General features: G+C 37.8%; 3 protein-coding genes across 4 annotated transcripts; 1 reads left to right on the top strand and 2 right to left on the bottom strand.

Moving 5' to 3' along the window:
- Positions 1 to 8798: 8798 nt before the first annotated feature.
- LOC107792767 (uncharacterized) lies at positions 8799 to 12567 on the bottom strand. Of its 2 annotated transcripts, none has more exons than XM_016614997.2 (2): positions 12215 to 12567; positions 8799 to 10213 (listed from the first exon to the last, which is right to left on the bottom strand). In XM_016614997.2, exon 2 carries the CDS (start codon positions 10194 to 10196, stop codon positions 8982 to 8984), a length of 1215 nt encoding a protein of 404 aa, XP_016470483.1. In that variant the 5' UTR covers positions 10197 to 10213; positions 12215 to 12567; the 3' UTR covers positions 8799 to 8981. The 2 variants fall into 2 exon arrangements, with proteins under 2 accessions (XP_016470483.1, XP_016470484.1); XM_016614998.2 differs by having other exon boundaries at positions 8799 to 10306.
- A 27948-nt stretch (positions 12568 to 40515) lies between these two features.
- Positions 40516 to 43262, top strand: LOC107800576 (small ribosomal subunit protein uS19). Its single transcript, XM_016623768.2, has 4 exons — positions 40516 to 40653; positions 40724 to 40872; positions 41601 to 41658; positions 42782 to 43262. Exons 1-4 carry the CDS (start codon positions 40651 to 40653, stop codon positions 43028 to 43030), a joined length of 459 nt encoding a protein of 152 aa, XP_016479254.1. The 5' UTR covers positions 40516 to 40650; the 3' UTR covers positions 43031 to 43262.
- Positions 43263 to 44009: 747 nt separating this feature from the next.
- Positions 44010 to 46134, bottom strand: LOC107800575 (putative pectinesterase/pectinesterase inhibitor 46). Its single transcript, XM_016623767.2, has 2 exons — positions 44962 to 46134; positions 44010 to 44853 (listed from the first exon to the last, which is right to left on the bottom strand). Exons 1-2 carry the CDS (start codon positions 46004 to 46006, stop codon positions 44174 to 44176), a joined length of 1725 nt encoding a protein of 574 aa, XP_016479253.1. The 5' UTR covers positions 46007 to 46134; the 3' UTR covers positions 44010 to 44173.
- Positions 46135 to 72089: the final 25955 nt, after the last annotated feature.

The raw sequence follows: 72089 nt of genomic DNA on the forward strand, positions 1-72089 counted from the left end.
AGGCGCCCACCTAGAGAGCACGGGAATACAATTCAGGTTCAGTAGTCAGGCGCCCACCTGGAGAGCACAGGAATATAATGCAAGTTCAGCAGTCAGTCGCCCACCTGGAGAGCACGGGAATACAATTCAAGTTCAGCAATCAGGCGCCCACCTGGTGAGCACGGGAATACAATTCAAGTTCAGCAGTCAGGCACCCACCTGGAGAGCACGGGAATACAGTTCAAGTCCAGCAGTCAGGCGTCCACCTGGAGAAAGGGAAAGCATCTCAGAGTACAATTCGAGTTTAGCAATTAGGTGTCCACCTGGAGAAAAGGGAAAACAGCTCAGATTACAATTCAATTCGGCAACAAAGGGATTTCACCGGGAGAATACAAGTTAACAAGGCAACAAGAACCACAAGATCAAGTTTGAAGATATAGATAGGGCTTTTGTAATTCATAGATCATAGTTTAGTCTAGCTTCTTTTATTTTGATATGGTGTAATAAGGGGTTTTAGTAAGCAGTAGTAGCAGTAGCAGCAACAGTGAAATCACAGCTTCTTAGTAGTCCCAGCTACCAAAACCTCCCGAACTACACTAACCTGATTCCTTTTTAGCCAAGGATATGTAGACAACCTCGGAAGCAGGGTGCGGTCAAATCTTTCAAAAATGCTTCCCACGGAGTATTCAAACGGGCAAAAATCGCTCGTATTCGCTCACTTTATCTTTGCACGAAAACTCTTCGTGTTTCCGAGCAAAGAGGGGCAGCTGTGAGCACGTGATTTTTTCCCTATATGAATTACTCCCACAAATCCAAGACAAAATAATTTTTCCCGTTGTTTGCAATATTGTGGATTTTTGTGGCATTTTTTGTTAATTGTTTGCATTTGTCTGTGCGTGTTTATTTTATTTAATTAATGAAAAATACAAAAACAAATATGTTGCATTTGCATTTAGGATTTAACTTGGTGTTTTTGAATTAAGTAGTAAATTATTTATTTCATAAAAATTGGGAAAATCACAAAAATGGTATTTTTGCACTTTTATTTTTTTGATCTTTGAACTTTGGTGGTTTCTCCGCTTAATTTGGTTTTAATTAGAGTTAATTAACTTAATGTGTTAGGATTGATTTAATTTAGGAGTTAGTTTGGGTTTTATTTGAGTTTTATTTTGTAAAGATTAATTAAAAAAAAAAGAAGAGTTTGAAATAAATGAATTAATTTGGAAAAAAGAAAAAGGATTTGAAGAGATAAAGTTTTGGGCTTGTTTTAATTAAAATCCCCAAGCCCAAATAAATTTCCCCTTCCAAAACCCGACCATACCCGGCCCCAAACACACCTGACCCGGTCTGTCCCCCACTAAATTAACGACCCTGTTTAGATTAGTCATTTGATCTAAGCCGTCTATGTTTTCTAATCCAACGGCTGTGAAGTGGGTTGGGGTTGGTATTTATATGTCCAAACGCGTACCCACCCCCTCATTCACTCGTCTCTCTCTCTCACACACACACCCTCCTTAGAGATTCTCCCAACCAAACCCTAAGCGCCGCCCTTATCTCCCACCGGTGGCGGCGCCACCACAAACTGATCCCAAACTAACACCAGAGAACCCCCTTACTCCCCTCTTCCCAAATCCTCACTCCGTTCCATTCGAATATGCTTAGAACTCCTCAAATATTAAATCTAGGGTTCGAACCCTAGAGCTGTGGAACTTGAAGGAATAGAATGCCCCGTTAGAATGGGCAGGGACAGTCGATCATTGGCTGTCAAGAACAGGCGATTGATATTATATTGGGGCTTTAATCGGAGAGGCAGTCATGAGTGCGAGCCGAGTCAGTGAGTTTCTTTCTTTTCGTTGGTTCGTTCTTTTATTTTTCTTCTTTTCTTCTTCTTTTCTCCGGATAATTCAATTGAAAGTCGACCAAAATTTCTGGCCAAGCTAAAACCTTGTTCCGTCTGTTCTTTTTCCGTTTGTTCTTTTCCAGGTTTACCCCTTAATTTTGTTTGGTCTTGCTTGATAAATTATGTGTTCATCTTCTTTATTTATCCTTTTAGTTTAACCTAATTAGGTTGATGTGATAATTTAGTTGAATTTTGCATTAACTAGTATTTTAGTTCAGGTTTTAAATTTTGTGAAAACTATTCAATTGTTTCTTTACCATTTGCCATAATTTGTTAAATCTGGGTTTGAGTCATTATGCCGTTTGGGCTTTGAATTCATTTCAGAATTCATTCCCAGAAACTCGAATTGATTTTCTGAGCCCAGGCCTGTGTAACCATTGGGTCGTTTAACCCCTGACCCATTTGCCAAGTGTCTTTGGCATTTATAGAGAGATTGAAGCATTTTCAGAGAAGGGAGCCCTGCGAAGGAGATGTGTGAATGCAAAGATCATGCCTCAAGGGCCACAAGTTATAATCCCGCCAATGCAAACAAAAACTGGGAACCTAAACAGCCTGTTTGCCACAAAAGAGTGTTAGTTAGTGAAAGAACGGGTCAGTGAAATTCAACATTGGTAATTATATAAATCCTTCAACTTCAGCATCATCTAGAGGTGACAAAATGGGTAAGCAAGTGATAAAGTAGACTCGAACACCAAGGGTGATGAAATGGCAGGCTAAAACCCATTTAACCTTAAATCATCACGCTTAGGTTATGTCCCCTGTTCCTGTTCCCCCACCATGGCCCAGGGATGGGTATGTCCTACTTTCATGTCCAGTAATGAACAAGAGAAAGGATATACTAGTCACTATATCCGCAGATCAATTTACAAAGGCCAAACTTACTCCATACATACCTAGGAAAAGCCAATATTCCACAAAAATTTGTCATACTGCCAGATAAACTCCTTAATGTGATACTGCCAATTGTCAATTCCCACAACTCGAACAAAATCTGAACAGTATGACAAGACAGATCAGTAAATTAAAGTTGAAGCCAAACAATGAGTTTCCTCCCGTTGGTTTTGATCAAATTGCTGCAGTTACTCAGACATACTTTATAATATTGTTGGTCTACCAAGAAAAAAATTGGATTCCTCTATCACCAGCGAGCTAAGGAAACAGTGGAGGATAATGCTAGAGGGTTTGGAGTCGTAACACTTTCCTAATTGTAGGGTTGCTCGAAAAGTGCTCTTGATTAAGACTTCTTTTCCCCCTTTTGACAAGTAAGAGAAAATACTTGATTTTCTCACCATTATAAAACATATCTATCCGAGTGTGAAAAGGACTACACCGGCCTCGCTTTGAGATACTAGTTAAGATCCAGCACGAGCATCAAATCTTGGCATCCAAATCATAGTCAAGTCCATATTTTAACACTAGTCGAGCATCAATTTAAGATATTTCTTGCTAATATTCATGCCTTTTTCAGATGAAGCATTCCTTGTTTGTGTTTTTAGGGTGAGAAATTCACCTTACAAAATTTTTCTTTTGGGCACATGCCTTTTGCCGCTTCTTTTACTCTTTTGTGCCTCTTAATGTTTTTTATTGATGAAGATTAAGTGCTCTAAATCCCCTTTCTTTTAGTAAATATCTTAAGCGCATTTGACTTGTCTAGCTTAATTATATTAGATATACGAACAAATTCATTGATGAAGCCCAAGATTTAAGGCGTCTATTTCTCCTCTCTCTTCTTCGTTCTTTTCTGAGAGTAGATTCTCCACTGATAATGCCCGTGGTGCTCGTATATGGTATTTCTTTTTCTTTCTTTTTTTTGGATTAGTGGTGCCAGTATATGATATTTCCAGTAAACCACGACATCTATTCATTCTTTCTTTCTTTTTCTCCTTTTTCCTCTATCTAAGCTTTCTTTCCCCTTCTATTTCCAATTAATTTTGTACACAGAGATCATATTTATCCAATTTAATACACTAAGAAGAACAATCCCCAAAGTGAATTCACCTCATGCCTTAAGGCATATACCTGGCCTTGTGCTTTGTTTTTCCTTCAAATAATGTTGCACCTACCGCCCCCAATCGAGATCGATTTTACACAGTCTGAATCAAAAGAAGAAAACATTGAAGGGGGAGTGTTAGTCTACTGCATGCTTCCTCGGAATAATAAACACTGTTTCTATTGTGAATCTTCTTTCCAATATAATCGCACTCTTCCCCATTTCGATAAGAATTCTCTACCTTAGAAGTGCTGTAACTCTTCTCCGAGTTGAACTCGCTGAACGTAGGATTTTACTCAAGTCAAGAACACACTTGAAGGATGGTGGTGACCAGTCATAATATCAAATATTGGAAGGAATTTGAGGGGTTGATATATTAGCTCACTAGCTGAGCTAAGTCCTCCTATAGGAAAGTGGTTGGGATCGATAGAACTTATAGCATGCGGCCTCACTGGAATAAGGCCTTATTTTCTCTACCCTTCCCACCTAAAATGCTAGTTAGATTCTTAAAACACCTAAGTTCCACATCTATCACCCAAAGAAGTGATAAGCTTATCTTGTCTCCCACAAGCAGTGGTAACTATATCTAAACTAGCTATAGTATCTTTGTTGAGCTTATTATCCAACTGTGTCATGCATTCTTGCACGCAGCTCCAACAACAGGAATCTTTCTAAAGTACTATGGTACTGACCCCTTCCGAAGACATAACAATCATCATGTTGGGAAGCAATATTTTCCTATTAGCAAACAAGTAAAAGTTTAACATTGAAGAGTAGTTCCATTTCCCTCCACCAACTACATTCCATGTTACTCCTTAGATGATCTGAAAACGTATTTTTCTAGAATATTGATCTCCAAACTTTTCTGCGTTGCCCCTCCTCTAGATTTTTGAGAGCCTTACTACCACTTCCCGAATAGGCTGAATAGTGCAACATGTTCTGCAGATCTCCTATTTACAACAACAACAACAATAACATACCCGGTAAAATCCCACTAGAGTAGAGTGTACGCAGATCTTACTCCTACCCCGAAAAGGGTAGAGAGGCTGTTTCCGGGAGACTCTCAGCTCAACAGGAGAAACAATAATATCAGAAAAGAAACAAGGGAAAAGGCATGTAACAACAAAAGATGTCGTAAAGAAGATTACAACAACGACGGAGTGAAAGTACAATAACACAAAACTATGCAAAACAACAAGGTGAACACAACATAGACCGCTAACAAACCTACACGAAACTCTATCAGACTACTCGGTACAAAGAGGGAAGAACTCTCGACTATCCCCTAGCCTACCACCCTAATGCTCGACCTCCACATGTTCCTATCAAGAGCTATGTCCTCGAATTTGAAGTCGCGCCATGTCCTGCCTGATCACCTCGCCCCAATACTTCTTAGGTCGACATCTGCCTCTTCTCGTACCTACCAAAGTCAACCGCTCACACCTCCTAATCGGTGCATCTAGGTTTCTCCTCCGCATGTGTCCGAACCATCTAAGTCGCGCTTCCCGTGTCTTGTCGTCCACGGGAGCCACGCCCACCCTCTCCCGAATATCTTCATTCCGAATCTTATCCAGCCTAGTGTGCCCACACATCCATCTCAACATCCTCATTTCTGCTACTTTCATCTTCTGGATATGTGAAGTCTTGACTCGCCAACACTCAGCTCCATACAATATGGCCGGTCTAATCACCGCTCTATAAAACTTACCTTTGAGTTTCGGTGGCACATTCTTGTCACACAGGACTCTAGACGCTAACCTCCATTTCATCCACACACCCCAATACGGTGCGTAGCATCCCTGTCGATCTCCCCATCTCCCTGGATAATTGACCCTAAGTACTTAAAACTTTCCCTCTTGAGGATGACCTGTGAGTCAAGCTTGACTTCCAAATCCGCTTCCCCCGTCACGTCGCTGAACTTGCATTCCACATATTCCGTCTTAGTCCTACTCAACTTGAAACCTTTAGACTCTAGGGCCTGCCTCCATATGTCTAGTCTCCCATTAACGCCACCTCGTGTCTCATCAATCAGAACTATATCATCAGCGAACAACATACACCATGGCACATCTCCTTGGATTTGGTGTGTCAGCGCGTCTATCGCCAGAGCAAATAAGAACGGGCTGAGCGTAGATTCTTGGTGTAACCCCATAACCACCGGAAAAGGCTCGGAGTCACCTCCCACAGTCCTAACCCGAGTCATAGCTCCATCATACATATCCTTTGTCGCCCTAACGTAAGCCACCGGCACACCTTTCACCTCCAAACACCTCCAAAGGACGTCCCTAGGGACCTTGTCATATGCCTTCTCTAGGTCAATAAACACCATATGCAAATCCCTCTTCCTATCCCTGATTCCATGTATAGTTCCACCAACCTCCTGATAACGTAGATAGCTTCCGTAGTAGAACGACCCGGCATGAACCCACACTGATTTTCCGATATAGGCAACGCCCTCCTTATCCTCCCTTCCACCACCCTCTCCAAAACTTTTATGGTACAGATCTCCTATTTACTTCACCAAAATCATATCCTACTCAGTTTATTCAAAATCATCCCTATGGTTTGGTCCATTTAAACCAAATAGGCTGAATAGTGCAACATGTTCTACAAGTCTCCTATTCACCTTCTTCGAAATCATTCCCTACTCATTTTATTCAAAATCTTCGCTATGGTTTGGTCCATATAGATTTCCACAAATATTATTGGGATTTGCAGACCCAAATCATAAGATATTTCTAGCTTTTTACTTGGATAAGTATTAAGAAGTTATTCCACATGTTTACAGTTGCAAATAGACTATTCTTGTCTGACTACTCTATTGTTATAAGTACTAAGAGAAAAGTGCTGAGGAAAAAGTATATGGACCTAACTCAACCCAAAAGCTAACTCATGAAGTGATTATTGTCCAAGATCATGTAAAGAGACTACAACCCATACTATCAACCAATATTGACATAATATGACACCACCATTGGACAATGCAATATCACAAGTGGCGTAGTGGGTCGGGCTCAGGGGCGGATCTAGTGAGGCCCGAGGGGGTGGTATGCCACCCGCAATCTTCGGTCGAGATTCTGTATATATATATATATATATATACACACACACACATTCCCTCTGTTCCATTTTATGTGAACCTATTTCCTTTTTGGTCCGTTCCAAAAAGAATGACCCCTGTCTAAATTTGGTAACAATTTAGCTTAAATTTACAATTCTAACCTTAATGAAAAGTTTTTATAACCACACAAATACTCTGGGGCCCTTCTGAATTGTTTAGGACCACAAATTCGAAAAGTATTTATTTTTTCTTAAACTCCGTATATAGTCAAATAGGTTCACATAAATTGGAACGGAGGGAGTGTATATATATATATATATGTGTGTGTGTAAGAAATCATTTATATACTTAAAGCGCCACCCCTCGTAACAAATGATACAAAGGTGCCGATGGCAAAAGGTAGGAGATTCCATCTTGGTGGTGAATTATTGAACCCCATTGGCAACAGTAACATTTTTTAACCTTTTGGCTTGCTACATCATGTTAAATTTTCTATCATTATATATTCCATTCTCTTTTTTCTTCTTCTGTAATTAATATTAACTACCTTACTTTATTTGTTAACTTGTGACTTTCTTTTTCCGTCTCTTATTAGTTAAGTATTTACCTTTTTCCACACAAAGTTAAAATAACATCTTCTTTTGCAAAATCTTTGCTCTATCATAACTATAGTACTATATTTTTCCGTTCAATCGATTTATATTACATATCAAAAAAACAAATAATCCGAATTGAAGTCCAAAGTTGCTCAAACCGATAAAATATTTGCTCTTTCTAAATGTATAAACAACAACACATAGACGTTCAAATCTTTATGGCACCCGGAAAGCTCCAAATCTTGAATCCGCCTCTGGTTTGGCTTGATACCATATTGAGAAAAATAGACCTCGGACCTAATTCAAACTCAAAAGATAGCTCATGAGGTGAGGTTTGTCCAATATCATATAACAACTCATACCCTCAATTTCTCTTTAAGATAAGAATCAATCCAAAGGTGAACTAAAAATATAATTTTTTTGAAAAAGCATGAAATTTTATAGAATAATTAGGCTTTCATCTTACCTTCTATTTGCGAGGAGAAGGAAAAAAAATATAATGAACTAAAGATGGGTTATGCAATTTCCCTTTTGTACACACACACTTCAGAATTACCCGAAGCTCCAATAAAGAAAGGAACAACAAATAGACAGAAAACAAAAGGGACGAAGAACAGTAAAAAAGGGTTGCTTAGGAAAAGGAATTTAAATAAAACAAGTTACAATATGAGACTTAAGTTCAAGAACCAGATAATCACCCAATTATAGCGTATAGTTCCTGTTGTTTCCTCTATTATATAAATCCAATGTACACAAAATATAACAGCGAAGCATTTCCGTGTTTAGAATTTTTGAAAAAGAAAAAAATAAATAAACATAGGAAGGAGTGAAGATCACATACCTGCAACTCCAGGTGAGAGTGGCGAACAAAGTGAGCAGTAGATGCCCATTTTACCGACGAAGACGCAATATTTAAAATTTAGCATCTAGAACCTTTTCAGTTTCAAAAAACCGCTACTTTTGCCCAAAGTTTAGATAAATGGCAAACTAAGAAAGTTTTCCATTTCTAGGACTTATTACAGTTTTGGTTAATAGCATGTTCACCAAGCATTTTGGAAACTAAAAAAGTTATACAAGATATCATTTTTCCTTTTGTTTTAACAATATTTAAATTGATTAAACAATTTAATATACATTTTAATTATAAAGAATAAACTTTTTATATTACTTTAAATGACATGAGTATATATCCAAAAGTGTGGCATATGTTATACCATAATTTTCAAAAGTCTTTCTTTCTTTCTTAACTTCATGTAGTCAAACACCTTCATATAAATAGTCAAATGACCACCCCAAAGGCTTCGAACTATCATAATCTACTTTTACTTGGGATGATCTTCATGCAACCAAACACCAAGAATGTGACAGGAAATGGTTCAAAAACTAAGCTTCTGATAGCAAATGGTGCGGAAACAAGAAAACTGAAGAGGTATGAGACAGCATATGGTGCAAACACTAGGCTACTTTAGTTTTTGAAGATGATCCTTTCGACATTGAAATCTGGCGAATTTCACGCAAATGAAAACTGTACTCTTTGAACATAAGTTCGCATTGGTAGGCAGCCTGCAGTTCAGGAACTTTTGCTTCATATCTGGTAACATACTTCTGTAAGAAGTACTTTTCCCTAATCATTAATATAGTGGATAGCTTGCCAGCTTCTGGAACAATGCCTCTTGACCATAAAACTTGCATGACAGAACACCTTGGAATAACCCTCCTTTTCAGGCTACGCAATAGAAAAGCCGGTCTTTGTGACAGGTGTGACGGGCTCAAATGGAGTCTATCAACATAGAATGCCACAAGTGACCTGATATTCTCCTCAGTATAAAACATGCAAGTCGGCTGTGATCTGAAAATATTAAGGATCTCGTCGTCTGAAAAGCCCACACTTCTGTAGGTTTCCAATTTCCTTTCCAGATTGGAGTGACTAACTTTCGACATTGTGGTAAAAGCTATCCTAAACGCTGGAGAAGTAACATCAAACCCCATTTCCTTGAGTCTCAAGCCAACCGCACTCATTTTTTTGGGATTTATGGTCAAGATAATTGGAGATTTGAAAATAAACTCTGAAACTTGAGAATCAGGAATACCAATTTGGTGTAATACCTGTACAGTCTGCTTCCAATTATGAGAGATCTTACGACTAAGGATTTGTGGACTTCGTCTGACGGCATCCATTGCTTGCACTTTACTACCCATGAAAGTCTTCAGGGAATCAAAGGATGGAGTCAGTAGTTTCCTTATGCTACTGAGGAGTATGTTGGGGTTATAACAGATAATCTTACTGCATTCATCTTCAGAAAAGCCAATTGATTGCAAGAACTTCAACTTGGGCTTTAGGGTTTTGTCCACCTTTGATGCTAATAAACGAGGGCGCATTCTAACTATTTTCTTCACTTGGGTTGCAGAAAACCCATGGTTTTGGAAGAAGTCAACTACAGCTGAAACTTCTAAACATGCATGAGTGTCTAATTGGACTATTTTTGCTTCACTAATGATGGTTTCTTTTGATAAACCATGTGACTTCCTGCGACACAAGCTAATGAGTGACTTGCTCTCGTCATTTGTGATGTTGCTGCTACAGTTAGTTGACACAAACTGCACGAAGACGCTGCTTATCCTGATCTTTGTACACAAGTGTCTTTGGCATTTATGCAGAGATTGAAGCATTTTAAGAGAAGGGAGCCCTGTAAAGGAGATGTGTCAATGCCAAGATTATGCCTCAAGAGCCACAAGTTATTAGCCTAAGAATGCTAACAAAAACTTGGAACCTAAACAGCCTGTTCGCCAACAATAGTGTGTGTTAGTGAAAGAATAGGACAATGAAATTCAACATTGGTAATAAATACTAATAATGGAAATCATCCAAAATTCAGAAAATGTTAATACTCCCCAAAAAATTGTCATATTGTCAGATAAACTCCTTAAAATCTACAGACGCATAAGAAGTAGGGGTAGGTGTTCAGGCAGTTCAGCTTGGATATGAAAAGTTTGGTTTGAATTTTCAGTTTTTGGATTTAAGAAATTACAATCCAAATTGATTTGTCTAGCTTAATTATTATATTTAGAAATATGAACACACTCATAGGTGAAGCCGGGGATTTTGTAGCCTCTACCTCTCCTCTCCCCCTCATTCCTTTTTGAGAGTAGATTCTCCACTGATAACACCCTGTGCTCGTATAGTGTATTCATTTTTTCCCTCTCTTTTTTTTGAGAATTGGTGCTCGTATATGAAATTGCAGTCAACCACGACATCTATTCATTCTTTCTTCTGTTTTCTTTATCCTCTATCTATTTTCTTTCCCCTTATATTTCTTATCAATTCTGTATTTTTAGATCATATTTATCTATTTAATACACTAAGAATAATAATCTCTTAAATACGTTCACCTCAAGCCTTTAGGCATACACCTTGCCTTGTGCTTTTGTTTTTCATAACATGCTACAAACCTAAGCGTCCAATCACGAGCAATTTCACATATTCTGAACCAAAAGAACAAAATAAAGTAAAAGGAGGAGTGTTAGTCTACTGCATGCTTCCTCAGGCTAAAGAATAATAAGCACTTCTTTTATAACCGAGAAATTCCCAAGGGCTAGTGGCTCTCGGTTTGAAACTTGTAGATAGTAAGCACATCCCTCTACCCTTCTCACTTAAATATCAGGTTGTTGTTTGTGGCACGATTTGAACTCGTGACTGCACATAACCCACAGATCAAGCAATGCACTCTTATCATTAGACCAAAACCCTGGGGCAAACACTATTTCTGTTGTGAATCTTCTCTCTAGTATAATCCCACTCCTCACATTTCAATAGGGAATTCTCCCATCTTAGAAATGTTGTAACTCCTCTCTGAGTTGAAGTCATTGACTATAGGGTTTTACTTAATTCAAAACACACTTGATGGATGGTGTGATCCATCATAATATCAAATATTTTAAGGAAAGTGAGCGGTTGATACATTAGCTCATAGCTGAGCTAAGTCCTCCGGTCGGAAAGTGGTTGGAATAAGAACCTTATTTTCTCTATTCAGAGTCTTAAAACTCCCAAGTCCCATCATTTATCACCCAAATAAGTAATAAGCTTATCTAACCTCTCACGCGATACATCTAAACGAAGCTTCAAACATACTTTGTTCAGCTTATTATCCAAATATGCCATCCATTTACTTATATGCAGCTCCAACGACAGGAATCTTTCTAACGCACTATACTCCTGGCCCCTTCCGAAAACGTAGCAATCATCCTATTGGGAAGCATGTTTCCTATTAGCAAACAAATACTATAAGTTTACCATTAAAAGTGGTTCCATTTTCCTACAGCAACAACATTCCATGTAACCCATTTGATGATTTGAAAACATCTTTTCCTAGAATATTGGTCTCCGAACATTTCTGTTTTGCCTCTCCTCTAGGTTTAAGAGAACCTTACTAGCACTTCCCAAATAGGCTGACAGCAGTAAAAGAGTTGCTCAATAAAAGGAATTCGGATAAAATGAAAAATAAAATAAAATAAGAAAAAAACAGTTAAATTATGCTCGACAACCAGATAAGCACCAAATTATAGCACATAATTCCTGTTGTTTCCTCCATTATGTAAATCAAATTTACACAAACTTGAACAATTTCCCAAGTTTCGAACTTTTACAACTGAAAAAATAAATTACATAGGGATGAGTGAACATCGCATACCTGCAATGTAAACAACTCCAGTTATTAGTGAGAGTAGGGGACGAGTAAGCGGCGGTGCCTATTTTGCGGTCGAAGACCAAATATTCAATTTTAGCATTCAGATCCTTTCGAATTTTACAAACTGCTATTTTGCCCCGAAGCTCATATGTATGGCAAACTGCGCTAAAAATCCTCCTCCAAGGCTCTGAATACTACCGTTTTATCTTTTGTTTAAATAGGGGTGTTCAAGCGGGCAAGTGCACCAAAAAATTGCTGATATCTCAATAGCGGTATTGAATTTTTTCCCCCTTCTCTTATGTCATGGGTAACCTTTTGTCCCTGTTTGCTCCATGGGCAACCTTCAAGCAATGGGGTAAAAGGGAAAAGTTCAAGACTACCAACTTTCAAGGCTATTTTAGTAAATCGCCGTAAGTGCACAGATAGCCATGTGAAGGACCATTATTTAGATATAGAGTCCGTTTGACTTAGCTGATTTAGAGTAGCTGATAAGCATTAGGTGTTGATAAGCACTTTTAAGTGCTGAAGCTGATTTAAAAAATAAGCAGTTACGTTGGATAAAAGTGCTGAAATTAATAATAAGCAGTTGAAGAATTGGGTATACGAAGAATTTTATTTTAAAAAGAAGTATTTTAGAGATAGAATAGTAAATATTTTGGTCAAACCTAAAGTGCTTATAAGCTGAAATTTGATAAGTTGGGGGAGACCAACTTATGACTTTTGGCTTATAAGCAGTTAACTTATAAGCACTTTTAATTTTACCAAAGGCGTAGATAAGCCAAAAAGTACTTATAAGCCAGTTTGATCAGCTTATAAGCTTAGCCAAACACTCTCATAGTCAAAAATTACAAAATATTTGCTATTTATTTATAGCATGTTTGGCCAAGTTTCTACAAGCTGAAAAGTTGTTTTTTTTAAACATTTCTTTTCTCCTAAGTTAAAGTGTTTGGCCAAGCTTTTAGAAGAAAAAAAGTATTTTTGAGTAGAAACAGTTTTGGAGAAACAAAAAAAAAGTAGCTTCTTCCCAGAAGCACTTTTGAGAAAAATACACTTAAAAGCACTTTTTAATAGTTTGGTCAAACATTAATTGTTGCTCATAAGTGCTTTTCAAATTAATTAGCCAAACACAAATTATTTTTCATCAAAAGTACTTTTGAAAAAACACTTTTCAAAATAAGCTGATTTGACCAGCTTGGCCAAACAAGCTATTAGTCGTGTGAGAATCAACTTTATAGCCTGTTTGGCCAAGCTTCTCCAAGCCAAAATCACTTTTTTCCCAAAGTTGAAGTATTTGGCCAAACTTTTAGATGAAAAAAATTGCTTCTGAGTAGAAGCAGAAGCAGAAAAAAAGTAGCTTCTCTCGAAAAACACTTTTTTGAAAAGCATTTTTAAGAAAAATACACTTAAAAGAAATTTTTAAAAATTTGGTCAAACATTAATTGTTGCTCAGAAGTACTTTTCACATAAATTAACCAAACACAAACTACTAAAAAGTACTTTTAAGAAAAAACATTTCTCAAAATAAACTAATTTTTACAGTTTGGCCAAATGGGCTATTAGACCCTACATGATCGAGTTGACAGAGTTTCGAATATACGGGTCTAATTGGGCTTGCCAAATCTTAACTTCAAGACTCATTTATATGTCTTTTTGAACTTTAGTTTCAATGAAATTCCAACTTAGAGCCCGACTTCACACTAATGGAATGTGTGATCATTTTATCTAAAAATGTAAGTTATTAAAGTAAGCATATTTTTATTTGCGTGATTATATTTTTAATACGCCCTCGCTCATGGGGGTTTGATTTTATTTATTTATTAAGCCAAGCATGTCGATTTTTTCTATAAGAGTGGGAGTGAGACTCGAAACCATAACCTCTATTGAAGTGTGTGATCATATCGTCCAAAAACTTAAATTGCTTGATAAAGTGCATTTTTATTTACTAACTGTATAGGTCAAAATCTGAGTGTAGTGGTGGTCCTCAAGAGGAATGATAAGGGGTCGACCAAGCTGTAATTATGCCTGTGGGGCGAGATAGCAAAGAGCACATCGGCCATCGTCGGGGTCAAATTTTCAGAAAGCGTACATCATAGAACAAGCATTGTGTTCGAGCAGACGATGAAAGGTACAGTCATAAGAAAGTACATCGGTCAAATACCATTGGATAAAAGGGAAAGGAACTATATATATAGGGAGAGAGCTTACAGAAGAAGAGGGATTTTTCGCAGGAGAGCAACCACAATAGAGGAATCAAGAGGAATCTTTTGTTTATCAACAGTTACCTCCTTTCCCTTTCTTTGCTCCCATGATTATGATGCATCTATGCTCTGGATGTAAGCTCATCTCTCATGTTTGATGTACGATTATCACATTAATAAATCTTATACATTCTTACTCTTCTTTCATTTCGCACTTTATATGCTTCGATCTGAAATTAAATATGTTTGGTCAAGATTTACCTTCTTTATTATCAATAATTAGTTCAACAAAAGAGTTTTAAACTTTTTGCTCAAATAATCTGGCGTCGTCTGTGGTAATTTCTTAGTTTCCTTCAGATCTAGAACCGGCAAAATGCAACCACCCACTCGAGAGAGTGGTAAATAAACCTTACATGCTAATCTAGGTCAGGCTGCTACATAAAAGTAGAAGTTATAACCAATATCTACGCAAAACCCACATTCGCCTGTAGCGATAGGTTTAGCATGATGTACGCACGTTCAAAATAGGATCACGGTCATCTGGCATAACCACATCCCCATTTGACACATTCACCTTGTACATTAACCTGCGTTCCCACCCTTTCGCGATAGAACGACAGCTTGTTGCGTGGTCCTTTGAAAGAATGGGTGCATCCTACCCTACTTTCACATTCTCCCACACATCGGATGGTCCATGAACGAAGTATGACATGTCTCCCTTGTTGTGGGTACAAATCGAACGATATCAGACCGTGACTCGATGTCAACACTACATCAAGTGAGGTGGGCCCAACCCGCGCAAAGCTTAGATGCTGTTAAAAATGGAGCTGAACACAACTGCCAAATCTAAAACCACCATTCCATCAACTATTCGAACACTAGGAAAAGCGAGCAACGCTACAACACCGCCCCCCTTCGCCGACCTGTTGGATCGAGGTACGGAAAATTTCATTTTGGTTTACCCTATGTTGGTTTACAGGAACGCGAGCGCCCGCACGGGCAAGCGAGAAAAGGAGCATTCCAACTGGAAACAATGGAAGGAAAACCACTATAAAATAATTGAAATGTCGTCCACCTCAAGTACTTCAACTTCTGAAAAAGAACACCCCTCAAGTCGTACTCTTTTTCCCTCACTCGGTTTTCGTCCCCAATTGGGTTCTCGGGGAAGTTTTTAATGGGGGCGATGAAGGGGATGTCTCGAATTTTAAGTATGATTCATCACCCCTCATGTTGACTACTTCCCCAGAACGGGCGATGAAGGGACTAGATACATGGGAACTTCTCCAATATATGTATGAAACGAACATGTATAGCATTCTCTAGTGAGTGAAACATCAACATTATGTACTCCCCATCAAGGTATTCTCTAATGCAAGCAAAATTAAGCAAACTGGGACTCACCTAGGAAACGCATCGTATTCTCCAATGCAAGTAAAATTGAGCAACTGGGACTTGCCCACGAAAGGCAGAAGCTAAGCAAAACTGGGACTCCCCCAGGGAACTCCCAATATTCTCCAGAAAAAATAAAACTGAGTACGCCAGGATCTACCCCGACGTATACACAAACAATACGATGACCTGTGATTCTCTAAAATCTAACAATGAAACAACAGGTTAAAATTTTGACCTTAAATCAAAATAACGCCCCTACGGCCAAAGGTCATCGCCAAAAGAAGGATTCGACCTCGCTCAAATCACAACGGGTTAAAATTTTGACCTTAACTCGAAATAACACCCCTATGGCCAAGGGCCATCACCAAAAGAAGGATTCAACCTCGTTCGAATCACAACGGGTTAAAATTTTGACCTTAACTCGAAATAACACTCATACGGCCAAAGGCCATCGCCAAAATAAAGATTCGACCTCGCTCGAATGACAATGGGTTAAAATTTTGACCTTAACTCGAAATAATACTCCTACGGCCAAGGGTCATCGCCAAAAGAAGGATTCAACCTCGCTCGAATCACAACGGGTTAAAATTTTGACCTTAACTCGAAATAACACCGCTACGGCCAAGGGCTATCGCCAAAAAAAGGATTTGACCCCGCTCGAATCACAACGGGTTAAAATTTCGACCTTAACTCGAAATAACACCCCTACGGACAGAGGCCATTGCCAAAAGAAAATTTTGACCTCGCTCAAATTATGCGGATTGACATTTCGGTCTTACTCGAAATAACGCCTTGGTGGCCACCAGTCATCGTCAAACAAAAATTTTTGTTTTTCAAACTTGTCCAAATGAGTCAGAAATTGATTTCACTCCAAGTTCCAAGTTCGACCTCGCTCGAATACATATAAAAAAGTCAACTTCGCCTAAATCAGCAAGTGAGTTCAATCCCCCTCGAATGATTCAAGTTGAAACCGACTTAGTCCGAAACAACGCATCTGAGTTCAACCTCGTTTGAATCAGAGGTGATTCCGCCTAAAGCAAAAAATTAAAAGTCAATCTCACCCAAATATGCAAACTCGAAGAAACTCCATTTGGACTCACACGATGAGACCCTACTCGGTCCGGTTAAAATCGAATTCCTAAAACGAGAACCCAAGGATTCACCTTACAAAAATTCGAAGGTCTACGCCAAAACAAAAAATGAAAAGCAAGGGGAAGGGAGAGAAATTCAAAGGACGTACAACGACGAAACAACCCTTTTATTTATATACGTGTGCAACGGTCGCACCTTACACATGGCCAAAACAGGCCCAATATAATTTTTTTTTTAAAAAAGAGAAAGAAAAAACAAAACAAAAAGCATATACTAAGGCAACAACTTTTCACTCGGCGTCATCACCGCCATTCTCCCTATAATTATCTCCAAGAAATTTCTCCTCAACATCAGCATCCTCGCCGGCCTCTGGTGTCACATGGTCGTAGCAGCAGTTGACACGAGCCTCTCGTGCCTTTGTCCAGGCTCCTTCATAAACGGCCTTAGAAATATTGATTGCCTCCCAAAAACTCTTATATATGTCCTGTTGAGCCTCGGCATGAACCCAATGTTCGTTCAAGTGGCGAGGAACAACGGTAGAGGAAGATTCAACTTGGGCCAACAATTGTACCTTTTCAGCCTCGAGTACAGCGACCTGATCTCCCAAGTTTGAAGCTTTCCGGTCAATTTCGCTAATATGCTCTTCAAGCCTCGCCTCCCTTAGCATGGTTGTTGCTCTCTCGGATTCTTGCTCGGATTGAAGGACACGGATAGTGTCCTCCAATTCCGCCGCCCTTGCTGAGGCCAATGCCCGATCACTCTCGGTGCTCTCCAACTCACACACTTTCCTCTCCAACTCGGCTAACTTCCCCATCCATTCTGCACTCAAAGCCTCAAGCTCACTATTCCTGCGAACGGACTACATTATCTCCTAATCCCATTTCTCCAGCTCCTTCCCGAGAGATTAATTGTCGGTGCTCGCCCTAAGCCGCTCATGCATCTCACGACACTTGTTGAGGTAGCATCAATACTTTTCCAGCATCATCAGAAAAAAATTGGCCCTAGTATCGGCCCTGCGAGCACTTTTGATCTCCAGCATGTAAGACTGCAAGCAAAAAAAAAGAGTCGGTAAAGGCCAAGGCCGCTAAAAAAAAGGACCACAAAAAAAACAAAGAGGAGAAACTTACCCTCAGGCCCATAGCGGCCACTTCATGCATTAAATCGATGTCGCTGACGTCCCGAAGAGCCTCACATTCTACGGCGGACCATAGAAGGTCAAACTGCGGCACCAAACCCTCAGTGTCCCCTAGAAGATTAAGCTCTGATGGAATCTCAAGTATGTTGGAGGGACCTCCCGCTCTTACCACAGTATGGGTAAAGCCCTTCTCGAACATCCTGACATCATCAGGATCAAGGTCGGAGTCAGACTCGTATTTATCGACCATACACCCTTTCCCCTCTGTGCGGCCGAAGAAGAAGCTCGATTCGGTCCAGATGATGAAGGCCCGCCCAAAACGGCAATAGTGGCCTCAGGACCCTCACTTCCAGTCGCAATAGTCTGTTGATCGTTCACGATGGCTGAAGCCTCTGTCGTCGGGTTGGCCTCTACCGCCCGGTTGGCCTCTGTGGTCGGGTTAGTGTCACCACCAATTTTAGATAGCGCCAAAGGAAAGTCGCCCCCTAAAGATGCTTCAGCTAAAGGAGCCACTTCGGATGCCACTCGCCGTCTCTTCGACGGACCCTCTCCACTATCAGCACGGCAGAATCAACCATTGAGCAGGCAGTAGGAGCCGGAGTTTCGGGTTGAGGAATAATTTCCATGCGGACGACCCCGGTCGTAGGTACAAATTGAGTAGCTCTCGATGTAAGCCGGGCATCAGACCTCGGTGCGGGCCGGGCAAAAGGTGTCGGTTGATGGAACGCGAGTGGAGGAGCCATCGCCCTTTGCACTCTCCTTGTTAACGTAGAAAAACGATCATGTAAGCAACAAGAACAAATTACAAGGCAAAAATAAGGAAACTGCAATGAGCCGACTTACCAGTGAGGGGCTTATGCCCGTATCTCTCATAGAAGGACGCCCACTCACAGACCCCCGCCGTATGGGGAAGAATAACATTAACCCACTCGCGGATGTCTCAACGGGCGGGGGAGACAATCTCTCAGCTGCTAACACAGAAAACAAATTAGCAATGCCACCTAAAGAGAAACGGCCGGCCACCGCCTCGAGAGGAGTCGTAAATTAAACAAAATAAACTTACGAGCGAAGTTCCACGTCTCAGGAAACCCTGTGGGGTCCGCCACAAGGTGCTCGTCCTTACGAAGAAATAACTCTACCAGAAACAACGATTAGCCTTGTCGTCCATCTTCAACACCAAACTCTTTGTTCCTCGGTGGCGCATGTGGATCATCGAGCCTCGAATAAGTTGGGGGGAAAAAATATTAAGCATATGCCCCAAAGTTACCTCTCGACCGGTGAGCTCTACGTACTTGAGCAACATGAGGAAGAGTTTGTACACGTACGGCGAAAGCTAAGCCAGGCACACTTCATAGAAGCGGCAGAAGTCTATCACTAGGAAGGGGAGCGGAAGCGTATACCGAACAACAAAAGGATACGCGTAGAATGCGCAGTACCATGGGCGGTGCAGATGCACAATGTTCGTTCCCATCGCCTGTACCATTTCAATGTGATTCAAAATTCCCCACTTGGTCTTGAGCGCCGCAATCGCCGCTTCATCCATTGTAGATGACGCAGGGTCCGACTCTTTTCTGGCGGGGCTGTTAAAATCATTCCATAATTTCCCCGGACGGGGCAATATTTCAGCCAATGTTGGAACCCCCTCATCTTCCGCCGCCTCCGCTCCTTCTCCGAGAACAGGTGCATCATTTTTCGGCACTGGAGCTTCGACGGGTCTGTCAGTGTGGGAAGAAGTACCAGCCATTTGTCTCGATTAATCGGAATAAATGAGTAAGAGAAAGGGCGAGAGAAGATGGTGGCGTCAATTTCTGACTGACAGGAGAATGAACTTAGAAATTTGAAATATTAAAGAAGGTAAAGGTTTGCAAAACTCTTCTGATAAGTCGAAAAGTGTAGCAATAGAATGGTGTTCTCCCCTATTTATAGGAACATAAATGTCATGAGCGGGAAACCCAAGAGCCTCTAATCAAAACTGATAGGGCACGAGAAACGATACGATTCCTGGGAAACATGCACCATAATGACAGTGGTTATTCATGATGCATCGAATCAATACAACGGTTCAACTCCGAATAGACGTAACGGTCCGATGGTATCACTGAAGCGTCATGCCGCCACCTCGACCTAAGGGCCTCGCTCAAGGCGTAAACATTCATATTTCTCCTAACTTACGAATCGACAGAGTCCGCCCGTTAAGCCCACTAAGAGGCAACCTCGACGGGCGGAGGGACTAACTGTATGAGTCAAAATCTGACTATAGTGGTCGTCCTCAAGAGGAATGATAAAGGGTCGACCAAGCTGTAATCATGCCCGTGGGCCGAGATAGCAAAGAGCACCTCGGCCATCGTCGGGGTCAAATCGTCGAAAAGCGTACATCATAGAACAAGCGTTGTGTTCGAGCAGACGACAGGTATAGTCGTAAGAAAGTATATCAGTCAAAGACCATTGGAGAGAGCTCATAGAAGAGGAGGGATTTTTCGCAAGAGAGCAACCACAATAGAGGAATCAAGAGGAATCTTTTGTTTATCAACAGTTATCTCTCTTCCCTTTCTTTGCTCCCATAATTATGATGCATCTCTGCTCTTGTAACACTCCTCAAATTTATAAAAGTTTCGCGACACACTAATTATATAATTAAATTATTATTATTATTATTATTATCTTGCATATAGTGAATATATATATATATATATATATATATATATATATATACACACACAATTAGAGAAACATTAATAATTTTAATGTTAGTAATTACTAAAAGTATGTATAATTAAATACTACTTAAGTCATCAAAAAAGGGGGGGGGAAGCACGTGCCAAGTAAGCCCATAAATGGTTGTTGGACCAAACATAATAGCCTCACAGAGGCGTGAATACCTTACCAGAAGCAAATAGAATTCTGTTTGCTCGAGAAACAGAGGCAGCAACTATTCACGCAGGGCAACGAAAATTCTAGGGTTCTTCATAACTCACTTTTTGTTTACTCAGGTATATAAAATTTCCTATTCTCAATTACCCTACAGTAGTAATAGGTAAGAGTTGAATAGTTAATTCCCTTCTTTCTCCATATCAACAATAAATTTCATGTTTAGGCGTTAAACTTTAAAATTGATTAAAATGCACTGGTTATTGTAGAATCAATTGTTTGAGTGGTGTCAATTGGACTGGGGCCTGCGTATTGGCTCGAGAAGTTTTGAGGTGAGTTGATATAACCCTTTACTAAAGTGGTTTAACTTACAAAAGCACGCATACAAGGTGTTTGATGAATTGCTTAAAAGAGTTTATATTTACTTAATTGGAGCGAGTGAGTACCTATTAACTTAGAATTGTTCTAGCAAAAGTTTAGATGATTTATTATGATATATGTGCATAAATTTTCAGATTTTTGTGTTATTCTTATATGCTATTTTTATGTTAAAAATTTATGAAAAAGCAAGAATCTTTAGAAACTCTTTAACATGTTTATTTCATTCTTATGTCATGCTTTACATTTAAGGATATCAGCATGAGCATGTACATGATGTTCTATAAAGAAAAGATTTAGACTTGAAAAGTCACAAGAAGAAGTTTTAGAAAGAAAAGATTTTTGGGAGTATCCTTTATTCCGAGAAGGGGTCATCGTCCAGGCCGAAGGTCCTGACCAAGGCGTTGACTTCCTGAAATGACTTGTGCCAAAGTAGGGAGCACGCGAGTCGAGGGTCTCGTTGCTGAGAATTTACTTAGCCAAGCTAAGATATGATACATGAGCACTGAGGACCAGGAAGCGAGTGGCACCTCGTGGATTGGGCCTATTCGATCAGGTTGGGATCGAACCCGTGCCGGTCACACGGTGACTGAGATAGAATTAAGTCAGGATAGTTGGAACTCCCAAAGTGTAAAGTGAAGTATTTTTTTTATAAGAAAGAAAAAGAAAAGAATTTCTTTTAGAATATTCATAAACTGCTATTATGCAATTATTTAGAATTATTCTTTGTTGGCCCAAGTAAAGGTTAGTTTTGAAGACTGACAAAGGAACTCAGGATGAACCAGGCCATCCCTCAGGTGCACAAAAACGGGTAGATTCGAGCATGTGGGTTGCATGTGAAGGAGATAAGCTTAACTTGGTGTATTTAATATCTTCTAATCAAAAAGGTTGCATAATTGATAAGGAGAAGGACTCCTTAATCAAAGAGAACACTATCCAAGATAGGGAAGGAGTTAGAAGTTGAAATCAACTAGAACTCTTCCACCAAAGAAGAGTTGCATCAGAACTCTAATTATTTCTTCATCTACTAAATCTATAAATTGCAGGATGTTCTCACATTACAAGTGTTGCACAAAAACGCATAAGTTAAACGTGAATTGGGAGCAAAATAGCAAGGCCTTTTGCAAACAGTTCGTGTGTGATTCAAGTGTGAAAACCTGAAGCTACATGAACTAGATTGAAAAACCAACTCCATAAAGAGTTTTATGTGTCTTTCTTTATTTCTAGTTCAATTGTAGTATGTGTTTTCATATTGTACTTTTCAGCTTTATCTAGAAGTAATTGTAATAGGTACTTTGAGTATTCAAGTTAGAGTTAACTTGAAGTTGTCACAACAGTTAGAGGCTGGTTGCTACAATGGGATTAGAGGTAATCCTTAGGTTTACAAAGAGTTTTGTAAATACTGTTTTGGCTCAGTGATTTAGTGAAGTGTTGGGGAAAATCCTACTGAGTAGTAGGTCGTGGTTTTTTCACCTTTTAAGCTGAGTGTTTTCCATATAAAAATACTTGTGTTCTTTATTTTCTGTATTTATTATTCCGCAAACAATAGTAGTTGGAACACCTAGAAGAACCAGGTTCTTCTATAGTTCGGTTAAGAGAAAATTGGGTACCACACAAATTACCCCCCCCCCTCTTGTGTGGTATTGACGCTTAAAACATCATTTTTATAAGCTTTATGTTTTACATTCATTTAGAATCTTTGCTCATAATGTATATGTTAGTAAGTTACGCCCCCTGTTGTTAAGACTCACTGAGTACAATGGATGGTACTGACGTTCTCTTTTGGGAACCTACGTTGGTTTGTAGTACAACGTAGGAACCAGATTTGCAAGCGATCAGGCTACGAGTTAGGACTTCCTTTTCTTCCAATGCTATTGGTGAGCTCCGCTTTTGGTCGTGGAGTATTTCTTAGAGTCATCTTTATTTAGTTATTTCTTTGTTACTTAGAGAACTGGTCAGGAAATCTCATGTTCTGAGCAGTGCGTCAGTTTATTAGTAGAGGCTTCATAGACATAGTCGCTGGGTTAAGATTCAGATGTTTTTGATAATAACTTAGCAGTAATTCAGTAGTTACTACGAATAAAGTTTTGGAGTTGATTTATTTAAATATTTAAATTAATCAAAAGTATTTGGTTAGAGTATTGTCTTGTTGCATATAAAGTTAGAGTTATAATAGATTTGATAAGTAGAGATGGTTCGCTCGGTCATGTTTAGTGATTGAGTGTCGGTCCCGGCTTGTTCAGAAAATGGGTCGTGACAAATTTGGTATCAGAGCCTCAGGTTTATGGAGTCCTAGGGGTCTATGAAGACGTGTTAGCAGAGTCTTGTTTATGTGTATAAAGCGCGCCATACTTATAAACAGGAGGCTACAAGCATTTAGGAAAAATCTTTTTTTTTCATACTTTAGATCGTGCAGTAGAGCCTACCTCTAAGAAATTATCTAATGTATTCTTTTCTCCAAAACTCGCAGAAATGGCTCGTACTCGCAACTCTGACACCGACACTCAGGATGCTGCTCAAGAAACTATTGCTACCATTGTGGCTCAAGGCAAAACTAAAAAGGCTCCAACTCAGAAAAGGAAAGGTAAATCCATTAAGGGTGTTCAAGTACCCCGGGTTGAACATGAAGAAGGGGTGGAGCATGATGATTCAGTACCTCAGGATCTAGTGCCACCCCCAACAGCAGCTCCGGCTCAGGAAACTATATCTCCCGAAGTGGGTCAGATGTTTAATGTTGTCAACAGTGCTATGGAGATGTTTAAAACCTTTATGGCCAACCAGAACGAGAGAAGAGATGATATTCCACCTCAATCAAATAGACAGAACAATTCTGAGTCCTCAAGAGTGAATGAATTTTTAAAGTTGAGTCCTCCAGTGTTCCATGCATCTATAGTTGATGAAGATCCAATGTTGTGGCTGGAGGGTTTCAAGAAAGGCCCTCCGAGTGATAAAAGCATTTGATGATAAAGTTGTGGAGCTGGCTGCTTACCAGCTTAGAGATATGGTTGGCGCTTGGTTTGAGATGTGGGAAAAGGAAAGAGATGAAGATGATGGTCCGCCTACTTGGGAAGAATTTGAAGAGGTCTTCATGGCTAACTTTATCCTAGAAGAGGATAGGGAAGCTAAGGCTACAGAGTTCGAACAGCTCAAGCAAGGGAATAAAAGTGTGCAAGAGTACTACATGGAATTCATAAGGTTAGCTAAGCATGCTCCTCACATGGTTAAGACAGAAAAAGCAAAGATTCGCAGGTTTGTTGGCGATTTAGCTTACCACATTAAGGATACGACATCAGCTACAGCAGTAGGGATGACAGCCTTCTTCTCTGTTGTGGGATTTGCCAAGCACTTAGAAAAAGATAGACATCAAATGAGAGAAGAAAAGGAGCATAACAAGAAAGCCTGGATAGCGGACAAGTTTAATGGTACATCCAGCGGATGTGGAAGGGATTCCTCTAATAAGGAGTCATTAGCACCAGCTCAGTCTAATCATCAGTCAGGTGGTGGGTCTTCCTTCAGACGTACTCAGAGTTATGGAAATTAGTCTCGCCAGAATCAGAATTTTAGGACATCATCCTCACATAGCCAGAGTCAGGCTGAGCAACATTCACACCAACAAGGTCTTTGTGGAACATGTAAGCGACAACATTCAGGTCAGTGCAAGCTCGATTTCATGGTTACTATCATTATGGAGACATTGGTCATATAAAGTTCAATTGCCCAAAGTTGCGACGTAATTTCAGTGGTGGATCAACTCGTCCTTCTAATTCCTCAGCTACTGCAGTTGCACCACCTCAGGCTCGTGGTTATCATAATTAGACCGGGCATGGGGTAGGCAAAGGTACAGATCGAGTTACTCAGGAAGGAGTGTGAGCACGTGATTTTTGTTTCGCACGACAATCGCTCCAAAAGGAAGTAAAAAATAAAATTGGTCCTGCTGTACAATTTTTGGATTTCTGTGCGGCACTTTGTTGATTTATTTGTGACTTTGGCCCATTTTATTTATTTACTTTATTAAAACAAAATTGAAAAATGTGTACGTGTCATGCATAATTTGAACCGTAACATAGTTTAAGTAGAAAGGCATAAACAGACATCTTTGTCCGTGATTTTGTTTTGTTTGATTTTACTTGTTTTGAAATATTTTAGTGTGTGTGCAAATAATTGTATTGAGTGTGTATTTAATTTTTAGTTTAGTTTTGTTTAAAATAAAAGGAAATAAATAATAAAATAAAAAAAATATATGAAGAAAGGACCCTTTCCCTTCCGGACTTGGGCCAATTTTAACAAAATTGGCCCAAACGAACAGCCCAAAACCCAGGCCTGCCCGGTCCAGACCACCTGATGCCCAGAGAATCCAAACGACGTCGTTTTGGTACAGGTTGATCTGGGCCGTTGATCTCAAATTGATCAACGGCCAAGATCAATTCCCCATAACCCACCAATAAACCCGACCCGTCTCACCCGGACCGGCCCCAACCCTCAACCCTCAAAACGACACCGTCCCATTTAAGCCTTCAGATCCAGACCGTAGATCTAGATTGATCTAACGGTCGAGGTTCACCCACCCACTAACTATATAAACCCTTCACCATACCCTGCCCCCCTAGCCAACACCCCCGCCTTCGTCTTCACCAAACCCATCCCCTTCAAACCCTAGCCGCCCCTGCACACCTTCACCAGAAACCCGGCGGCCTGAACGCCGGTGACCTCCACCTGAACACCATAGAACCCCCATGCCATCCTGAACCTAAATCTACCAACCACACACTTCGAATCCTACCCCACCTTCTCGAATCTTCATTTGAAGATTCAAGTCGGAACCTAATCTACACCAACCAACCCAAGCTTCACACCAGACACTCCCCAGACCCTCCTCGTGACCAAACCATACTTGGTTTGGTCCGAATCTAACCAGGGAAACACGAATCCCAGATCTAAGTTTTTGAACTCTAGTTTTCCCTGTGCATGTTCCGTGCTTTGTTCAAACTGAAGAGATTAAGGTCTAATGGACCTTAATCGAGGTGTTTCTCATCCGAGAAACACTTCGTTTAAAAGTCCACTCAACCTTAAAGAAGGTCCGTTCAAACACCAGTGGATTTTTCTGATTTGTTCCTTAAAAAAAGCTTTAAGGTGAGTTAATTTTCTTTTCTTTATTTCAGTTCGTATGTTTGTGTGTTGTTAAAGGCCTGTCCGCATGGCCAAACTTTTTGTTTTGTGTTTTTGAACTGCTATTGTCCACCTTGGCCGGACCTCTGTATTCAGTCAGTTTCTTTCTTCATAATGCGTGTGTATAAATGTATGTTCAATTGAATCCGTAACTGGTCATTCATTTAGTTCTTAGGGCCTTTCTGTTTGACATTGCAAAATGAACCCCTTATGTGATACTGTTAAATGTCTGATTTTTGGCTATGATTGTATGTGTTAATGCTAATATAGTCGAGTCGACATGTGTCGTCAATTAGTTTCAACTGTCCGAACAATAACAAATCAACTTACTTCTGCTAAGCATGTGTTGAGTCAATTAAGAACCAGTTTTTGCTTACTTATAGATTGTTTGAATTGATCAGTTAATGTAAAAAGGATTGTTTATGTTTAAATTCTGAATTGGAAGGCATGTGCACTCGTGCACAGCATGTGCATTGGTGCACCTCATGTGCCTTGTGCACAGCCTGTTTTTCTGCATTAAGAAGGCTTTTAAGTTTTAAACAATTTGACAGCATATGCTGTCAGATACATCCTATGCCCATACTTTGCTTTAGTTTAAAGAAGTATTTAAACCTTGTAAAAGTTAAATCTGCCAGGGAATGTTGATGGGGTTTAATATTTAATTAGCTAAAGTTGGAATTGAAAATGGAAGGCACATGGGAGGGGTACTGGGATATTCTGAAAACAGGCTGTTAAAAGAGATAGTGTTGAGGCCTATAAAAGGAGGAGAACCTAGGAGATAAAAAAAGATACATACACTGTGAAGATAGAAAGAAAAGGGAGAGTTGACAGGAATAGAAAGAGAGCAAGAAAGAGAGAAAACAGATTAGGAAATCAGAAATTTGGTCTCGTTTGTCTGAACTTCATCTATTGTCAATACATTAGGCAGTGTTGCTTCTTCTAAAATTCAATCGAGATTATTGTTAGTATTTTGTGGCATTTGGCATATTCCGGAATTGGATTGTCTAGAGCATTGTTGCCATCACACTGTGTGCTATTTCGTTTGGCTGTTATTTTCCTTCAACTCTAGTTCCGCCTCGCATCAGAATCCTTTTCTTTTGTGCTGTTCTGATTGTTGTTGCTATTCTGCTCACTATTGTTGATGCCCTGTCCTGCTGCTACTACTAGTCCTGCTTCTTTCTGCTGCTGATTTCCACATCTTCTTCTTCTTCTCCTTTGCATTTTCAGCATTTCCAGGTACACATTTCAAGTCCCATATTGATGTAATTAAAACAGTTGGAAAGCATGAAATGAAAAAAGGTTGAAGAAGTTCAAGTATTTGTTGTAGTATTCATAATACATTAGCAGGCCTGTGAAAGTTGATTTAGTTTATGATTCAACAGTTCGAAAGTATGTATTGATATTTGACTGAGTTTACCCTGTTGTATTTTAACTCCGTAGTTGTTTGTCAGTAGGGGCATGTATATTTCGGCTTTATACAATACTGTTCTTGTTTCATTTGGTTTTTGTTTAGTTAAGACTAGTCCACACAAGTTTAGTTAAGTTCAACTCGAGAAGTGTTCGGATTAAGTGTTGTATTTCGTTTAGCTCGTACATGATTCCTTGCCAAACTAAAGTATTTTACTTGCCAGTTATCCTTTAATCTAGGCCAAATAAGTTCAGTTAAGTTCAACTCAAAAAATGTTCGGATTAGGTATTGCATTTCATCAATCTCATATGTAGTCTTTTTGTTCGACTGAAACATCCTCGCAAGGCATGACGTTTTTACTTTATAAGTAGTTAATCAGAAACTGACAAAAATCCGGACTAGGCCAAAGCCTATAATTGAATTAGCATGTACCTTTTCTTCTAGTTTTAGAGACAAATGCATTAGAAATGTAGCCATTTTAGGATATCCTTTTCTAAAAATAGAGATGAGCCTCGCCAAATAAAGATGCAAAATTGCGGGGCCCTCAATAAATAACCATGGTAATTATTTAGAATTCAAGATAGGCCATTTAATAAATTTCATGGCCTTCTACAAAGATAATAACGCGTTTAGATTCTTTAGGCGCGACTTTAGTAAATTATATTCTTAAAAATCGGGTGCACATTGATGTGACCCAAGTCCAAGTCCCAACGGAGTCAAAATGTGTTAACAACTACGGGTGCATTGATTGTGACGTGGTTCGAGATGCATTTTCACGACGTTGTAATTCTATAAAATAAATGATAATAATAAAAGCGGTTTAAACTTAATAAAAGCACATAAGTCACAACCTGTATTTAAATCAGATATTTAGCCATTATAACAATTTAAGCGACCGTGCTAGAACCACGGGATTCGAGGGTGCCTAACACCTTCCCTCGGGTCAACAGAATTCCTTACTTAGAATTTCTGGTTCGCAGACTTCATTTGGAAAAGTCGCAAATTTCCTCGATTTGGGATTCAAGATAAACCGGTGACTTGGGACACCAAAAGCCAAACCTTTCCCAAGTGGAGACTCTGAATTAAATAAATAATCTCATTTCGAATATTGTCACTTAAATTGGAAAAACTCCACCCGCGCATCTAACCCTTCGGGGCGGGGCGCGCAAAAAGGAGGTGTGACAAGGAGGCAACCCCGTTTATTTGCTACACTTGACGTCAGAGTGCAGAGGCATCTGCAGAAGTTATTACAGGTATACTTTTAGTCTGCTCACATAATGCTTATGCCATAATGGATCCAGGTTCAACATTTTCATATGTTACTCCATACTTTGCAATTAACCTCGGACTAGAACCTGAACAACTTAGTGAGTCATTCCTAGTATCTACTCCAGTTGGCGAGTTAGTGAAAGTCACAAGAGTCTATAGAGGTTGTATAGTTTCAGTCCAAGATCACAACACTAAAGCCGATCTCATAGAGTTAGAAATGGTGGATTTTGATGTGATCATGGGTATGGATTGGTTATCTTCCTGCTATGCTATATTAGATTGTCGTGCCAAGATAGTCAGGTTCCAATTTCCAAATGAAGAAGTCTTAGAGTGGAAGGGTAGTTCAGCATCGCTTGTAGGTAAGTTTATTTCCTACCTTAAAACACGACGAATGATCGGTAAGGGGTGTCTCACCTATTTGGCTCACATCATTAATCCAGAATCAGAACCACCAGCTCTTTAGTCAGTGCCAGTTGTTAGAGAATTTCCAGAAGTTTTCCCAAATGACCTTCCCGGACTTCCTCCCAAAAGAATCATAGACTTCGGTATTGATCTCATGCCAGGCACTCTGTCCATATCTATACCTCCTTATAGGATGACTCCAGCAGAACTTAATGAGTTGAGAGAATAGTTGAAAGACCTTCTTGACAAGGGATTCATCAAACCGAGTGTTTCACCATGGGGTGCCCCGGTCCTGTTTGTCAAGAAGAAAGATGGGTCTCTCAGAATGTGCGTCGACTATCGGCAGTTGAATAAAGTTACTATTAAGAACAAGTACCCACTGCCAAGAATTGATGATTTATTTGATAAACTTAGGGTGCAAAGTACTTTCCAAAAATAGACTTGAGGTTGGGGTACCATAAGTTGAGAATTAGAGAAGAGGATATATCTAAAACAACCTTTAGAACTCGCTACGGGCACTATGAATTTCTAGTGATGTCCTTCGGATTGACAAATGCTCCAGTTGCATTCATGGACGTCATGAACAAAGTTTTCAAGCCATTCCTTGATACCTTTATTATCGTGTTTATAGACGATATTTTGGTATACTCTAAGAGCAAGGAAGATCATGCAGAACATCTCAAAATAGCCTTGTAGACCTTGAAGGAGAATGAGCTTTATGCCAAATTTTCAAAATGTGAGTTCTGGTTGCAGTCAGTGGCATTCTTAGGCCACGTGGTATCTAGTGAAGGAATAAAAGTAGACCCTCAGAAGAAAGAAGCAGTCAAGAACTGGCCTAGGCCGACAACGCCAACCGAAATCAAGAGTTTCTTGGGGTTAGTTGCCTACTATAGAAGGTTTGTAGAGGGGTTTTCTTCACTCGCAGCTCCATTAACTAAGTTGACCCAGAAAGTAGTTAAGTTCCAGTGGTCAGACGCTTATGAGCAGAGTTTTCAAGAGTTAAAGAAGAGGCTGACCACTGCACCTGTATTAACCTTGTCGACAAGTTCGGGTGGGTTCGCAGTGTATTGTGATGCCTCCAGAGTTGGTCTCGGTTGTGTTCTTATGCAAAATGGAAAAGTTATTGCTTATGCTTCCAGGTAGTTAAGAAATCATGAAAAGAACTATCCCACACACGACTTGGAACTTGCAGCAGTGGTGTTTGCATTAAAGATATGGCGACACTACCTTTATGGCGAGCATTCTGAAGTGTTTACAGGTCACAAAAGCCTCCAGTACATTTTCAAGCAAAAAGAATTAAATTTGAGACAAAGAAGGTGGCTCGAGCTATTGAAAGATTATGACACCAATATCCATTATCACCCGGGGCAAAGCTAATGTGGTAGCAGATGCACTTAGTAGGAAGTCAATGGGTGTCTTGGCCCATCTTGCAGTACAAAGGCGATCTTTGGGTCGAGAAATTCAAAAACTAGCAAATGATGAAATTAGATTGGATGAGACCAAAGAAAGAGATATAACTGCTTATGCCTTAGCGCAATCCTCCCTTGTTGCATATGTTAAGGTTAAGCAAGACGAAGATCCGTACTTAGTGAAATTAAAAGAAGGAGTCATAAGCAAAGAAATCACTGCTTTCACTCTAGGAAGTGACGGAGTTTTGAAGTTGAATGATCGGTTATGTGTGCCTGATGTAGATGGTTTTAGGAAGGCCATAATGGAGGAAGCTCACAGTTCGAGGTACTCTATCCACCCAGGTGCTACCAAAATGTATCTAGATTTGAAAAAGTTGTATTGGTGGAAAGGCATGAAGAAACAAGTAGTAGATCATATGGCTAAATGTTTAAATTGCCAGCAAGTCAAAGTCGAGCATCAGAGCCCTGGTGACCTAGCTCAAGATATAGAGATACCATAGTGGAAGTGGGAGATGATTAATATGGATTTCGTAGTAGGTCTACCTCACACGTAGCGTAAACATGATTCAATTTGGGTTATTGTAGATTGACTGACAAAGTATGCGCATTTCTTACCAGTAAAGACGACAGATTCCGCAGAGCAGTATGCGCAGTTGTACATCAAAGAAATAGTCCGATTGTATGGTACTCCAGTTTCAATCATATCTGACAGAGGCCCTCAGTTCACGACGCATTTTTGGCAGGCATTTCAGAAAAGATTAGGTACCAAGGTAAATTTAAGCACCGGTTTTCATCCACAGACCAATGGCCAGGCAAAAAGGACCATTCAGACTCTCGAAGATATGCTACGTGTGTGTGTTATAGATTTTGGAGGTAATTGGGATGATCACTTGCCACTTATTGAATTACTTACAATAACAACTATCAGGACAACATTGGTATGACACCTTATGAAACATTGTATGGGCGGAGATGTAGGTCTCTAGTGGGTTGGTTTGAACCAGCAGAGGTGCCGTTGATTGGTCCAGAGTTTGTTTGTGAGGCCTTGGAGAAAGTTCAGCTAATTAGAGAAAGACTGAAAGCAGCTCAGAGTCGTCAAAAGTCTTATTCTAACAAGAGGCATCATGAGTTAGAGTTCATGGTTGGTGATAAGGTGTTTTTGAAAGTTTCACCAATGAAAGGAGTTATGAGGTTTGGTAAGAAAGGGAAACCTAGCCCTAGATTTATCGGACCTTATGAAGTTCTAGAAAAGAAAGGAAATGTGGCTTATGAGCTAGCGCTACCCGTTGAGTTGTCCTCTGTTCATCCTGTCTTTCATGTGTCTATGCTTAGAAAGTACATCCATGATGAGTCACATATAATACCTATTGATACCATAGAAATTAAAGAAGGCTTGACTTATGAAGAGGTACCTATAGAAATTCTCGATAGGCAAGTAAGAAAGTTGAGAACAAAAGATATAGCATCGGTAAAAGTTTTGTGGAGTAATCATGATTCAAAAGAGGCTACGTGGGAGGTCGAGGAAGATATGAGAAAGAAATATCCATATTTATTTGAGGAAAAAGGTATGTGAACCTAAGTTTGGTTTGACATTTATATTTCATTTATTAAATACAAGTTAGCAAGTGTTTCTGTCCTTCCTAGATTATACTTAGTTGTTGTAGTAATTTAGTTTATGTCGTAGTATATTTAATTCATTAAAATGATTTACTTGTGCTAGAGTTGTTGTGCTTTAGATTCTTGTTAGTTATTGTGGTACCTCATTGCCGGAGTGTGAGTAATTAATTTATGAGCTGTGTACGGTGCCTATGAATGGCCTGTTATGGTATATTTGGTTGTTGTTGATGTGGTTGTGGTATTTGTGACAGGGATATTTTTTTGGATAGTCCAATTTACAAGGGAAACTCTGCCGAAATTTTTGAAAATTTAGGGAGTTAGCTAAAATTTTGAGTCCCTTGGAAGATTCAGTAGTGCTAAAAAAATTTAAGAGGTTCAAGGACCTAAGAAATGATTGTTAGCTTAAGAATAAGGCCCTAGCAACATTCGAGAATGAATGTTTTTAAGGAGAGAAGATTGTAACACTCCTCAAATTTATAAAGTTTCGAGACACACTAATTATAGAATTAAATTATTATTATTATTATTATCATTATATATATGCCTAAAGTGATATATATATATATATATATACAATTAGAGGAATATTAATAATTTTAATATTAGTAATTACTAAAAGTATGTATAATTAAATACTACTTAAGTCATCAAAAAAAAAGGGGGAAGCACGTGCCAAGTAAGCCCATAAATGGCTGTTGGACCAAACATAATAGCCTCACAGAGGCGTGAATACCTTACCAAAAGCAAACAGAATTCTGTTTGCTCGAGAAACAGAGGCAACAATTATTTACGCAGGGCAACGAAAATTCTAGGGTTCTTCATAATTCACTTATTTTTTTTACTCAGGTATATAAAATTCCCTATTCTCAATTACCCTACAGTAGTAATAGGTAAGAGTTGAATAGTTAATTCCCTTCTTCCTCCATATCAACAATAGATTTCATGTTTAGGCGTAAAACTTTAAAATTAATTAAAATGCACTGGTTATGGTAGAACCAATTGTTTGACTGGTGTCAATTGGACAGGGACTGCGTATTGGCTCGAGAAGTTTTTAGGTGAGTTGATATAACCCTTTACTAAAGTAGTTTAACTCACAAAAGCACGCATACAAGGTGTTTGATGAATTGCTTAAAAGAGTTTATATTTACTTAATTGGAGCGAGTGAGTACCTATTAACTTAGGATTATTCTAGCAAAAGTTTAGATGATTTATTATGATATATGTGCATAAATTTTCAGATTTTTGTGTTATTCTTATATGCTATTTTTATGTTAAAAAAGGCAAAATACATAAGTTGCTACCTAACCTTTGGCCCAAATCCCCCTTACACACTTTTGTGGACGATAATAACATTACACACGCAACCTTTCTAAAGTGTATTTAGTACATACCTCTTTTGACCAAGTAAGTTTCATGCAAAAGGAGCGCGTGAAGAGGTGAAAAACGAGAATCTGCATGATTATTTGAACGCTGTAGATTTAAATTAATTGATCCAATGGTATAAATAATTTTTTTCCTTTTTATCCTTTTCTACCTTTTACTATTTCACACGAAATACAAAAAGAAAAGACAAAAAAACATAATCACTAATACCTTCGTCCGATCGTCCCCAACCCCTATTCCGGCAAACTGACAAACTAGACGACTTGAGCAAGATTTTGATTTCTATTTACCGTGGTTTTTTACATCTTCACATGTGTATGCCATGGATTTTACAGTAAAACCTTCTTCTTTTACGTCTTTTGCTTGTCAGAAATGGAGTTTTGCTTACTCCGACCGGTGAAAAGTTTGGATATTTAGCCAGAATATTTTTGATGAGTATTTTCTTGTGGGTTTTATCTTCCATGGCTGCTGAGGTTTAGAGGAGAAACAATTGCACATTTTTACCAAATCAGAAGCAAGATTAACAGAATCAATAACCAAAGAATTCCAACTAGTAGCTTCTTTTAGGCCAAAATACCATTGAGATTAGGAGATCCATCCCTAATAGTAGCATGACATTTAGGGGTTGTAGTTGAAGAAGAAACAACGATAAAGATGATGAGGGGTTTTGGGGGGCGGGGGGAAGATAAGAAATGGATGGGTCAGGTAGGGCAGTAAATAAGGGTTAAGGTAAAAACAAAAGGGTCGGGTTTAATAATTTCAAATGGGCTAAAGTCAAACGCGTGCATTATACGGATATACTTTTTACTTGTCCTGGTCAAAAGAGGTGTATACTAGATACACTTTAGAAATGTTGCATGTGTAATGTTATTATCGTCCACAGAAAGTGCGTAAGGGGGATTTGGACCAAAGGTTAGGGGGCAACTTATGTATTTTGCCTATTAAAAATTTATGAAAAAGCAAAAATCTTTAGAAACTCTTTTACATGTTTATTTCATTCTTATGTCATGCTTTACATTTAAGGATATCAGCATGAGCATGTACATGATGTTCTATAAAGAAAAGATTTAGACTTGAAAAGTCACAAGAACAAGTTTTAGAAAGAAAAGATTTTTGAGAGTATCCTTTATTCTGAGAAGGGGTCATCGTCTAGGCCGAAGGTCCTGACCAAGGCGTTGACTTCCTGAAACTACTTGTGCCAAAGTAGGGAGCACACAAGCCGAGGGTCTCATTGCTGAGAATTTACTTAGCCAAGCTAAGATATGATACATGAGCGTTGCGAACCAGGAAGCGAGAGGCACCTCGTGGATTGGGCCTATTCGATCATGTTGGGATCGAACCAGTGCCGATCACACGATGACTGAGACAGAATTAAGTCAGGATAGTCGGAACTCCCAAAGTATAAAGTGAAGTATTTTTTTTATAAGAAAGAAAAAGAAAAGAATTTCTTTTAGAATATTCATAAACTGCTATTATGCAATTATTTAGAATTATTCTTATAAGCTTATGTTTTTCATGCATTTAGAATCTTTGCTCATAATGTATATATTATTAAAGTTTCGCCCCCTGTTGTTGAGACTCACTGAGTACAATGGATGGTATTGACGTTCTCTTTTAGGAACCTACGTTGGTCTGCGGTACAACATAGGAACCGAATTTGCAGGCGAGTAGGCTACGAGTTAGGACTTCCTTCTCTTCCAGTGCTATTGGTGAGCTCCGATTTTGGTCGTGGAGTATTCCTTAGAGTCATCTTTATTTAGTTATTTCTTTGTTACTTAGAGAACTGGCCAGGAAATCTCATGTCCTGAGCAGTGCGTCAATTTATCAGTAGAGGCTTCATAGACATAGTCGTTGGGTTAAGATTCAAATGTTTTTGATAATAACTTAGCAGTAATTCAGTAGTTACTACAAATAATGTTTTGGAGTTGATTTATTCAAATATTTAAATTAATCAAAAGTATTTGGTTAGAGTATTGCCTTGTTGCATATAAAATTAGAGTTATAATAGATTTGATAAGCAGAGATGGTTCGCTCGGTCATGTTTAGTGATCGAGTGCCGGTCCCGGCTTGTTCAGAAAATGGGCCGTGACAGTTTTGGATGTAAGCTCATCTGTCATGTTTGATGTACGATTATCACATTAATAAATCTTATACATTCTTACTCTTCTTTCATTTCGTACTTTATATGCTTGGATATGAAATTAATTATGTTTGGTTAATACCTTATTTATTATCAATAATTAGTTAGACAAAAGAGTTTTAAACCTTTGCTCAAACACTAACCCCATCATTCTTTTTCCATATTTTTTTTTTATGAAAACAAGTCTTCTCCACACCTTTTTATTCAACCTTTCCTTTCATGTTCTCAACTTCTAAATTCGCTTCTCTTATGTTACTTGAAGAATCATTCTATAAGATTAATAGATCGCATATTTCCTTTCTATACTTTTCTTGTTTCTGAAGGAGAAGGGCCTATAACCATTCTTAAATAGTAGTATATGTAAAATCAACTACCTGGTGCAAGTTCTACATGTTCGAGAAAAATTGAAAATTCTAATCAAACCAACATGCTCTTTGACTTGGTTTGATTTTATTTGAATTAAAAATAATAATATGTGATTTGGTTCGGTACTTTTTTTTTTAAAAAAGAAGCAAACTGACTATATACATATCCATACACGTAAATTTATAAATTTTTATGGTCATAAATGATTATTATTTTAGAAATCTTACTTTATACTATGTTTTTAGCCGTAACAAAGCTGTGTATACAGTTCAAGTTATTTCTTTAGTTTTATATTCTTCTAAATCAAATGAGTGGTTTATTTATTGTTTTAATCGTTAATGTTAGGTAGGTTTGAAAAGAATATATGAATGTAAGATTGTTATTTGATTAGTGAATAATTATCAATTTTCGTTATGAAAATTTTCAAATGTAGATGTTTCAATAGACAATAGGTTAATCAATTTATTTGATTCCTTCTAAACGTATACCGACATATGAAAGTTTGTGTTTTTTACTCTAGTATACTGAATGAAATGAATATATATTTTATGTGGAAAAAAATCTAAATATATCGAAACAAAAAAAGAAAACGACTCTATATGATTTGGTTTGTTTAATTAATTTTCTTTTGTAGTGTTACTATCTGAATTTTTCCCAAACTCTTGGCTATTAACTGCAGAGTAAAAAAGCATTCAGGTATAAGGGTGTATATAGATCGGATTGGTTTGGATTTTATCAAATCAAATCAAACCAACTATATTGGTTTGAATTGGTTCAGTTTTGTCGGATATTTTGAATTTTTGGGCTATATGAATATTATTTTAGTCTTACTTTGTTAAAGTTATAGATAAAGGTTGGCAGAATACCTAAAAAAAAAACTAAACTTGGCACACATTATTAGTTACATCTCTAAACTATTTGTGGTCTTAATTACCCCTCTCAACTTGGCCTTTTGAGAGCCATTATCCCCCGGGAAGTTGATGTGATAAAGAGTGTGGGTGCACTCTCTTTTAAGCGTGTGAGAGTGAAGAAAAATTGAAAAATCAGCTTCCAAAAAGGTTATTTTTTAACTTTTAAATGTCATATAGTCATGTATAATGATTTATTTGTTACAACTATGTATTTTTATTGCTTCATCTTAACATATAATGTGGATTTTACTCTAATTTTTAAAGGAAAAAAAAGGGCAGCCCGGTACACTAAGCTCCCGCTATGCGCGGGGTCCGGGAAAGGCCGGACCACAGGGGTGTATCGTACACTTTACTCTAACTTTTGTTTTTAATTTCTTCTAAGATATAATGTCTATTTGTTCCAACTACATATTTCTTTTTTTTTTTTTGCCGAATTTGCAAAACGTTTGGTAGGAACTCTATAATTTTAGCCCAATAAAAAGCTTTTAGCAAAAATAATGGAGTACCGGTTGTGTATACTTCTGCTTTTTTATATATAATGTCTATTTATTTTAATTGTGTATTTTTATTTTTGAATTAAACCAATAAAAAATTTAGCCATAGCTCCGTTATTTTTTACCAAATAAAAAAAGTATAATCAAAATAATGAACTTGCAATTGTATACTCTTTTTATTTCTTCTTTTGATGCAATAACTATTTATATGAACTGTGTATTTTTACTTTTTCAGGTAAAATCTGTAAAAAAAAATATTTATAGAGCACCATAATTTAGAGCTATATAAATAATTATAGCCAAAATAATAAATTTCAAACTATGTATTTTTTTTATAACTTTCTAGATGCCTTGACTATTTATTTCAATTATATAAATCTCTATTTTCAGGTCAAATTCAAAAAAATAATAACTAAAACTTTATTATATTTACCCAAATACAAAAATTAAACCTAAATAATGTAGTTCTATCCAAGTTTTATTATAAATTTTATTCGAAAAAATTATCTAAAAAAGTAACATACTTAAAAAGGTAAAAATATATTTTATTTTTAAAAAAAATGCCACATATACAGAAAAATTCATGTGGCAGGCGAGTGCACCCACACAATTTGTCACATCAGCGTCCAGGGGGTAATGGTCTCTCAAAAGGCCTAGTTGAGGGTGGTAACTAAGACCACGAATAGTTTAAGATTGTAACTAATAATCCGTGCCAAGTTTAAGGGGGGGGGGGGGGGTTAAGATATTTTGCCATAAAGTTTTGATAAGTGAATATATATATTTACTAAAAATTTAAAAAAAAATTGATAAACATATGATTTATTAAAATATTTTTATGAGAGTATTTTTTTAGAAACACATTATAGTTATTTTTTAATCCCCAAACAATTATTTTTTTGTTGCTATATGCTTTCAAGGTTAACCGAATTTAATAACTAAATATAAAAATCAATATGATACCTAAATAATGATATGTTCTATTTAATTTTAAATTATCAGAATTCCACTTCAAATTCGAAAAAGATATAAGAAGTCTTGACATATGAATGTGGAAGAACAAAGAGATGATCGGTGCATTTCAATAATATTCGATAAGAAAGTGATACAACTCATTATTTAAAGTAAATAAAATAAATGCACTTTATCGTTCTATTAAATATTACATCATGAGAGGATCCCCGATATTTCTAAATATTTTTTAAAGAAAATTATATATAAAGTCTTAAAAGTATATATATATATATGTGTGTGTGTGTGTGTGTGTGTGTGTCGGTTTGGTCCGTTTTTTTACTCAATACCAAACCAAACCAAATCAAACCTAATCGATATTTTTAATTGATTTTGTTTGACTTTTCGGTTTAGTACCTTTTTTCGATTCGACTTGAACACTCCTATTAAGGTGGATGAACACTTGGTGTCACGCTTGGTCTATTCTATCTCTGGCTTGCACACTGTATTACCTCCATTGAGGTATTTGGGATCATCTGCAATCACTTTTTATATTTGATAATTTGTGGCTCAAAGAAATATTTTTACTTGAATCTTTTAGTGACTATAATGACTTAATATTACATATGTATACTGGAGCAAAAATGATAATTATACTTTTAAAATTATATTTCTCTCTATGTTAGATTCATACTTTGTTGGGATAATACATAATATCCATCTCATCCTATGACCCATTTACTAATTACACATCTTTTCTTTTCGGGGGGCTCTATTACCCCCTAAACTTATTTTTATCATAATTAATTTAATATTATATGCTCAATTAAACCCGACTCCCATCTATAAGACTATCGGTGTATACACGTTCTAATGGGTCCCACCCAATACACTTTTATTTTATTAGATCCATTTTATTCTAAACTAAATTAAACTCATTCATTAATTAAACCCGACCCTACTTCGTTATTTCCTTTCATACTTTCCCATTTTCGATGGTCCAAACCAAATTCTCAATTCCCCTCTTCGATTCCTTCCAATAAAATCACTCCAATCATAATTTTCTGTTTATTCTATTGCAAAATCGGCTCTAACATAATGTAAAGAAGTATGTAACCCTAATTTTATTCAATTTGGTATTTGCCATTTCATAACCCTAATTCCTAAAATATAAAATATTGGGAAAGAAATTTCAAACCATAACATAAAGATTATGAAATCGAATTGACTAAAGATTAGTAATTTATATTCTATTGATTGAAACTCACTTCAATTTCAGCAGCAGCAGCAACAACAAAATTTATAACAGTTAAGTTTATAAAGAGTGATAAGATAACGAGTTCAATTAAAATAGCTGAGTTTAATGTTTGGAACCCTTTTTATGGCTTATTTGGCATTACACGTGGCGATTGAATAGCAGACAAGCCTTTTTAAAATTAGTCCTCGCGCGATTGGAATAGGTGTAGTCACGGTCGGGTTTAATTGAGCATATAATGTTAAATCAATTATGGTAAAAATAAGTTCGGGGGTAATAGAACCCCCAAAAAGAAAAAATGTGTAATTGGTAAATGTGTCATAGGATGGAGTGGATTTTATGCATTATCCCTACTTTGTTTAAAATACAAAAGATTGAAATAAAATTCGAATTAATTCCAAATAAATTCTGGCGTTTATATGGGCTATTGACCCATTAAGAGGTAACACATGAGGCCAATTTCTGAAGCCCAGCCCATGAAAATCACTCGAACCCTACACCCATCCTTATATATGGCTCTCACTTCTCAGTAACACATCTTTCCCTCAAAACCCTAGCCGCAGTCACTTCCGTAGGTGCTTGCTTCACTGCTAGTTCAATTCCAAACCATGGTAATTGATTTTCTCTCAATGTGTTTCCTTGTTTCGATGCTTCTGGTTTTTAACAGTTTGTTTTCTGTAGGCGGACGTTGAAGGTGCTGATGTTGCGGCCGGACAGCCAAAGAAGAGAACGTTTAAGAAGTTCAGCTACAGAGGAGTCGATCTGGATGCTCTTCTTGACATGTCTACTGATGAGCTCGTTAAGCTCTTCCCTGCTCGCCCTCGCAGAAGGTATCTTACTTTTTTTTTGTGGCGAATGTGTATTGTTAGATTGTTATTAATTTGTTTAGTATGAGCTTGTTTGATTGTCGAATTATAAGCCGTTGAACTTTAATTCAACATAAATCTGTGCTAGACCCTAAGAAAACACGGTCTTGGGCGCTGTGTAATTACAGGACTCATACTTGTACATCTTTTTAACAAGAGTATTTCTAAAAACTAGAAAAAAGTTTAGCACACATAAGTTTCTGTATGTTGGAATTTTTACAATAAGAAAAAGTTAAGATTGTTGAAACTTGTGTTGTTAAACATGGACATCTATGTGGTATTGCCCTGTTATGACTTTTGATGCATGTGGTCTTAAACATGCTACTATGTCATTAGTGTGTCTATAAAGGCTGTAAAAGTCTTCCACTAAGGGTAAAATAAGAAGGTTTAGTTATTGTTTTTGTGTTTAGGTAGAGGTTACTCGCAAATAGGGTCACATAAATTGGAATTGACTAAGTGCTTGCGAGATGTTGTCAAAGAAGCAGTAATTTTACCCTCTAAATAGTTATATTGTCAAATGAACGTATATTAGACCTAGACCAAGACCAACTGAACTGAAGGGCCATTCTTGAATGTAGTGATTGGACTGAAATTTTCCTATGTATAAGTTTTCCCCCATGTATAAGCTCATAGTTGAAGATGGAGGTGTTTCACATGTGAAAAGAACTCATCTTGATTTGTAATTGTATTAGGTTTCAGAGGGGTTTGAAGAGGAAGCCAATGGCGTTGATCAAGAAGCTGCGTAAGGCGGTAAGATCAGTTTTACCAATTAGCTTTCTCTGAATTGGGAATTATTTATTTGATGCTCTATATCAACTATTTCTATAGTAAAGAATACCTGGAACATGCTCCTAATGCAAAAACTAATATTTGTTTTGAATGTTAAGCATGACTTTGTTTTTCATTACCTCAGTAACAGCCAGGTTCAATTTATTTAGTTTATTCCAATGAATTTGGAGAAAATTGTATTACTGGAACTGCAGATTGCTTAACTTTTTATAGAATTTAGCGCATGAGTCTAAATACCACTGAAATGTGAAATAGAGATACAAGATGAAAAAATATTAGCATAATGATTGCTTTAGATTTATTTGTGCTTTTTATGCATAACATACTGATGGTAACTGAGAAGTTGAGAATGTAGGCGCCTATGGCCGAGCGCTTCCCTCGTGAACAAGAGGTGGCGTGGTATACCACAGAGTGAGGTTTTATTTGTGGCGCACATTGTGCGTAGGCGCACAATAATGTTTTGGGGACTCCCTGGCCACTTTGCTGCATCAACTTGCTGCCAATGTGAGGGGAATGCCCTATATTATTCCATATTTACTGTCTTTGTTCTGCTGCTATAGTTTCAAATTATAGTTTTAACACATTTGTTTTTAAAATGACACAATACTTTACTTTTTTTGATAAGAGTCACAATACTATATGTTGACTTGATTTGTGGATTATTACTATCAAATGTGGCTTTAACACACGGGTGACAATCACATGAGTCGGGAGTGCAGGCTTGCTAAAGTAGAATTTACCAGAACTAGGTATCGTGACCTTGACTTGTGATTTATTCCTTGTGTTTTCTTCTTCTCATGTTTGCAATAGATCCGGAAGTTGTACTTGTCAATAGTTTCTGGGGGAGGAGGAAAGGGCTTCTGATGTTCAATTCCTATTCATCAGAAGTCACTTTCCTCATGCAACCACCTCTTCCTACAGAAAGAAACAGGATTTAATGCTTGCACTCAGTGTTTAATGGTTGGCAAGTTTGGCTTCGCTGTAACATTTGGATTTTGATGTAGCATTTGGTATGTTTTGGCACTAATTGGGTGTTTAGGACCATGTTTTCTTTTCATTGATACATCTAAACGTATTCATGCAGAAACGTGAGGCTCCACCAGGTGAGAAGCCAGAGGTTGTCAGAACACATTTGAGGAACATGATTATTGTACCTGAGATGATTGGAAGCGTTATTGGAATCTACAATGGGAAAACATTCAATCAAATTGAGGTCAAGCCTGAAATGATTAGCCACTATTTAGCTGAGTTCTCAATCTCATACAAGCCTGTCAAGCACGGTAGGCCCGGTATTGGTGCTACTCACTCTTCAAGGTTCATTCCATTGAAGTAGTCTAAAAAAGGTTCATTCCATTGAAGTGATTCAGCCAGAGGTTGTCGTTATGGTTTCTAGTAATACTAGTACTTTGTTTTACTTCAATTTTGATGTGAACAATGGATGTTGATCCGTGATTAGTCTTGAGACTAGTAATTTGCTGATACATTGCAACATACCAGTTATTTGTGCTTATCTAGAGGTTTGTTCCATTTTGATTTTTATAATATTTATGTTCAGTTAGATACAATGTGGATTTTGAAGTGTTTAAATCCTCCTACTGATATCCTGTACCGGATTGCGTGGCCCTTTCCATTTTCTGCTCAGTTATGCAATACTGTTAAAGGAATATACTATAAGTGTATTTTCTGCTCAGTTATGCAATACTGTTAAAGGAATATAATATAAGTGAAAGGTGAGTCTCTAGCAACTAAAAGTGTTAAAGTGAGAGTTTGCTTTTGGTCATATCACATGCTTTCTAATTTATTAGTCTCAATTTGATTTGGATTTTTAGCAGACTTATTGGATAGGCTTAGAGTTATATATCAAACTCCTGTAAGTTAACTGTGAACTCTCCTAGATTCAATATTTAGTGGTATATCCTTTCAGGATACATTTGGGCCTATATATAGGTAGTCTCACATTAAAGTGGTTTCTGCGGTTTGCTGGTTTACTTGCGTCGCTCTAGCCTATTTCCCATTGAACTGAAACTATAGTAGACATTAGTGTTTTGTATTATTCCAGCTCTAAGAGTGCAATCGGCAAACGATGCACATAAACCTTTCTATCTTCACAGGTCACAGAGTTTCTCTTAGCTATTCCAATCTAAATTAATATGTTTGTAAAAAATGCTTTTTGTACTTGTACTTTGATTAAGATGAACCTCTTGTGCTGGCACTGGGAATCACAGGGACCGAATTAGTCTCATCTCACAGGTAATTATGTTCCACTGAAAATCATGGTTAAGAATGCCTTTAACTAAACGTGAAGTCCAGCAAAAGAAAAAAATTTCCCTTGAAAATTGTGTACAAATCAACCAATGTTTAGAGATAAGAAGCAGAAAACCCCTCTCCCCTCAGTATAAATAAAGTGTAACAGAAAACAAAATCAACCTTATTGGAGAAAAGAAAAGATGACGACTCCACCGTAGCTTTATCTCCCTCAGATATCCTTCTTGAAGCTGACTCCAGTAGATGGGAGCCATTTGTCACCCTGAATGAATTTCTGAACAGAAAACTTGCTAGCTTCTTTACTAGTAATATTCAATTTCAATCCTTTCCAGTTGACTCTATTTTTGGTCACAGCCCCCTGGCCGAAGTTTCTATATTCAGCATAGTAAATAGTGTCTGGTGCTGTAGTCCCCACCCAAGGCAACCACCCTGTAGGATCAATAAAGCTGGCCATTGTTGTAGACATGATAACGGTTGTGGAATAGTTTTTCCACGGCCTACCCAAGAAAGTACTGACTCCGGTGAGATTTGCTGAGGGCCAAATTGTGCAATTCTGAATAGAAATGCCAGTGTTTTGATTTGGGTCGATCTTGCCTTGAGCTGTAATGGTATTCATTTGGCCAGGCATTGGTTTCCTAGGAAGTATGTGGCAGTTTTGAAAAACAACTGCTGAGTTACCAAATATGAAGTCCACTGTTCCATAAATACTGCATTCTCTGTAGAATTGGCGATTGGAGTGTGTGTATAACGTGTCTTGGTATGCATCGAATTTGCAGCGATAAAAGACAGAGAGATCAGCAGTTGACATTACGGCAACTGCTTGATGCTTGGCTGCACCTGCTGTGTTGCGGAAACCCATGTCCCGAGCTATGAATCCCTTGCCGAACACAGCTGTGTAAGAAGAAAAATGGAAGTAAGTACATGCATGTATATTGCTTAGGATTTAAAAATTTGTAGGAACCACTGTTTGTCTCATGCAAAATTAGAACAAGGACTTACCAAAAGTTGCAGATTGGAAAGTGGGAGTGCCATCTACAAAGTTGAGAGAGCCAGAAACAGTGGTAGCATCCATACCATCACCAATCATCATAACATTCCATTTCTTCTTCTCAACTATAACATTCTCCACATAAACTCCCTTCTTCACATAAATCACAAACCTTTTGTTACTCTTCCCAGGCACTGCCTCAAGAGCATCACTGATATTAATAAAGTCCCCAGAGCCATCTTTAGCTACCACAGCGTCCACTTTGATCAAACTCTTTCCTTTTGAAGATTGAAGCAATTTCCTATCTTTTGAAGCCATCCAACTTGGAAAATCTCCATCAAAATTCATCAAACGACGTCTTCTCCCAATTCCACCCAAGGAATCCATTGAGTCAATAGAATTTTGAATTGATTGATCCATGATATCAACAATGGACAAGCTGTTACTAGTATGTTGACCCGAATTCTTGAGGTTATTGGAAGCCATACTTGCAGAACTATAAGTAATATCCCCAAAACCATCAATGCATGTTTGCTGGTATGTTCCAGCTGCACTTAGCTTTGTCTTGAGGTCAGAAAACCCGTCGAACAACGACTTGCTTGGAATAGAAAGAGATTCATTGAGGCTATCTAGTGCAAGTGAAAGTAGATCATGACAACTTCCCAAGGTCTTAACAGCCATAGGATCAGAAATATTCTTCACTTGTGGCATATTGAAGAACTCATCCGAAGCTTTAGAGAGCTCGTTGATAGCAACTTGGACGGATAATTTGTAAATATCTTGAGGTTTAAGGTTGTCTGATTTGGCTAGAGGTCCAAGGCTGTTGTAACATGATTGAGGGTATAATGTTACGTCACAAACAGCTTTAATTGCTGTGGAAAAAGATTTGGATTGACTGCCTGATGAGTCCCCATTTTTGGCGTAAGTTATACCAACAACAGCAGCTACAATACAACCAACAAGAACTATGGAAGAAATGGCAATAATGCTGATCTTCTTCACTGTTTTTTTGCGAGCGGCCACATTTTCTTGATCAGTTCCATTAGGAAGGGCCATTTTTTGCTCACTACTTTTTTTGCCCCCCTCTTTTTTTGTTTTTGTTTTTGTTTTACGTTGATGGGAATTGGGAGGCAAGTCTTTATATAAGATGGATTTTATGTTTTACGTGCAAGGCATAAATGTTAGGGAGTTAAGAGTTATGAAGAAGAGTCTATTGAAACGAATGTGCTAGTCATGTCTTTATTATGCACCAGTTCAGTACTATGAATGTCATGGTGTAGCATACCTATAAGGCTATGACGAAAGCAAGGGGACTATGCTTGGTGAGGTGGGATTGGGGAGGGGTTTAATTGAAAGTGGCTAATAAAAAATGTAAGATGAATTAAAAGGAGAGTAGTGAAGTATGCGTTAAACCAAGTGGCATAATGAGAACAAACCACTTGGCATATAAGGCTATGACGAAAGCAAGGGGACTATGCTTGGTGAGGTGGGATTGGGGAGGGGTTTAATTGAAAGTGGCTAATAAAAAATGTAAGATGAATTAAAAGGAGAGTAGTGAAGTATGCGTTAAACCAAGTGGCATAATGAGAACAAACCACTTGGCATTTTATAAAATCTATTTGTTGGATTCTATTTGTATAACATTGAAAAAATTGTTATTTGATATTCTTTTGTATCCAATTAATAATTGGATAAAAAATCTGTTGGCAAAGAAAGATGAAATCGAGCTATCCGTGAACATATATTACCATATTTGGAGTAATATTATATGACAAATAAATTCACGGGTTTCTTAAAAATATTTTGATATTCTTTTCTAATTAATAATTAAATTATTTTTGGTGGGAATAAAATATATAATAGAGTTGTCCATGAACATATATAATCATATATGAAGTAATATTACATATGACAAATACTCTGTTGAAATATGAAATTAATGCTTTGAGTTAATACGGGTAAGAGAAAAAGGTTTGAAATATTCTGCTGACATAAAAATGGAAAGAAAAAATTCTTTCCAAAAACATGTTATGGACCAAAGTCCAAAAATAAGTAAAAGAAAAAGATCATTATGATATGACAATATACGATTACTCACACTTGCCATACAAAATTACATGATCATCTATTTGTAATACTATTAATAATTTCTTTTACGATAGGTATCCTTTTTTGAGAAAGAATCAATTAAAATTTCATTTTGTATCTTACATATTAATTTTAAGTTGAAACAATAATTCTATATTTAGTACAAGCTTTGTATCTGACCTTATTTGCCAACAATATACATTAATATAGATATTTTTAATTAAATTTTGTGTATAATTTAGTTATGGTAGGTATTTTTTTAAGAAAGAAATAATTAAATAAATGTTTTGTATCTTAATATTATATTAAAGGAAATAGTATTAAAAAAAATGAATAAGAGGACAAAGGAAAAAAGATCCGTATCATTTCTTGCGCACTCACTCATACAAATTGATTTACACATACCCTTTTTAAATATTAGGATTTCAGATACTTAAAAATTGATTTACTACGATAGTCTTTCCTTAGAAATCTTTATTTAAATAACTTTTGCTTAGGTTTGACTTCTCTACATTGTTTAGGGTTTAACTTCCACACAAACTTCTACAAAGTATGACTCCAAACTATAACTATATCAGCGAAATATCAATGTCCAAAATGAGTTGGAATTTGAAGGTTCGTGTTGTTAGATTATGGCACGTTCCAGACCGTGAGAAACCAGAAAATTCTAATTCAATTGAATTAATTATTCAAGATGAAAAGGTGCTACTTTTTTATATGTTATTTTTTTCGAGTTGTGATGTATTTTCTTCAACTTATGCGCCTTAATAACTTAAATTTCTTTTCAAGTTTTTTGTTTTAGGGAGATCGAATTCATGAAACTATTGGAAGAGCTGTTATGCGTATTTTCAAAATAAAAATACATGAAATGGGATTGTATATGAAAAACTTTGTGGTTAGACCAAACAATCTGAAAATTAAGACCAACAAGCCTATATTGAAACTAACATTTTCTCATAGGACGAGTGTGGATGAAATTAGTGATCTGTTGAACATCTCACAAATTAATTTGAGGTTGATGAGAATGAACTATTTTGTAATTGTTTTACCATTTGCTATCTTTTGTTGAATGTTTTATCACCTTATTCATAACTATTTATTTAAATGTGGCAAATATCATAGGAGAAGATATTGGTCACGATAACGTAGAATCATACAATCAAGGTGGTAAAACAAGTACCTTTATGAACTTGGAGATTGAGGATTATGAGTACACTTGCAATCATGAATTGAATTAGTTATAGATTCAATTACTATTATTTTCTCATTATTAATTTGTGTATTTTACATATAGGAGGAACAATATTTCAACAGTTTTTTAGGGAGAATTTGTAGATGAAATTTTACCCCACTTGGAAGGATCATCCAATCAACCTGTCATAGTGGTTATGCAACTCATAAAAGCTTGCAAATTTCAAGGTACTCAGATCGCAATATTTAGATTTGACTTCTATTTTTGTTTTTGTGTGTTTTTTTTAAATTAAAGTTAATTTTATATGTAGACAAAATTTCTGTGCATAATACTTGGCATTCCTCGAAGCTTTGGATTACTCCTGATCTTCCACAAGTTGCTGAATTTATATCCAGGTTTTTTATATACAATATTAAATCTATATATGTACTACATAATTTTTTAGAATATTTAGAACTAATAAAAATTTGGACAAATACAAATTAGGAAGTGAGCTTGAAGTTAACTTTGAGAGGATTAATCAAATAATTTTTCAACGTAGTTATTCTGTTTATGAAGAACTGCCTGCTGAAATGTGAAAGTTAAAAGCATTGGAGAATTAATTGATTTTTTGCAGGTAAGTAAAATGTTCTTTAGACTAACCGTGAGTCCGTGACTAGCAAATATAGATCTGTCATCTTATAAACCTGACAGATATATAAATATAAATATACACATCTGTATCAGTTAAAACCATAAACAATTTTCTTTCTTTACTAAATATAATGAATGATAAAGTTGGAAGAAGATACTACTTTTCCAACCATTAGTCAAAGTGGTATAAAAATCGTGAATACTTCCCTTTGCTTACCTCAAAAATCAATTAATTAATCAGTTAGATATGTCAATACTGAAATAGTTACAGTTTACTGTATATGAATCAGTATTCATTCCGTTCAATTTGAAGTTGAAAGAAATATAATATGCTATTTCTTGATGCAGATATATGATTTTGACCATGATTATAAAGATGTTGGGATGCTAAATTCACAATAAAATATATTATTGTGAGAAACTGCTTAGAAAATGCCAAGGCTGATATGCTTTTATCAGCATGGAATTCTCATACTAAACGGGGAAAGTATGCAACAATTTTAGATGCCAACTAAGTTTCCTTCCGAAGGATCATTCTGGCATATATTCTTCATTATCTCATCAGTAATACAATATATGTTGTCTCTCATTCCTTCAAAAATTGTCGCCCAAGGAACAGAAATTCTTGAGTTTTTACCCATGCCTTTTTTTTGGTAATTAGACAATCTTTATTACCAAGTAAATATATACAAGTATAATAGTAAACTAAGTTTGGACATGCAGCCCCAAACTCAGTACAATCCTTCTACTCTAACAACTCATAAGGATATAAATTTAATATTTGAAGTTCATTCCTTAAGCTACTCTGCCCATTTCTTATACAATGTATCTCTTGTATTATCTGTCTTATGATAGCTTCACTACTTCTCTTTTCCTGCTGAAAAATTCTTCTATTTCTTTCCATCCATATCTGGTAAACAACACTTGTAATACACATTGTGTACATCATGGTTTTCGACCCTTTATCTTTCCTATGATCTGCTGTCCATTTGAGCTCCTCATTCCATCCAGTTACCCTTCGTACCAGTCCTATCCATGCTAACAGCTTCCCCCATACTTCTGCTGAGAATCTACACATAAAGAACATGTGCTGATGACCTTTCAGCTCTTGATCACATAGTGAACAATTTGGATTAACTTGTAATCCCCAGCTGCTCAATCTGTCTTTGGTATATAGCTTCTCATGTACAACAAGGTATAATATGAACTTACACCTTGGACAACCTTTGTTATTCCATAATAGTCTGCTCCAATTTTCCTTTGGGAAATCTCCTCTCAATTGATTGTACATTCCCCTGATAGAGAATGATTTTGTCCCTAACACCTTCCCAATATCCAACCTTGCTTTATTTATATATTTCCCAGCCTGTAGTATCCTCCTGATTATCCATGAAGCTTGCTTCACTTCTACTTGCCATGGAATCTTCCCTTTTATATAGTAAACATGCACCCATCTTATCCATAACTTGTCCTTCTTCATACAAACATTCTAGAGGTGTTTTAATAGTGCATCTCTATTCCATGTAGTGAGATCAATGATGTTTAGTCCTCCCTTGGATTTAGGCCTGCACATCTTCTCCCAAAATACCAGAGCTTTCTTACTTGCATTGGTGTCACCAGTCCAGAGAAATTTTCTGCAAATACCTTCAACCATCTGTATAATTTTCTTTGGCAGTGGAAAGACCTGTGACCAGAAGGTTTGGATGGTAATTAACACACTTTTTATCAACTGTAGTCTTCCTGCATAGCTTAAGAATTTTACTATCCATTGTTTGACTTTACCCAATATTTTATCCAATAGAAGTTGGCACTGGCTCACTGACAGTCTTTTTGAGATCATAGGAACTCCTAATTATCTAAAAGAAAGTTTACAAATGGTAAAACCAGTAACTTGAATAATGTCATGCTGTACTGCTGTTGAAACTCCACCAAAATACATGTAACTTTTACTTTGGTTTGCAACAAGTCAAGAAACTTTTGAAAAACTGTTAAAACATTCTCATAATAGCTATATAGACATCACATCACCTCTGCAGAATAGCAGCAAATCATCAGCAAAACTGAGCTGGACAATGCTCAGTTTCTCACATCTTGGATGATAATTGAGATTGTGTTCCTCCTTTAACTGTTTTAGGATTCTAGTCAGGTACTCCATTGCTAATACAAACAATAGTGGTGACATTGTATCACCCTCTCACCCCCCCTTTTCTTCAAATGGCATAGTAGGACTACCATTAATAGAGATGGAGTAAGATATAGTTCTGAGACACTCCATAATCCATCCTATAAATACTTTGGGAAAACACGACCCAGTTAATACCTGCCCCAAAAACACCCATTCAATTGAGTCATATGCTTTTTGCATGTCAATCTTGATCATGCATCTAGGTGAGATCCCTTTCCTTCCATAACCTTTAATCAATTCATGACTGAGCAATACATTATCTATCAATACTCTTCCTGGAACAAAGGCTGCTTGACTCTCATCCACCAGTGTATTCATTACTTGCCTCAACCTACTTGTCAACATTTTGGATATGATCTTATATAATATAGTGCAACATGAGATAGGTCTATACTTTCTGATTGAATTTGGGTTTTTTACTTTAGGTATAAGGGTGACTACTGTGTTATTGATAGGCTTATACATTCTCCCAGTAGTAAAAAACTCCAGTACTGCAACAATAATATCATCTCCAGTAATATGCCATGCTATCTTAAAGAAACATGCATTAAAACCATCCCCTCGGTGCCTTCATGTCATCTATACCTCTTAGTGCATCCATTACATCTTCCTTTGTGAAAAGAGTAATGAGCTGCAACTGCTGCCTTCTAGTTAGCACTGATCCATTCCTTATCCAGCCAGGATGAATAGCTGGTATGCTGCCCCTTGCAGTTCCTAACAGATTTTTATAAAACCCAATCACTTCAGCTTCAATACTCTTCCCGTCTATCAACACATCCCCTTACTATTAGTGATCTTTTTAATTTGATTTTGTGCTTTCCTTCTTTTCATGCTAGCAAAGAAATAAGCACTGTTAGTATCTCCCAACTTTAACCATTGCACTCTTGACTTTTGCTTATAGAGGGACTCCTCAATTTTATCCCACTTTTCTAGTTGTAGTAGTAGTTCCTTGTCCTCTTCAAACAGATTACTTGTTGGATTAGCAATCTTCATTCTGCCTTGTATATCATTCAGTTCCTTCCTTATGGTAGTTATCTTCCCTTTGACATTCTTAAACTCCATCTTATTTAATTGTTTCAAAGAAGCTCTTATAAGTTTCAGGTTCCTCCATACAGCTTCCATACCCCCATTCCTCATTGTCCAGTTGCTTTCCACAATCTTTCCAAAATCAGGGTGATCAACCATACAATTATAGAATTTAAAGGGTCTTTTCTTGTTATCACACCTTTCCTCTACCTCAATCCCCAGTGGAGAATGGTATGAGAAAAGAGGATTCAGTATTTGAATTTGACTAAAAGGCATATTAATCATCCAGCTGTCATTAACTATTGCTCTATCACTTCTGCTATACACATGACCATTTGTCCATATATATGTCTTTCCCACTGTAGGTAATTCTACCAAACTACAATCTTCTATAACTTCTTTAAAATCTCTTATTTCATTATCCTAAACTTCACTTCCATGCATTCTATCATCAACCCCTAATATAGAGTTAAAATCTCCCATCAGCAACCAAGGTCCCATGCATTGCCATGTTAATTTCCTAATTACCTCCCATAATGATTTCCTGTCTTGCACACTATGTTGTCCATGGATTGATGAAAAGTAGAACTCCTTATTAGTCTTCAGAATCTTCATACTGCCATGTATAACCTGAGAATGTTTTTCTACACTATATATTGCAACACATTTGGATTCCATATTACCCAGATTCTGCCTTTACATGTATTTGACATTATGACTCTATTCCCATCCTGGTAGTACTTTCCTAATTATTTTAGCTGCTTTTGTATCTTTTACTCTATGCTCACATATTGCTATCATATCTACTTTATTATCCCTCATAAACACCTTTAACTCTTATGCTTATACACTTTATTGAACCCCCTTATATTTCATATGACTATCATATTGAATTTAAAGTGTTTTATCCCATCCTCTCCACCTTCACCCCTCTACTTGTACTACATTCAGCTACTCCTCTTGTTATTTGTTCTTGTCCTATTTCCAGTAGGCTATTGAAACCATTCAGAACTTGGATGCATTACCCAGCTTCCTGTGTTCTTTGCCCTTTTGCTGCAGATTTACTTTTAACTTGTTGCTACTCATCTCCACTTCCTTCTTTTTTTTTATCATTGTTCACTTGTTGCTTATCAGTTTCCTTTTGTACTTCCTACTGATGCTGGTTTTGTAATCCAACTTCTTTATTGATAGGCCTCCACTCTGTTCTCTGCTTTGCCATTGTCTTTTGTTGTTGATGTCCTGTTTTCATCTCACCCCCTCCTGTGTTGATCTGCTTTTGTTGACAGTTGTGGCCTATTTGCATACATTTTGAACAATATGTAGGTTTCTAATCATACCATATCTCTTGTGACATGATTCTACCCTTTGGATATTTTATTTTAATAACATTTGGTAACTCCTTAGTAACATCAACTTCTATCAATATCCTTACATATGAGATTCTCTCAGTATTCGAAGTACAAACATCATCATATATTAGCTGGCCGAAACCACTACCAATTTTGCTCAATGCACTTGCACTCCAACAACATAGAGGTAAGTTAGGTAGCTTGATCCAAATAGGAATTATCTTCAAGTCCTCAACATCAAAGTCGAATTCAGCAGTCCAAGCCTTCATAATAACTGGTCTATTGTTAAGCATATGTGGCCCTGAATACATAACCATATCCCTTTCCTCCAAACATGAGAAATTAATCACAAAATAACCAACATTATGACAATATATTTTGGTTTCATTGAGAAATCCCCTTGTCCTGCTATAAATCTCTCCATAGCCCCAATCGAAGGTGATCCCCCTATGACATATACTATTGCTGCATATTTCCATTTGTGTATTTCACTATGAATATCCTCTTGTACCAGTTCTACAATCACCTCACCCTCAACGATAGTAGGCGGTATGAACTTCAGATCCATACTCCTTTTGCCAATTTGTTCCCCTCAAACAGCATCGACCATGTTTTAGCTGGCTTTGGTTCAGATTCCAACTGTAATTTCCTCTGTGCACCTTCTGTTTGAGCTACTGTTCCATTAGTGTTTCCACTTGGAACAGACTTCAATTTCAAATGTTGATGCCCAATTTTTCCTCAAACTATTTTTAAATTTGCATATATGCCTTCAAAATCACTTTTTATAATAATTGGCATTTTCCATAATTTTTCATATTATTATCAATTTATTTTCTAATTTATTCAGTACTTTATATCCAATAATTATTCATAAATTATATTACAAGTAATTTCAAAGTATTTCTTAGTTAAATATATCATTTTTAATCATATTAGGATTTAATTATTTCACAAATTAGCCAATTTGGCATTATTTGGCTATAATTACAATAATTTTGCAATTATAGCCTAATTATACACTTTATGCTATTTTAATTCAATAATCAATTATTTTATATTTTAAATATTAGTTAATTACCTTAATTTTACCTATTTATCTTTAATTTCATTTTATCCAATTATTAGATATTTTTATTAATTATTTATCTAATTTTAATTGGGTATTTAACAAATAGCCAATTCCATTTTCAATTCTAGCCTAATTGAATCAGATCCCAACCCAATTAAATAACCCACCAGACCCAATCCCAAACCCAAACCATATCCGACCCAATCCTGGTCCAATCTGGATCGTTGATCATTTCTAATCAACGGTCCAAATCCCCCATACCATATTAAACGCTAATGACTACCCCTATCTCTCATTCCCCCCTCTCATTCTCTCTCAACCGCTCTCTCTATCTCCCTCTCTCTATCTCCGGTTCTCTCTAGAACTTTCTCCTCTTCCCTCCTCTCCGATGGACCCGGTCCACCTTCTCCAGCCACCTCCCTCGCCGGAAACCATGGCCTCTCATCATCTCCTGGACTCTGCTTCACCCCACACCGGTTTGAAACTACCCTAAGGTCCTCAGGTGAACCTGGAGTGGTTCAACTCCTACCCATGGTCCTTCATGCCATTTTTCGGCCACCTCAGGCCGTTCGAGTAAGATCTATGACTTTTCCGGTTAAAACCGGTAACACTTTAAGGTTTTCTCATCTTTTCTGGGTTCTCTGAAAACCTAACTCTTAAGATTTTGCGATTTCTTTTAGATCTGTGTATATTATGAGCTTTTGTTGTTTTCCTCAAAGGTTTTTTCGATTTTTCTAAAGTAACTCTTCATCTTCGAACAAGGGTTCTTAAAAACCTTTTCAAAAATGCTTCTTTCTTCTGATTTTTGTATTAATCTGCGAGTTTCTATGTTTAAAACTTTTGTTTAAGCTTTCTCCTCTATTCGAGTTATTCTATTGAAAACCTTAATTTCATCTCCTAAACTTCTTAGATATGTACAGATCTGAGAAGAATCGAACTTATTTTTGCTTGTTTTTATGGAAAATCTCATAATTTTCTAGTGGCTTGTCGTCTTCCTAAATCAGGGTTTCTGAAAATCCTTTTCTTCGAAACGCTTTCTGGTTTTAAGTGCTTAATCCCCCGTGTCTATGTGTTTTGACTAATTTTGTTGAGTTTTTTCTTGACCCTAACTAGCCTATGTCAAAAACCCTAATTTTTAGGGTTCTTCATTTGGTTTTTGTGTATTAGCATGACTTACTGATTCTCATATTTATTTTGAGTTCTTGTGATTTCTTGTGACTGCCTTGCCTTGATATGTTTCTACTGAGTTTCTCTTTTCCATGACTTGCTGACTCTTTTCCATGACTTTCTCTTTGATTGATTCTGAATTCCTTGTTACTTGGTGTGATTTGAACATTTTCCTTTGGACCCCCTGACTCCTAGCTTTCCATTTAATTTGATTAGTTGCTTGCCTTAATTAATTTTCCCTTGCCTTGTCTGCGTTGCTACTTAATTCTTACTGATTGTTTCTTTAGTTTGAAAACTTTCTAAACATAGCCTTAATTACCTGTTCTATGCTGGTACTATTTTGAAATCTTTCCTTATTTGTTATACTCCAGTCGTGTATGATTTCTTTCCTTACTTGTCTCCTGCTCTTTACCCTTTACACTGACTCCCTTAATTAAAGGGAGATTCAAACCAATTTTTATACTGGGTTCTATAATTACTGAAAAATTGATTCTTGCCTTATTTTAACCAATTTTCAAACTACTATATAAATGACTCTCTTTTACATTCTTAACAGACGAAAAAAATATGTTCAACTCTCTCTCACATAACTAAAACTCTCTATTCTCTCTTCTGTGCTACTTGGTACTATTTTAAGCTAGCCGACTGTAAGCCAAGGCTAACTACTGCACCTCTCCTATTTCTGCTTTGTGTTTTGCTTTCTTCACTTCACTGGTATGTTCTAATTCAGATTTCAGTTCTCAAACCAACATGATTCTATTATTATTACAAGTTCTTGTGTTTCTGATATGCTTTTATTTACTATTGTGCTGTTCAAACATGTAATTAGGATCCTGAATTCCCTCTACATGTCAAGTTGTGCCTCACTTGTCAATGACCTGCATGTTTCTGTATACTTAGTACATGTTTCTTATGTGAATCCCCATGATTGGTTTGAGCATGATCTCAGTTGTTTGATGTTGATATGTTAATCTAACCCAATACCCTACTATCCCCCTGATCCTCTGAACCTGTAGGAGTTTCTGATTGTGTGCTTGTATATGTTCCTGCCTGCTACATGTTTGCCCTCACATGCTCCCTATTTGTCCCTCCAATCCCATTCCCTTGCTTGTGTTTGCTTGACTATTCCTAGTCCTTGGTGTGATACTGACTTTGTTCTGAGATTGGTATGCATACTCCTTCAAATTGTTTTCATCATTTAAGTTTGTTATTAAGTCTCTCTTTTTAAAATTGTTTCTTACTTACCCTTTTCAAAACTGTTTTCTCACTTAAATCTTTTCAACACTATGACAAGCACTCTCACTATACTCTTAGACCACTAAGTTCTGCCCCTTTTGTGTGAGCCTTGCCTTGGGACCCTTGAGCTCCCTCTGAACTTGGACACATGAAAACTGGCCTTTCCACACTGCACTTACTCTGTCTTGGCTATGAAATCTGGGTATGAGCACTGCCTGAGATCCCTTGAGGTCCTTAGGGAACTCTGACACACCAAGATATAAGGAAAGCTATGAAACAATCTTGACACTTGAGGTGATTTATCACATAACTCAGAGAGGAAGTCCTAGTCAGGTGTTGGAAATCTGGGCCTATTTTCAGTCTCTCTATATTGTAACTTTTATTTTTCTTATGTAATTCATTTCGGTATTGGTCTGTAATAATCTGTTGTAAACAAGTATTGGGGCTGGCTAGTGAAAAGGGGAGGGTAGTTATATGCTATCAATATCAATGGGTAGAAACTATGTCTTAGGTTTACATTTCCTATATGTGCATTAGGATCCATGTGTAAGATCAACATATTCAAAGCATGTCATGCATTAGATACCATGTTCTTAGGTTTACTATTTCAGCATCTCATTTGACATCACTTCACCACTTAGAAATCCTACTTTAGGCTAAATAACAACATTAACTTAAAACTGTTGCTCCTGCACATCTTGAAGTCGTGCTGTAACTCTTTGGGCATTTAGAAATCATACTTTAGGAATTCTGCAGTCATTCTGCATTTTCATATGTGCATGTTAGATACCCTGTTTTAGGATCTCGTTTACACTCGCTCAGTTACACCTAGTTAAATTACTGGTGTATAAAAAGGATATAAAACAACCTCATGTTTGATTATCCTATTTAAGTGAAACTGGTCACAATTCCTGCATACTTTGCAACATTTAGAACAACATGCTTTAGGTAAAATAACTGTTTTATAATTCTGGTAATTGTTGCATATTATTTTATGCCTAGGCAAGTCTTAGGTAATAAACTTAAAATAAAAACCAGAACTATCTTTGTTTAACTGTCAGCATGTTAAATAAGTAGGCAAGTCTGATTAGGACTTCCTATTTGAGTTATGTTATAAATCTAACTCTGCTGTTATCACTTAAATACTATGCTTAGTATCTAAATTCAGACCTTTATTGTGTATGAGTCATGGTATTTATGTGTACTGTGTGTGGAGGTATATCTGAGCCTTCATTTGTCTTTCATGCTCCCCTTAATTGAAGTCTTACTTGTTTATTATAAGTCGCCTTAGTATTTTGCCTTTAAACTTGAGGGTCTGCCTTGAAACCCCTTTTATAGGATACGAGTCCTTAATTCCTCCGAGACTGATAAGAAGGGACGGGTAACACCATGCAATAAGGGTCGAGACCAACCCTCGCTTTAATTACCTTAACGAGGTGGAAAAGGGTAGATATGGATATGATGACCGGTGCGTTAATACCACGTGTAGCCCCTCTTTGAGGAGTGTCATACCAGGTATTGCATTGATGTGATCCATATTATAAACAAACCTAGGACACCCTCCTTTTACATTCACAAATGTGCTTAGGTTGTAATTCTTTTTCAAACTCTTGCTTTTCATTAATTGCTTTTCAAACATCTGTGTTCTTAAACTTAAATCCCCTACTATTTGAACCATTCTTGTTTATTTGGCTACTTGTACAAATTCACAAAAAACTGTTTGGCCGGGAATCACACTAGTGGATCCTGAGAGGTGCCTAACACCTTTCCTTTAGGATAATTTCAAGCCCTTACCCTGTCTCTAGTTACCAAACGTAGTTATAAATGAACCATATAGGTGCTCTAACGCACCTTAAATTGTTAGGTGATGACTCTTCAAAAATGCAAACCCCCTTTCCCAAAAGGAAAGAGTTGTCCCAACCAAAAATGTCATAAACCTGATTTCGCGAGAAAAAAAGAGGCGCGCAACATGACAACTCTGCTGGGGATATTTAGGCTTTTACCATTTCATACCGTTTTTGTGAATTTGTATCCCTCCCTATGTGCAATTATTTGTTTAATTCTCTTAAGCATTTAATTTCTTCTTCAAAAGCAAAACTGACATATCTTTCTTGTTTCCTTCCTTTATAACTGCTTTAAATTATAAAACTATTGTATTTATCGCTTTCTCAACGTGCAAATACATGTCAACATGCATTTAATTATTGCATAATCATGCTCAACATCATACTCCACTGGTGCCAAACAAATACTATAGCAACGTTTGATGAGCGGTTCCACCCTTCCTATATCATTACCCACTAAATTTGGAAAGACTTATTTGCGGTAAAACTAGTCGATCAACGGTGCCGTCGACAGTTACGTGCCTTCCCCCTTGGGTTGTCCGCTCAAGGGTACCAGTCTAAAACCCCATAGAAACCTTACTCTATTTATATTGCGCATGCATCATGGTCAAACCTAGTTGGATCAGTTATGTTGTCCACATAATGATCCTTTAAGATAAGACTTATCCAAAGTCCATTGGGTTTTCCATAATCTCAATGGACGCAACCACATTTTGTGCATTAATTTGGAGAACTAAATGTCGATGTGTTGATCATAAATGTATAAATAGTCGAGTCCGGTGGGGGTATGGTCTAACCCTTTTTTTTTGCAGAAAATGAGGCACGAGATCCCCAGTTTTGGTATGGTTAGCACGCCTCCACTCTTGCTAGACTGGTGGAGGAGTCTTCCATCCAATGACAAAATCAATGAGTAGAAAGAGATGGCCGCCAAATCTAGTCAAAAGTTGGAATATCTGGAATACAGTCTGCTGGAATTGGAAGGCAAAGTGAGGAAGAGAGTCACCGAATGCCAGAACACTGAGGGAAACGAAGGAGAACACCTGGCAAAGGCATTTTTACTGGTGAACCTACACGAACTGGAGGATTTGATCAATGAGAGCATTCAACTTGAGGAAGGTCCTTCTGAGGCCAAATAGATTATGTTTACTCGCTTTCCAAATGTAATAAGGCCAAGTGCCAGTAGTAACTTATTATTATCTTAGTATCATTTTGGGATTCGTCTATTTTTATATTATGAAATGAAGTATTTATTGGCATTCAAAGTTCTCCAATTCTATTTGTTGCTAGGCCTACCTTGGGCACAAAGAGGTTCCACACGCTTTACATTCCCACACTATGTGTTTAAATATTGCAATACTTTTTATAATCCTCACTGACTTGATTACCTTTTATTTTATTTTTATTATTATTGCCCTCCCCAAAGGTTAGTTCATGCACTCTGGCATCATCATCTTATTTCACAAGATCCAGGGGCCCTCCACCCACTCCTCCTCTTAGTCCCTCTAAAGGCAAGAACAAAGGCAAGAATAAAATGGAAGATTTAAACAATATCAGGAAGGAGAACACATCTGAATGGGTAGAGGCCACTGATGGCCAAGGTATTCGGGTTCCTAACGAGAATGTGTCACAACTTGAAAAGTAACTATTGAAATTCCAGGAAGAGCTCGATTAGATTCGGAATCTGGAAAACCTGTCATTTTCCCTCAACACCCCAGATATCGACTTCCCCAATGCTCAAAACCCTACACCTACTCAAAATATCCCAAAACAACAGAATCATCCCGCGCCTCATCATCCCGCTGCTCCATCAAAGAACCATTGCAACACCTGCCATACCCCAAACAACACTCCACCACTCATCCCAGAACCTCAGAACTCCACAAACGACCATTTCCACACCCATAAACCAAGCCAACATAACAATCTTATCTACGTGGAGACCATGCCGCACTCCACCCAACCTATCCCATGCACACCTAAGTCTAATGAAATGGATTTGCTTATCAGGAACTTGGCCGAGGAACTTAAGAAATTGACCAGCCAGATTCAGGGCGTTGAGGGAAGCAAAAGAATCGAGGGGCTAAACTATGAGAACCTTTGCAGACAACCTGATGTCGAACTACCTGAGGGGTACAAACCTCCTAAGTTCGAAATGTTTGATGGTACGGGTGATCCAAGGGTCCATCTGAGAATATATTGCGACAAGTTGGTTAGAGTAGGGAAGGATGAAAGGATCCGCATGAAGCTGTTCATGAGGAGTTTGAAATGAGATGCATTATCTTGGTACATCAGCCAAGATCCCAAGAAGTGGTCAAGCTGGGTAGGCATGACATCTGACTTTATGGATAGATTCAGGTTTAATACAGAGAATGCACCAGACGTGTTCTATATCCAGAAATTGAAGAAAAAGCCCACGGAGACATTTCGCGAGTATGCTATTCGCTGGAGGTCCGAAGCTGCTAAGGTCAGACCCGCCTTAGAAGATGATCAAATAAACAAGTTCTTTGTCCGGGCTCAGGACTCGCAGTACTATGAGCGGCTGATGATGATTGAGAACCACAAGTTCTCTAACATTATCAAATTAAGAGAAATAATTGAAGATGGTATTAAAAGTGGTATGGTTACAAATTTCGAAGCCTTGTAAGCTACGAATAAGGCTCTATAGTCCGGTGGTGTGTCCAAGAAAAGGGACGTAGGGGCCGTAATGGTTGCACAAAGGACCAAGTCTTCCCTTAAATACCAACCTTACCCAACACCCCCACTCACATACCATCCAACCCCAAATTTCCAAGCACCCTCATGCCAAGCTCCGCCACCAACTTATCAGTCATCTCCACCTCCTACATATCAACCTACTTCACCTAGATACTGCCAACCCGCTCATGTCTACCAAACTTATAATGCTCAACCATCTAACTATCAATCACCCCATGCACGCCAAAATTTTCCTAGACCCCGACCTAATTTTGATCGTAGACCTCCAAAACAATATTCAACCATCGCCGAATCTACCGAACAACTGTATGAGAGGCTCAAAGCTGCTGGTTATGTCACCCCATTCCATGTTGCAACCCTTGAGAATCCTTCTGAGTGGGTTAACCCAAAAAGTCCTGTACATACCACTCTGGCATGGAAGGGCACACCATCGATGATTGCCGTTCCTTGAAAGACAAGATAAAATCTTTGATTGATAACAAGATCATTGTGGCAAAGGAACCCGCTCCAAACGTACGCAACAACCCTCTGCCAGACCATAAGGGTGGGGGTATCCTCATGATTGAAGTAGAAAATGTCTAGGATCCTGAGGGATCAATCGGGTTGATCGCTGAAGGTGATGACCCAAAGAAACCAACAATTACTCTCAATCCAATCATAATCCAGATCTAACCGTCTGAGGATGCTGAGGTGAATATGTCTATACCTCTTGAGTTTGAAGCAGCGCCATCCGCAAAGACACTGGCACCAATTGAGGTTGAATTCGTGTCTCTAGCAAATGTGCCCGCACTATTCAAGGTTGCAGTCTTGCCACCCAAGGCACATGTTCCATTCGAAGTTGTATTGGGAAAAAACTGAATTTACATTGTAGGTGACATGGCATGACACGTGGACTGGTCAAACGGTCAAAACACAATAAATAGCCAAGAGGCACGGGTGACAACAGATAAGGGAAAAAGAAAGCAACATTGGTGCGGACCGTAACTAAAATAGGTACGAGTCTCGTACCTATCCAAGTCATCTAAAGACCGAAGATTGGAAGAAGTTGAAGATACGAATCTGATGACGTAAAAGAGTTTAAATACAAAATTAAATATCAAATACGTTAGAATATTTGATTTAAAAAGAAATGATTGTGTAACGTTTCTTTTAATGTCATTTATTGCTCATAATTGTCTCATTAAGACAAAGGCATTACATCTTCTCCTAGGATTAGCTATAAAAGGAGAAGAACTCACCATCTGTAAGGATACGAAATACTATTGGAATCTTACTGAAATACAAATTTTTTTATTGCTTTATCATCATTCTCAAAAATATTTTATTTTTGTCTCATGATTATCAGTAACTCGAATTTCTTTTTAGCTTTGATCAAAAACTCAGATTTTTGGTTAAACAAATTGGTTCCGTTACCGGGAATCTGATAGTCTTTTCTTTTAAGCTATATCTTGTCCATTGTCGTCACCATGTCAAACAACAACACCGAAAATAACAGTAATAACACATTGGGAAACCATGAAAATCAAATCCATCAAAATCAAGGTGACGTGGTTCCCTCCCCTCCAGATTCACCACGTCAATCTCGTGAAGGCACTCCTGTTACTGAATCCCGTGCTGATCAACAAGAACAATCTGAACACTTTGAAGGAGTTACAACTGAAGCTTTACAAAAGCTAATTGATGCACAGGTCGGCAAAGCTCTTCAGGCACTTGTTAGTCGATTGCCTGCTGCACCACCCACACCAACTCCTAATAATAATACATTGGAGAATCCCCGTTCTGCTCTTGATAATTCTGGAAATGGAGCAACCACCAGTGAACCACAGGAAGAGGGACCAGGTAATTCAAATAATTCATATTTGCAAAATTTAGTACTAACCTTGCAGAAACAGTTTAAGGAACAAAATGAGCATATTGAGCAAATCCCTGGAGTTCCGCCTGTAATAAAAGGAGTAGACATGGACAAATACTTACAACAACCTTGGAAGCCAAGTGCTGCTCCCCTTCCAGTTCCGAAAAAGTTCAAAATGCCTGACATCCCAAAATATGATGGTACTACAGACCCACGTGACCACGTGACTGCATTTACAACAGGCGTGAAAGGCAACGACTTGACCAAACAAGAAATTGAATCAGTACTGGTCAAGAAATTTGGAGAAACACTCACCAAGGGTGCATTAACCTGGTATTCTCTTTTATCTGAAAATTCTATTAATTCTTTTGCTGAGCTTGCAGATTCTTTTATTAAAGCACATTCGGGAGCACAAAAGGTTGAGAAAAGAATGGAAGATATTTTCAAAATCAAACAAGGGGATTCAGAGTTGCTTAGAAATTTTGTTGATAGATTCCAGCGTGAAAGAATGACTCTACCCCGTGTTCCTGACAACTGGGCTGCAATAGCCTTTGCAAGTAATTTAAATGAAAAAAGTTCTGAAGCCACGAGACGACTCAAAGAAAGCCTTCGAGAATTTCCTGCAACCACGTGGAATGATGTTTACAACAGGTATAGTACGAAACTGCGAATTGAAGAAGATACCGTACCTAAGTTTCATCATGAAGAAAGGGGTGGTCCCCGAAGATCAGAAACCGAAAAAAGATCAGGTAAAAACAGGTACGATCCATATATGGGACCTGCAGGAAAAGACCCACGGTCGAAACAAGATAGCCAGCAATATGATCAAAAATCGAGGAACAGGGACTCTGGTTCTTCTTCAAAGTTCAGGAATGATCGGAACAGACAAGAATCACGAGATGATGACAGAAGTTTAAAGGCATGATTCGGCGGATATAATTTTAATGTCTCTACCTCCGAGCTCGTAGCTGTTTTAAGAAGCATGGGAGATAAGGTACGGTGGCCAAAAGAGATGCGGTCAAATCCAAATAGACGCAATCCAGATCATTGGTGCGAATTCCACAATGATCACGGGCACAAAACTTCAGAATGTAGATTCTTGCAGAGTGAAGTGGATCATCTATTGAAGCAAGGGTACCTCACTGAGTTATTTAGCGAGAAAGGAAAACAAGCTTATATGAAAAATAGGCAAGAGACACCACAACCTCCTTCACCTAAGAGGACAGTGAATATGATAAGTGGGGGAGAAGATATTCACGACATAACCTACACAGCCTCCAACAAGGTTTCTAAGGTAACAATTACACACGGGAAACGGGTGCGGCAGGTCTTAGAAAATGAAAGTATTTCGTTCGATGATGCAGATACCGAAGGAGTGACAACTCCACATAATGACGCACTGGTAATATCTTTACTTGTACATGATACTAATGTAAAACGAGTTTTGATTGACCCAGGGAGTTCCGTAAATATTATACTACTAAGGGTATTACGTGAAATGCAAGCTGAAGACAAAATGATACCCAAGGCGCACATTTTGTCAGGCTTCGACAATTCAAGTGTGGTAACAAAAGGAGAGGTAATTCTAACAACTTTTGCTACGGGTGTTGTTAAAGAAACTAAATTTCAGGTAGTTGATATAGAAATGGCCTACAATATGATCATAGGGAGACCATGGATACACGATATGGATGCTGTCCCATCAACTCTACATCAAGTTATTAAATTCCCATCACCATGGAGAATTTGCCAAATTCGTAGGGATCAGCAGATGGCTAGAAGTGTCAACGCTGTAACAAGTACGAACACCGTAAATAAAGAAAAATAGCAATTACAGGAAACAATTGAAGGTAAAAAAGATCAAACTTCAGTTGAACAAGAAAAGACAGATTTGGACTCAAGGCCTGACACAATTCAGGAACCTGAAGAAAATGAAAGCATCAAAACGACAATTGAAGAGCTCGAGATAGTGATATTATTTGAGCAATGGCCTGAACGGAAGGTTTATGTCGGAGCCAATTTAAGCTTAGACATGCGAGGTATGATAATCGAATTTTTAAAAGCTAACTTAGACTGCTTTGCTTGGTCCCATGCTGATATGACAGGGATACCACCGAATGTGATGACTCACAAACTCAATGAGGATCCTTCTTTCACACCAATAAAGCAAAAGAAAAGAAAGCAAGGTGCTTTCAAGAACCAGGTGATTCAGGATGAGGTCCAAAAATTATTAAAAATCGGATCGATCCGTGAGGTAAAGTATCCTAATTGGCTAGCTAACACGGTGGTCGTACCCAAGAAAAATGGTAAGTGGCACGTTTGTGTGGATTATACCGATCTAAACAAAGCCTGTCTAAAAGATTCTTTTTCTTTACCGCATATAGACCAACTAATTGATGCAACCGCAGGTCATGAACTTTTAAGTTTTTTAGATGCATACTCGGGATATAATCAAATTAAAATAGATCCTGGTGATGAAAAAAAAACTTCTTTCATCACAGACAGGGGGACTTACTGTTATAAAGTAATGCCCTTTGGTCTCAAAAATGCTGGGGCAACCTATCAAAGGTTGGTCACCAAAATGTTCCAAGAACATTTAGGGAATATATAGACGATATGCTCGTCAAAACTGAGTAGTCTCATGATCATATTTCTCATCTATCTGTTACATTTGAAATTTTGCGAAAATTTAATATGAAACTCAACCCAGAAAAATGTGCATTTGGAGTTGCATGAGGTAAGTTTTTGGGTTTTCTTGTTTCTAACCGTGGTATTGAAGTGAATCCTTCTCAGATCAAAGCAATAGAAGAAATCCCTGATATCCTTACTAATAAAAAGGAAGTACAAAGATTAACGGGAAGAATTGCAGCTTTGGGGAGATTTATTTCCAAATCCTCAGAAAAGTGTTTTAAGTTTTTCTCTGTACTCAAAAAGCAAGATCATTTTGAATGGAATGAATATTGTCAACAAGCCCTTAGAAATTTGAAAGCTTATTTGTCAAAACCACCGTTATTGGCAAAACCAAAGGTGGGGGAAAAACTTCTCATCTATCTGGCCGTATCTGAAGTCGCGGTGAGTGCTGTTTTAGTCCGCGAAGACCAAGGTAAACAATCTCCTATTTATTATGTAAGTAAGTCCTTATTGGATGCTGAGACACGATACGCACAACTAGAAAAATTAGCATTAGCTTTGATCATGGCATCTAGAAAATTAAGACCTTATTTTCAATGTCATCCCATTAATGTAGTTACTGCTTTTCCGCTTCGAAATATTTTGCATAAACACGAACTTTCAGGAAGATTAGCAAAATGGGCTATAGAACTAAGTGAATACGAAGTCGTTTATCAACCCAGGACCGCTATAAAATCTCAAGTGCTAGCTGATTTCGTGGCTGATTTTAGCTAGGGGATGCATTTAGAAGTAGAAAAAGAATTATTAGTTTTTAATGGTGCAAACTCGGGGACTTGGGTTTTATTCACTGATGGTTCATCTAATGTAAAAAGGGCAGGCCTAGGGAGAGTCCTCGTACCACCTGCGGGTGAGACTATTAGACATGCTATAAAATGTCATTCTATAACTAACAATGAAGCAGAGTATGAGGCTGTAATTGCAGGTTTAGAATTGGCACGAGAACTCGGCATAACACAGATTATAATCAAGAGTGATTCTCAACTCGTGGTCAATCAAATGCTGGGGATTTATACAGCCAGGGAGACGCGAATGCAAGAATACCTCGCAAAGGTATGGGAGTTAATAAAGCAATTCCAAACTTGGAAAGTAGTGCAGATCCCAAGAGATGAGAATGTAGAGGCAGATGCTTTAGCTAATCTCGCATCTGCAGCAGACGTAGCAAATGATACAAATGCTTCAGTCATACATTTATTTCATTCCGTTCTCGAATCTGATAAAAATGAGGTAAATTTTAATCATTTAACATGGGATTGGAGAAACGAAATTGTTGCCTTTTTACAGCACGATACCGTGCCTAATGACAAAGGAAAGGCTCACGTGCTTCGCAAAAAAACTGCTCGATATTGTTTATATCAAGGAAATCTTTATTGAAAGATGTTCGGTGGACCACTAGCAAGGTGTCTCAGACCCTTTCAAACAAAATATGTGATGGGAGAAGTGCACGAAGGACATTGTGGGAATCACGCAGGGGGATGGTCACTGGTAAGAACATTAATTCGCATAGGATATTATTGGCCTAAGATGGAAGAAGAAGCAACCAGTTTCGTGTCCAAATGTGATAAATGTCAAAGATACGACAATAATATGCACAGACCATCTAAGTTACTACATCCTGTTATAGCCCCGTGGCCCTTTATGAAATGGGGAATGGATATCGTAGGTCCACTTCCACAAGCAAGAGATCAGGTAAAGTTTCTACTTATATTTACAGATTATTTCACTAAATGGGTAGAAGCAGGGGCATTTAAACAGGTACGAGAGAAGGAAGTTAAAGACTTCATATGGCAAAATATAATATGCCGCTTTGGAACACCAAAGGAGATCGTGTGTGACAATGGACCACAATTCATTGGAGCTCAAATCACAGAATTTCTTCGAAGTTGGCAGATCAAAAGGATAACGTCTACGCCATACCATCCAGTAGGTAATGGACAAGCGGAATCTACTAACAAAGTCATTATCAACAACTTGAAGAAGAGGTTACAGGATTCAAAAGGTAATTGGCCTGAGGTGTTACCTGGAGTATTATGGGCTTATCGTACAACGACCAAAACAGGCACTGGAGAAACACCATTTTCAATGGTTTATGGTGCGGAAGCCTTAATTCCAGTTGAAATAGGTGAGCCAAGCACACGGTACGATCAGGCAACGGAGGAATCTAATGATGAAGAGATGCGGGTCAACCTTGATTTACTTGAAGGAAGAAGAGAAGCTGCATTGATAAGAATGGCAGCACAAAAGCAAGTAATTGAACGATATTACAATAGGAAAGCACGCCTCAGATTTTTCAAAATTGGGTACTTCGTGCTTAAAAAGGTGTTCCAATCTGCAAAGGCTGCTAACTCAGGAAAGCTAAGTCCAACATGGGAAGGACCGTACAAAGTCCGTGACATTGCGGGAAAAGGAGCATACCAGTTGGAGACAATGGACGGCAAAGTTTTACCCTCACATTGGAATGCCGTCCATTTAAAAAGATATTATTTCTGAGAAAGTACCTACGGTCAGGTATCACCATGTTAAAATTTCTCTCTTGAATTATTAATGTTTTACTAACGATTTTAGATGCTAGGCAAAACACCCTAACTCGTGCCAAATGATGAGTCACAACCTGCAAGGCAAAATGGAGTATTCTTAAATTCCCAGCCCAGGGTTACAATTAATCTGATGGAAATACACACGAGTTAGGCAGTCTTCATCTATAATCGCACCTCTGAGTCCCGTATATCTTTCTGTTTCAGGAAAAGGGACAAAGTAAAAGAAATAAACAAGTGCTCGAGGCTTCATACTTCACCGCTAAAACACTTAGGGGACTACATATTATACACAGATATGGGTAGAAGTGCAGATACGAATATCGATCAAAAGTCAGCCACAAAGAGGAAAGTGTTGAGAAAAAGTTACGAAGTCTTCAGCATTCATGAGAACAACAGAGTCATCTCTCAAACTCATAAACAAAGTCACCTCTCAAACCCTTCTTAATATATAAAGATAGGGTCATGACTATGTACTGAAACAAGTTATGAAGAAAAACCTTGTTTATTCTATGTTATGTACAAATCTGTTACAAGAAAAACAGTTACGAGAAAGTTGTAGATGTATTGTAATACATGTAATAGTCAAACACTTGTTAAAGTTCATGAATAGAAACTTGCCAAAGTTGTTTCATACAAAACGTGTGTATTCCTATTTCTTTCATCGTATTATAACACCATTATGAAGTTGAGACGTCTTCTTCATTAAGTGTCGATAAAATAAAAGGGCCCTCTTTTATAAGCCTCGTGTTGATAATCCATGAGAAGAATCATAAAGCATTTTAAAAGGATAAAAATGCTAAGCTATTCTATAAGTCCTAGATAAATGGGCAAGAATAAAATATACAGAAGTACCAATAAAAACTTCTTAATATAAAAGACTAAGTACAAACTTAGTCAGCAAAATATTTGTTTTTTACAAATGCCCCATTATGATAACTGGGGATTTCGTCAAAAGATCCCTTAAAGTTGCCAAGGGATAACACCACCAATTAATAAAAACAAAAACAACAATTTCATTTTTAGCTAGTCACTGAAGGGGTTGGAACATCAGAAGTTGCAATTTCATTTTCAAGAGCAATTTTAATTGGGCTTGGAATGTTGAAATCACCGAGGGAAGCAAGAATCACAGGAGCTTCAGCTTCCATGGACTGTGTCATAGAAGTTTCACCCTCGGGAGCCGGAATTGCAACCCCAATTGATGCAGTAGCCACTTCTTCATTTAAAAGCTCTTCCGTTCCAGGAGCTTCAAGTGCAGGAGAAGGAGTATCAACAGGTTGTTGACTTTTTTCGATAGTGTCTAAGACTTTGGCTAATTCAGATTGCAAATCGAAGCTTTCCTGAGCAGCTTCCATCAAAGCATCACGACGAGATTTCAGGAAAGCCCAACTCACCTCTATGTTGAAGTTCTCCTCCAGAAGTCCATACTCCCTTTCCCACATAGCAAGATCATTCTTCAATATTTGATGTTCATCTAAATGGGAATCAAGGGAAGCTTCAAGGGAGGCATGAGAACTCTTCAAAGCTCGAATCTCATCAGAGGAGGTCTGTAAGTCAGCTTGAGCTTGAGTCAAGCTTTGCACTAATTCTCCTGCATACTCTTCTTTCTTGGCTAAAAGTGCCTTAAGCTCCCTGACTTCTTCACTAGCCTTTGATAATTGTTCTGACAATGAGCACTCCAAAAGCTCTTTATCTCTTTTAAATTGGCTTGAAGAAGCCTTGGCAGTAGCTAGTTCAGAAGTCAAACCACGCTTTTGCTGCTCCAGGAGATTTCTACTTTCTTGCAACTCCTCTATGGTCCCCTGAGCATTCTCAAACTGTTCTTTCCAATTAGCTGCTTCAAGCTGGGCTCCCCTGGCTATTTCCTCGGCCTCATGGATGGATTTTTCAGACTCACGGGTTTTTCTTTCCAAAAGGGAAATTCTTCCCATCAATTCGGTACCAATGAGGTTAGCCTACAGAGACAACTCATAGAAATGAGGATTTGTAGATTAAAAACAAAAAACTTGTTGGTAAAGGAAAAATACCTTCAAAGTAGAATGAACTATGTCATTCATCAGAGTCAGGCAGCTGTGGCTCTCCATCTTCTTCTTCTCAATATCACCGATTAGAGGCTCGAGCCAAACATCAGCTCTACCAGTCTTTCTCAAAAGGCTATGGTTGGCAGGAACTTCAAGAGTAACACTTCTCATAGCCATGGTTCTACTGCTAGAACCCGCCTCTGTATGTGGAACGAAGGGAGGAGGAGCCATGGAAGGAGGAGTAGTAGAAAAGGTAAACACAGCAGCAGGAGCCATAGGTGTCCAAGAAGGGATGGAAGGAGAAGATGAAGAATCCAACACAGGAACGGAAATAGGTGCAGTTGAAATTGGCAAAGGAATGGAGGAAATAGGAACGAATGAGGAGAGAGGAGCTTCATCAAAAACAGGGCCGAGCCCGCCACTCTCAAAACCACTATCAAAAAGACACTGAGTTAATTCATTAGTATCTTTTGTCACGGTGTCCTCGTCAGAATGAATCAAAACAGGCTCGGTGGATGAAGTTTGAGCAGGGGTATCTTCAATTTCATCATTATTAATGACTCGTCTCCTAACTCTTGGCCTGGTAATTAAAGAGGTATCTTCCTCTTCCTCATTCTCAGAACTTTCTCCTATAGCTTTCCTTTTGGGAAGCGAAGCTCGAGCCTTGTTCAAATCAAGTGCAGCATTAGCAGACATGCGAATGGCCATAGCTACTTCAGCTGTCATTCCTCTAACACGAAATCCTGATCAAAAGAAGGATACATAATCAACACTGAGAAAAAGGTGCTTAACATGTAAAAAGAAAAAAAACATGTAAAAAGAGATATACCATGTGTTTTCACCTTCCAGCCATGTAAAGATGAAATTGATTTCCAGGTTCTTTGATCCTTAGGAGCAATCTTCAAAATTGAATCTACCCAACCACGGAAGTCAGGAATAAGTTCCACATCTCCCATGGTTGCTACAAAAAACCAAAAAGAGACGAAGTGAGAAAAAGAATCAGAATTCTCAAAAATAGGTGCGGTAAATAAAAGGAAACTTACGTGCAAAATTCCACTTCTCAGGGAAGGGAATATTTGTTTCACCAAGCAAGTCCACCGTACGTACAACAACGTAACGGGTGTACCATCCACGATCCCTGTCATCTTCAGGGTTTACCAAAACCTTTTTGCTTCTTGCAGTTAAGGTAAAAACCCCATGGCGCATTAAATTGGGATGGTATAAATGAATAAGGTGAGAAAGGGTGAAGTCGACATTGGCTTTGACAGATAAGTACCTCAGACAAGCCACTGCTTTCCACACTAGGGGACCGACTTGGGCCAAACAGATTTTAAAGAAATGGCAAAAATTAATAATGACTGGGTCAACCGGAGGATTAAAACCCAAAGTAAATGGGTAAGTATAAACAAAAGAGTAACCATTTCTAAAGGAAGAAATTCTCTGATTTGGGGAAGGAATTGACATTCGAAGACTATTGCTCCAGTTACAATCCCTTCTGATGGTAGGAATTGCAAGCTCGGTTACTAATGAAGGATAAGAG

Source organism: Nicotiana tabacum, chromosome 3, assembly GCF_000715075.1.
Source record: "Nicotiana tabacum cultivar K326 chromosome 3, ASM71507v2, whole genome shotgun sequence".
Lineage (NCBI taxonomy): Eukaryota > Viridiplantae > Streptophyta > Magnoliopsida > Solanales > Solanaceae > Nicotiana > Nicotiana tabacum.

Coding starts and splice junctions, on each gene's coding strand:
- LOC107792767 (XM_016614997.2), bottom strand. CDS start 10,196: ATGCTTCAATCTCTGCATAAATGCCAAAGACACTTGTGTACAAAGATC.
- LOC107800576 (XM_016623768.2), top strand. Junction 40,873..41,600: donor CCTGCTCGCCCTCGCAGAAG/GTATCTTACTTT, acceptor TAATTGTATTAG/GTTTCAGAGGGGTTTGAAGA. Junction 41,659..42,781: donor TCAAGAAGCTGCGTAAGGCG/GTAAGATCAGTT, acceptor GTATTCATGCAG/AAACGTGAGGCTCCACCAGG.
- LOC107800575 (XM_016623767.2), bottom strand. CDS start 46,006: ATGGCCCTTCCTAATGGAACTGATCAAGAAAATGTGGCCGCTCGCAAA. Junction 44,854..44,961: donor TTTCCAATCTGCAACTTTTG/GTAAGTCCTTGT, acceptor CTTCTTACACAG/CTGTGTTCGGCAAGGGATTC.